Here is a 69578-nt window from a genome sequence, read left to right as displayed (position 1 = left end):
TTTCTAAAAACAAGCTGTGCCTTGATCCTGCCCATCGAGGCATTGCACACAACACAATTTAAAAATTGTTTTGTTTCGTCTTTCCCCCTTCACTGACAGGAGAGGAGAGAGCTTGAAGGAAAACCAGAGGGGACTCTTTTATTCCAGCCTTTATGGTGTGTCTGGAAGGCAATACTGCAGCAATGAGTGTGTGACAAGAAACATGAAGAGGACAGGGAGTGTGACTGTAAAACGTGCCTTAACATCCCCTGCAGGAGCACATCCTCTGAGCACCACCCCTCCATCACCACTGTCCTGCCCAAGCCATGATACACGAGCCAGGGAAAGCAGAACCAGCCAGCACAGGTCACACTTCACTGCACAGTTTTGCAAACCACGCTGAGAAACCCTCAGAGGAAAGAACCAACTAGTTTCAAGTCTATTTTGAGTTGCACAGTGGGGTTGTAAATACCTTGTTTCTGGCACTTCTACAGTGGTTAAAAAATATATCAAGCGGTCATGGAAAACCCAAGACATAAATTTGTTGCAGAAAGAAACGTCTCTTTTCTTCTGCAACAAAGACAACAAGTGCTTTAATTTGGTCTCCATTTTCTGGCTGATGCTGTTTTGTGAGCAACAATGTAATGGCAGAGCTGTGCCTGTGAAGATGATTCCAGAAGGGTGTGCCCTGCCCTGCTGGGAAGGTGCAAGGCTGCACATAGCCTGCTTTTAACCAGCACACATCCACCAGTCAGCTGGCAGATCAGGGCTCTGACAAGTTTCAATGCCTTTATGATCATTTTGCTGAAATCTGGGGGGAAAAGATCTGTTTTACCATTTTCTTAGACTTATAAGTAACTGATATGTGAAAATCACAGTGATTCCAAGATTACAAAGCCTGCCCATCCACAGGGAAAATGTGTCATTTAGGAGTCACACATCAGGGCCTTGAGTGCATCAAAGACCTTCCAATTTTCCCACACAGGAACATTTAGGATTCCTCCACAGCTCCAAATTCCACACCTTGGCACAAACCTGTGGCCCTGCAGCACATCCCTGCCCTCCTTTCTCCTCAGCCCAGCCCCAGGAAAGGGATGAGCTCTGCAGGCCATGGCAAACACCCTGCTCCTGGCACAGCAGTGACCTGGCACCCCCTCCCCTCCCTGCAGGACTGGCAAGGGACAAGCTGGCTGTCACCCCAAGGGACTCCTGTGGTGGATCCCCAGCCAGCCAGCAGCACTGCTCATGCCTGGAAGTGTCCCTTGCTGACCCCAAACTTCTGGTGGCACTTCCCAGCTTGATCCCAAACCTGCCTTGGCACTTGGAGAGCGAGTTCAGCTCTGCTCTTCTTGCTGGGGATTACTGTGGCACTGCAGCACTCATCAGCAAGGCCACAGCCTCTGCTTGTCCTGTTGTCACTCTCACCTCTGTTACATGGTATAATACTGGTTTTTCACAAGTATTAAGATGAATGTTATATGTATAATTTATCAATGTTTGAACTGTCTGCTTAGTTTGGATAATATTCAATGAACAGATGATGGGGACCCTGCTGATTATCAGCACTCCCTGTCTGTGGAAAGAAGGAGCCAAGGCCCAAATTAAAAGATGATAAGAGAAGAATTAAAACCACAAGCCAAGAAACACACAAGGTGGACCCGAGGAGTGGCCATGCTAAACAGTTCCTGGAAAATGTAAACTAGTTAATAGAAAAGTTTGAATATGCATAAAGTCTGAATATGCATCAAGTAGATGCCGTAGAAATGGCACATAAAGGGTGTTTCCAAAATACCAGGTGTGCTCTTGGCAGAGAGCCAAGCACCCGGCTGTTTTAACCCTTTGCTTTATTGTCTTTGTCTCCTATTGTCTTTTTTATTAAACCTTTTAAAATTTACCAGGAAAGTGAATGTCGTTTTTCACACCTCCCTGCTGAGATCCTGCAGTTCTGCCTGGAGTCAGAGCCCCAGAGCTCCAGAGGAAAAGGAGAGCCAGCCAGGCAGCTTCCTCTGAAAAATACAGCTCAGGTATGACTAATGTGCCAGAAAGCTCATGGCTCAAGTAATCCCCTGCTCAAGACTTTATCAATAATGCACAATTGGATTGTGGAATACAAAACCCCTGGAACTTAATAAAAGGACTAGCTTAAGCACTGAGCTAACATCATTGGGATTGATGAGTGAGGACAGTTTCACACAAATTACACCTCACAGCCAGATAAGACCTATCTTCAGGAGACTGCAAGAAAGACAAGCAGCTCAGGGTAGCTATTCACCTGTCCAAAGTGAAGAGGTTCTGAGTGCAGAACAATGGCTTTAGGAATTAAACACATTTCCCAGCAAGACTCTCCAAGGATGAATGCTCATAAATTGAAGGGGAGGTTTGTCTAATGCTATTTTAAACATTCCAGTACTTGGCAAAAATTTGTCCAAACATGGGAGTTGGGACCAACAAATGTGACTTATACCCAACTCAGTTTTCCCTGACATGTGAGGATGCCTGTGCTAAAGCCTTTGTGTCCAAATGTCCCAGAACCGTCCCAGCACAAGCATGTGCTCAGTTTTGTCCTGAAGCAGCAGTAGGGTCAGCCCCAGCCCAGCACTCTGACCCAAAACAGATGTAGCTTGGCCCTGGAACAGGAGAAATGTCTACAGGAAATTGGACAAAATCAGCACAGAAGGGAAGCCTCAGAGGCAGCAGAAACATGGGCTGAGAGAACAAGGAATGTACCCTGGGTATGGCACAAAGTGGAGCCAGGGCTTTTGGAGGGAATGTGTCAAACTGGTGCAGAAAGAAGGGAAGAAAAGTCAGAGGAAACCTATGGAAAGGGGAGGTTCTTCAATGAACACACACAACCAAAATCCCAGCTTCTCTGGTTAATAGGTGGGGTCTGATCCATCCACACCTGGACTGACTGGATTAAGGCTATTCTGAATTCAGTGTCACCACGTCTGTGAGACACCTTCAGTGAATACACCCTCCCTGGCTGGCTGAAGGCCAGGGCTGGGGTTTGGGTTGCATGTCCCTCTTAGGATCCACCCTTTCCACTCACAGAGGCTCTCTGGGGGTTGTACAAGCTCTCAGAAGACACAGCAGGATCAGCACTTCACGAGACATCAGCCTCATCCCCCTGCACTCAGCACCCACAGCACATCCAGCAGAGCACCACAGGAACCTGTGAGGAGGGATTAGTCCCACGTGCCTCCCTCAGCATTAGCACAAACTGCAGCATGGAAAGCCCAGCAATTCCCAGGAACACTTTATTTATTGCAACCCAGGGTAAGAACAGCTCATCTGGAGCCAGGCTCCAGCCCAACTCTGATTGCCAACTATGGGGAGACAGCTGAAATTACAGTAATGCAATTTCAATATCCTCACGGAGGTAAATGCACTCAGTTGCCTTAAGGCCTCTGTAAACATTAATTATTAACTCAATGTCTGGCTTCCCCGAGGTATCCATTATCCTGTGTATTAATGGCCCTTCCAATAAGGCAAGGAGCAAACAGCTTGCAGATTACCTGATAGTCTTAGTGAAAGTTTGCAAATTGATTTGGTTGGATTGGAAAGTGCTTGGCAGTTAACCAATCACAGAATTTGGAGAAAGAGCAGAGCACAATAAAAGATGTTTTCTTTCCTCACAGCTTTATCTGCTCAGAAAAGAAGAGGAGCCAAGCATGGCAGGGCTGGCTGTTCTTTTGGATGCTTCTTTCCTGTCTCCCATCCAAAGTGTAATGAAGGAAAGCCTCAGGCAGAGAACTCACTTGGAGCAAGAGGTAACACCAATGCTGGTCTAAATGCCTCTTTGCAAAAGGCAATCTTATTCCTAACACCCAGCTCTTCCATATTTCACTGTCAGGGGATTTTTCACACCTGTATGGGACAGGCCTGAGGGGTCAGACTGAAAAAAGGATTTCAGTGAAGAAGCTCCAGTCCAACACTGGGATCCTCAGAGCTGTCTGATCCTGGAGGTACCCCCAGATCCACACACACGAGTGAGGTAAGGGTGACAGGCTGAGCATGCAGACATGTACCATTTGCACTTCCTTCTTTCATAAACCACTGCTCAGCTCATTTTCTCCTCCCAGAAAGCCGCTTTTACAACCCTCTGAAACACCTCATTTAACCGGAGAAGTATTTGTTCATTAGCGCTCCTTGCAGCAGGAAGCACATGTCAGCGTGGGAGTTCAATCCCCCAGGATATGGCAGGAGAATTCATTCCACAGCACAGGGATTCTGGAGATGCTCCTGTTCTGAGGCTGCAGCTCAGCTCTCATCCCAGTTCCACCCTGCCCAAAACATCACAGGCCATCCACAAGCAGGACAACCACACCCACGGATGATGCTGCTCAAGATAAAACCGACCATTATTAAAAGCCAGCATCTTCCCCTTGGAAAGATAAAGCAAACCTGGCAGATTCTCATCTCGAGTTTTCATCCAGAATGCCTCATTCTTTGAACAGGCACACGCAAAACAAGTGGCAGTCACGTTTCCAATCTGCGCTTTGCTGGGCCCCTTGTGCTTGGAGAGAAATCTGTATTCTCTGATTCTATCTGGATGTCAGCGAATGATTTAAAGGGAGATCAAGTAACAGTCCTTGATAGATTTTTGGTTATGTTGCAGTTTGCTGTTTAGTCAGGTAACATCTGTTCTTCAAGCAGAGAAACACAATACTGCTCTCTCATGTAAATTTATGGAAGAAGTTATGATTTTATCCTATATCCTAATAAGGATTCAGACTTAGCTTTTAAAAGGAGAACCTTGTTTGTGCTGGAGTTTTGTGCCTGTTATTTTATCATAATTTAAAATCAAACTAGTCAGACACTAAATTATTTCCTGCTGAGAAATGTGCAAAAACTCCCTTTATTCCTATATCCTCTTTACCGCTGGCATCTTGTATTTATAGAGTGTAGATGGAGAACTTAACATCCATGTTTTCTCCTTTTAAAGTCTGTCCTTTGATCTAGTTATCCATCCAGGAGATTGCTTTGATCCTTGCAGTTTTGCTAATTCCAAATACTCAATTATGCTTATCTAGTCCTGGAGGATCTGAGTATTTCAAGCTGTCCCTCATCCACCGCTGGTTTACCAACACATCCCAGCTTTAATCAAAAGGAACTTGTTCTTGCCCAGAGCACTGCGGGCTACAGAGTCATCTGTCAGCCTCAAAAACCCAGGAGAGCCTGTTTTTCCTTCCTGGCCACATCCCAGGGAAGCAGGAGAGAGAACAGGCTGTGAGAGAAGGGCATCTCATGTGCTGAGGTTGAGGAGCAAGTGCAAGAGTCCAGGAAGGAATGGTCTCACAGGGGAACCGAGCTCAGGGCTCTCACACAGCTCCTCAGGCTGGGAGCCTGGCAGGCCACACAGCCATGCTGCTCTCCTCTCTCTTCCTCCACATTTCAGTCACTCAGAAGCCAGGAACCGAGGGGATGGGACAAACTGGACATCACAGGCCTTGAGGGAGCTGAACTGAGCAGGGCAAGCTGCAGAAATGGGGAGCGGCTCTCCAAAAACAGAACCATCTTCCCCACCCATCAACCACAAGGAGAGCGAGCTGAGCCTGATCCCAGGCCTGTCTGCTGCTTGTTTTAAAGATCTTCTCCCTTACAATATCATTATGCCACGTGAATGAAGGTTATCTAAATCCTGCATGATCTCTCCCCCAGGGAGCAGGGAGGGAGGCAGAAGAGGAGAATGCCATTATTTCACGATGGGATCTGAAGTAGTAGGGGATTTCCTTTCAGCTTCCAGAGGATTGAAACAAATTGAGATGCATCATCCTAATGCTTCACTGCTCGGTATTTTGACACCACATTACTGCTTAGCATCTGAAACTCATCTGATGGAAGACGTGACCACAGCCCTGCTTTCCTCTCTGCTACCAACTCCTTCTGTGCCACCCCTCATTCTCAGACTAAAAGAAATTCAAATCTTCTCTAACACACTAAAGAGCGATAGGGAAAAATTACAAAAGGAAGAAGATAAAATCTGAAGAGGCAGCAAATGGCCACAACTGAAATTTTTATCTTGTTATAAGAGCCCAGGCAAGGCTGCTGGAGGGTCAAATTTCTCACATCAGAAGGTGAGTGTAGGTTCGCTTCCCTCCTCATATAAAAGTTTTTATAAACCTTATATAAAAGTATTTCTGTCCTTGCAAATTGAAGGCTCAAGTGGCAGTTCCTTGCAAAAGCTTCTCCTGCCACCAGCACAAGGAAGAAATAATGTCTGAGAATAATGGTTTAGCACCACTCTGGCACTTTCAGCAGCTTTCCAAGAGGCAGGTTACACATGGAAGGCAGGAGATGAGCTGCTGAACTGTCCTTTTCTATCCTGCAGCCCCCCCAGCAGCAAGGCAAAGAACAATTTTTCATGTTTTGCTTCGAACAAGACTGACACCAGGGCAGCCCCAACAACACAATAAACCAGCTGAGAGAGGACTTTATTTTGCCAGTCTGCCCTAAGGAGAACTTTGCAGGGCCTCTCAGTAGTTCAGACAGGTGAGTGACTGAGGTTCAGTGTCTGCCCTTGCAGGGTGAGCCAGGATGCCAAAATGGGATGCAAAAAAAACCCTGCAGTGGGAAAAGAGCCCTGTTCGTGCTGCTGTGTGCACAACCCTGTCACACTGCTCCCCTGGAAACCCTGCCAGGAAAGTTGTGGCTGTGGAAAGGGAGAGTAGGTGGCAGGTGGAGGAACTTTTCTGAAGTTGGCTTTTCTTGCCACACTGCAAAGCTCTTGCAGGCAGAGTTTGTTCCCTGCAGAACTTCAGTAGGTGAAGTTTCAGGCAGGGTCACTGAAATCTGCCAGCAGAGCTGTGTTTGGCACACTGACTCACTGCTTCAAAGCTACAGCCTTCTGAACCAGCTTTTCCAAGCTGAATTACTCACCTGACATTTGATAAATCTCAGTGAAGTCCTGTTTGTTGATCAGGGAGATCCTGTAAAATTCATTCTTTGTATTACAGAAATTCCCACTGAGCCCTCCTCTGGAAAAGCTGAGCACTGTGTTTATGCTGCAAGAGGGCACCTTCCTGCCCTGACAGATTTTAGACCATCTCAGACTAAATCTGAGATCTGCCTGTTGCATGTTCCTCAGCTTTACCCATCAGGGCTTTGCCTGAAGGAGATTAATCAAAAGATTGCTTGTAAACTCAGCACGGCTCGAGTTTAAGCTCCCAACATCATTAAGCCCTTAGAAAAGGGTTTTTTGTAACATTTTAAATAATGGGCCAAACAACAAAGTAACATTTTTTGTCACTTTTATGACTGACTGGCAGTCACTGAACCGCTCCCACTATTATCTTAGCACTTCAGTTTCCAAAATCTGTTACTGTAACACCTGGCCCTTCTAGGCGAGCCAGATACATCCCAGATTGTTCTCTAAAAGTTCATTTGACTCTGAAGAAAGACATCTCTGTAAGTGGTTCTCAGACAACGCACTGAATTCTATTTAAAATTGTGAATTACAGTACCTCACTGTTCTGTCCTTGAAACATTTGTCTGCACAGCTGGTGTACCTTTGGAGGAATGGGGTGAAAACAGAGGGAAAATGGAAGTGTATAGAGGTCATGCATCTTGGAAATAAAAGAGGGAGGAAGAGAGGGAATTGGAAAAGTACCATGGAAATACAAATGGTTCAAATCTCATTTCTTAGCATACAATATAAGCATCGGACAGGTAACATATGTGGTCTGAACAAAATGCAGACACCCAACATGCTCCATCTGCACAAGCAAACAATCCAAGCATATTTGGGATGATAGATGCAGGACTGGCAGGTATTTATCACATAACTGTCTGGAGATTTGACTAGCAGCTAAACAGGAACTCTGCTAAAAAGCACCTGCCTCACAGCACGGAAATTTAAAAGCTCATACTCAGGAAGCTGCCCAGATTCAAAAGCTGCTGCATTTGATTTTCACGCCTGTTTTAGCATTACTTAAAAGACAGCCAGTTCCAAGCCACTTGACATTTGCTCTGAGAAGCCTGAGCAAACAGCCAAGGCTGGATCAGGGCATCTCAGCGGTGTGAGCTAACAAAGAAATGGACAAACATGTCAAGCCAAAAGCCAGAAGCTCTGGGAAGTGCTCTGGGCAAGGCTGCAGCTCTTCATAGGCGCAGGGAGAGAGGCTGTGAGAGTTTCACGTGAAGCACAGCCCTGGCTGAGGGATCCTCATGGTCCCAGCTGCTTGGGCTGTTGTTTAAGGCACCTCCCATGTGGGAAGGATGGCTCTGCAGGAAAAGGACATGGCAACAGGGGAAAATTGGAGATTTGGCTGTCCAAAGCATCTACCACTGCTATAAAGATGTGATATGCACAGCTGCTACATGCACACTTACCCCCCTCCCAAAGCAGCAGCTTCCCAGCTGGATTAGGCTGTGGAGATGGAGAGTGTGGGGTTTATATTACAGAGCAGAAACTCCTCACAGCTCTGTTAGAAATGCAGCCTGACCTCTGTTCTAAAGCACTTTAGGGAATCCTTGTCCCAGAGCTTGAGGAAAAGGTAGAGCTATAAATTAAAATTGCATTAGTAGTTTCTTTGGTGGTGTGCAGAGAAGGCAGGAGACGAGCTGGGAAATTTTATTCGCATTAATAAGGAGTTGTATCCCCAAATTATATGCAGTGCTTTAGCATGGAAACACAAATCCACTAAAAAATAAAAAATAATGCTTAAACATTGGATTGCTCAACAGAGAGGAAATGGCATTACTGAAAGACCTGGTGCATTAATTGCTGTTTCTAACACTCTTGGAATCCTCTGTGTCTTTGATATCTACATAAAAGCATAAACCCCTCCTTCTTTCTGAAATAATTCTTTCAATGAAGTTTCAGATACATGAAATGTACAACATTTGGGCACTTCTCCTTGTAGCTGCACTATTTCCAGGTGATTTCTTGTTCGTGCTTAGAGAGCTTTGATCTACTTTTAGCTTAAAATCAAGTTATATTCCACACATTGGTTTTATACTGAGTGGGTAGTCAGAAATTAATCCACAGACACACTATTTTACTGCTTTTGCACTGTATTTCCAGTTTTAACGCTAGATTGTTTTGATGGAAGGTAGTGATCATTTAAACATTAAGAACAGTCATCTTGGGGACACAGTTGTCAGATTTAAGGATCAGAAATTATATAGGCAGCTGTAAAAGGATAGGAAGCGAATAGATCAATATTACGAGGTCCAGTAATTCTTTGAAGTATTAAAGTGAAATGGGGGAACAGTTTGCAAGAACAACTTGATGATTTAAGTTATGCAGCAGCTCCAGGGGCAGGTGAGAAGCAGGTAGCAACTTCTGTAGGGTCCTGAAAGGGTTAAGGACACCTTGAACAGAGAGGTTTTTGCCCTGAAGCAAGGACAGGCAGAGGAGGATTTGCAGAAGGATCCCATCCAGGGCTGGAAAACAGAACAGCCCTGGCAGCCACTCCATCAGCAGGAGAATCACTGGGGGAACAATTTGTAGGGAAAGATCCCTGACATTGCAGAACCCTTTGGAGGGTCCTGGCAGCACCCTCCACGTCTCTGTTTACATGCAGGGAGTGAGCAATCCATCAGTGAATTAATCCTCCATTTCCATCACGCAGTTCAGCATGTTTATGAGCAAAGCCCTGAGCACACAGTGACATTCTGCTTGACACCAGTCCTGAGAGAATCTGACACTGTTTGGAAGCATTTGGTCAATGGCTTTTTGGGGCTTGTTCTGCATGCAGAGGAGGAAGGAGCATCCCAACACAGTCACTACAACACGGCCTCCCCGTTAGGGTGTGGATATCTGAAAGCAAACCCAGGATGCTGCAACTCCACACTGGAGATCTACTGGGAGTTCAGATTAATTCAGAAGGAAGACAGCTCACAGAGAAATGCAGAGAGTCAGAGCAGACCAAAGCTCAGCTAAAAAAGTTTCCTTTTTTCCTTTTCCAAAGTTTCCTATTCCTTTTTGAATTCCAAGCAGAGACACAAGAGTGTCATTTGTTGTATGGGAAGACTGATCCAATCACGTCATTATTCATCCCAGCCAGCTCTAAACTCACAGTACAGGTGAGTTAAATTCTTAATCTAAGCTGACTTTATGAATTTCACTGAGATTTCAAAATCCAGCCTGTAGACCTCAGCATTCCAAATGAGTCCAAAAAGAAGTTACTTGGTTTAGTGATTTTTCTAGTTTGCAGCATAAAAGTTTAAAACCTTTAATAATTTTGTGGTTCTTTGAACACGACAAAGCAGCTCCCCCTTACTGTGCAAGTCCAAACCAACAATCCAGATTTCTCTCCCAGTCCCACTTGAGGATAAACTTGGCTAGACACACTTTTTATCAGCCTTTGGAAAGTAACTTCCTATCAGCAAAAAAAAAAAAAATCTAGTAAGCTTATTTAATGAATTAATAGAACAACTGCTTTTGGTTGATTTTCTTGGTTCTATTATTTCCCATCCAAATCTTTGTGGACAGCCCATAGCAGGGTCTGTTAAAGCCCTGGATCCTGAACCCAAACAAAGTTTCTGTTCTGAAAGGAGGTGGGAATGTCCCAGCCTGGTTCAATTATACCAGGTAATGGAGAGGACACTGGGAGGTGGAGATCACTTGAAGGAACACAGTCCTAGGGAAACAGCCCTGCTGCTTTATCCCAGAGCAGTACAAAGGCAGGATCATTCACCTCACGTGGGTACTCCAGAGCCTTGGGCACATCTGAAATTCAAATGGGAAGCCTCCAATTTGCAAGGTTTGTCAAAGCCCTGGTCTGGTTCTCAGCAGTGCCTTAGTCCCGACCAGATTTAAGGTTGTATTTGCAATTCAAAACCTCTCAAGGCAACGACATAATCCTCAGAGGGAGTGAAAACCTTCCTTTCCTACATTTCCTAGCAGAAAATGGTATCCTAAATCAGCAAAACCAAGACAAAGTGTGGAAGGTCCCCGTGGGAAAGAGGTTACCCCACTTGTTTCAGATTTCAGCTGAGAGGTTTCAACACCAGGTAACCTCAGCTCTTGTACTTTCTGTCGAGTGAACACAGCAGCTCCACCTGAGCTGCTTCCAGCGATAACTCTCCTCACTTGGCATAATGAGGTCCCATCTACAGCCCCAGAAGTTGTTTAACCCCCAACAGTGACTTATTCCAGGCTACCAGCCAAGTGAATGCTTAAGTGGAATATATGTACAATGATCATCGCAGGCTGGCATTCATCTTGTCTCAGAAATTGTTTAGGGCAGAGAGGTTAAGAAGAATAGAGTGCAGGCTTAAAAAAGATTTGTTTCTCAGAGACATTTCACTAGATTCATCCAATTTAGTGAAGAAACTAAGGTTAGGGGAGTGCCTTTTAGGAACCATTGTCTCACGGTAATTTAACACATAGGTTCTCAAAAGAGGACAGCAGTTAAGCAAAGCTGCGGTTCAGTCAGATAAGAAACTCTCATTAGTATGGAATAGATCTAAGCACCTCAGAACAGCTGTCAGCCCCTTCACAAGGCAGATCCATCCCCCCTCCCTTCAGACTCTCCAAGCCAAGAGCTTTTCAGGGGTCCTGGCATAGCACTGATTTACCAACTAGTCTAAAAATACCCCTGGAAGTGAGGAGGGAAAGGGCCTGATCTATACACGGCAATTAGAGCTGGTTTAGAGAGAACTCGCTGATCAGACAGGTGTGGTTCTACAACAGCTCCAGTCAGCATTCCCCTCCTAAGGGGTGAACTAAGGAACAGAACCCCCAGAGCACAGCCACACCCTCTCTGCCCAGGCAAAGAACCAGCAGAGCTGCTCACAGTGTTTGGAACAGCATGAGGCCCTTAATTGGGTTAATTGGGTTTCGCCTGCAGCAGGTGGGTGTTTGTGAGCACCTGCTCAGGCAGGAAATGTGACCCTGTGTGTGGAGGGGATGGCGCACAAGGAGTGGCTTTCCCCAAAACACCAACAGCAGGTGCTAAGCGAGGCACAAAAGCTCTTTAAAAAGGTGTTTTAAATGTATTTGTTTTAACGTGCTGCTCTTTTCATTCGTGTGCATTTCAGTGAGATTCCAGATTTGGATTAACAAGGGGGACAGCTGGGAGGCAGGAAGGAAAAGGAAAAGGAAAAGGAAAAGGAAAAGGAGCCTGGTCTTTGCAGAGGGGCCTCAATTCCCTGTAAAAAAGATGCCAGCAGGAACCTCCTGAGTTCAGCAAAGCCCTTCTACTTGGAACAGCTAATTTTGTCCATGCACTCCATGGACAGGAATGGGCTGGGCCCTGATTTTTCCCCCTGCAGGGAAGGACCTGGTGGTCCTGACAGCAACAGAGTGAATGTGGAGTTATTTGGCTGGAGACACACAGAAGCTGAGTGGCAATTCATGCACAAAACCCTTCAGAAAGGAAAAGAAGCTCCATTTCACTGGAAGGACAGGGATAAGATATCCCAGGCAGCAATAAATCGGCCTCCCCCCAACGTACTCTGAGGAATTACAGAAACAAATAGCCCCAGAAGAAACATTTGCAGATAGGTCAGAGGTTCTGCATTCGCTTTGGCTTTGTTTATATCCCATTTCCCACGGCCCGGGGCGACAGGAGTGAGCCAGAGGCATTGTGACAGCCCCTGCACCCTCCGGAGAGGGAAAGGCAGCACTTTGCCATCATTAGGGCTCCTCCCGCTGCTCCCGCAGGAGCCCAAACCCCCGGTTCCAGCTCTGACATCTCGGTGCGGGGTCTTTGAGCAGAAGCAACAGCAAATCGCCCATCCCAGGGGAGCTATTCCCTGCATAAATAGCTGCATAAACAGCTCTGCAGTGGCACTCGCAGTCTGGCTCTGGAGACTTTTATGTCTCCACTTTCTAATGAGGACCGGTTTAATTTTTTTTTAACATCCCATCTCCCCAATAAAAGTCATCTCCAATGTGGAATTGGCTCGGAGAATTGCAGTTCCTTGATCATAAGTGCTTTCAAGTGATGTGGCAGGGTGATCAACGTGAAGGTTGGATTAAGGTTTAGACTGCAGCTTTTGGGAGTCATACAAGTCACTAATTAAACATCCAGCCCTCAGCACAGCAAAGGGGAACATCACAGAGCTACTTCAGGGAAGATTCAAAGAGAAATAACACAGTTTAGCACTAAAGTAAGAAAGGTCCTGTGCATTACAAATCAGAACTTCCCTCCAAGCAGAGGTTTGTCTGTGCCTCCTGAGCTCTGTTAAAACCCAGAGATGACAACTCCTGAATGTGCTGAGCAGCCCGGGCCAAGAGCTGGGGTCTGCAGAATTCACCTTGTAGCTGAATTTCCATCCCCTTCCAAAAAATGGTCTTGGGCTGTGGAAAGCCCAAGAAGTGCTGATATTTAATTTAGCTAATATTTAATTTAGCTAAAGAGATCCCTCAGCTTCCCTGGGCAGGAGCAAAAGGAGCAGTGTCATTATTGCTCCTCAGGTATCAGGGTGAGATTAGATCTGCAATCAGACACAGCTCAGCCCCACACCGCAGGCACCAGGGCAAAACCGATATCGGATTTGTTGAGGAGTTTCTTTCATTTCACTTTGGATGTGTGACACCAGGCCAGAGCAGCTGTGGAGTGCAGATATGACAGATGTGGCTTGAAAGAACCCGGGGAAAGTGCACAGCAACCTGGGAGTGCTTTGTACTGAAGAACAGAGATTCTCTGGGACACAAAGAGAAGTTAAAGCTGCTCGGCCCTGTCTGTTCTCCGGTCGTACCCAGCTGCCACTTAGAACAAGGAACAAACAGAGAAGAGAAATTGGGAATTTGAAGCCTGCAGGATTCCTGGCTGTTAAGAGAATAAACAATGATTTGCACCCCACAACCAAGTCCAGATCAGAGGAGACAATGCAAGGTAGGCACCAGTTAATTGCTTCATTTTCTTCCCGGTCACAAGGGTTGCTTTGCAGGACTGAAAGTATTTTAATAAAATGCTGTTTGCATTCAAAAATAGCCTTTTAATCAGTAGCCTTGAACGCTTTCCAAAACTCAAAAAAAACCCCAAACCTTTTATAGTCTGTCTTGAAAATATTGACAATTTCCTGAAATTATTTTGGATGTCTCAAAGAATGGTATCACAATGATCTCTGATTTTAGCAACAGTCATTGCCTGACAAGGTCAATTTAAAAAAAATCACCTGTGGTTTCAATTTCATTCTAAAGTATTCACAGCTAAAATTTTCAATTGAAATTTTGAAAAAGAGTCTTCTCCCAGCAAGCAGAAATGACAAATTAATTTGGGAAATTAACTAAAACAAACTCCCCCCCAAAAAATACCTGCCTGAAATCTAAAAATATTTTAGATTTCCTTTGTTTTCCGATATTAGGTGTCATCTTTCAATCAGCACCACCCCAGAGGATGAGATTTGTGTTCACTACCCTGGCATGTGTAATGATGCCAGCATAATTCGCAGCAGATGTACATTTGGGGAGAAATTATTTTCCTCAGAATCTATTTGTGTGGGAGGATGAAGTATGGTTATAATGAAGGTACTGTGGGAGCTGATGACTTTGCATCTCAAGTACAGGTGCACTTGGGTGTAACTTAAACATAGTTTGCAATCTCTCTAAATGGAGCATTTATAGCCAATTACACTTGTCATTCACCTTGCAAATACCTCTATCTAATTTAACAGCATATGCAGCAAGCAGAAAAATAAAGGATATTCTCTTAGATGCCAACAGAATAGAGGTGGAGGTACCAGCTCTGTGTCTGACACACGTTTGGCAGATTTCTGAACCGAAATAGAATGGATTCAGAGCGTGGCCTCCAATGCCCTTCTTCTCTCTGCATCAGAAGCCTCCTGTCAAATATAATTTTCTCCAGGAAGACATGTATCTAGCTGAGATATTCCAAAACCTGTCCAAGTGATTTGGACACTCACTTCTCATTAGTATTAATAGCAAATGAGCATGAGCATCTCCTCAGTGCCTTTGGAGACCTCTGACACATTTTTATTTTGGTGGCTGTTAAATGACTCTTTGGGCGATCTGCACTAGAAATGACAGATTTCCCATTTGTTTTCCTGCATTTCGATATTCCTAATGTCCATGTACCAAATGTCAAAATTTTCCCTCAAAAAGACAGCTGAGATGTGGTGAGAGGGAGTGCAGAGACAGACTTTTGCTGTGTTTGGATTAAAGGACAAAGTTCACATTCCAAAACTGTCTCCTCCACAGAGGGCTGCATAGAGCAATTTTAGGATAATACCACATTCATTGTCATCTTTTTGTCACTGCCCTAGGCAGGGATGTCACTGCAATGGGAGCAGGGATGCAGTGGCTCTGTGTCACAGGCGCTGAATCACAGGCAGTGCCCTGGAGAACGGAACAGGAGGGAAGGAAAGGTGAAGAACCTCTTCGGGAACACCTGGTCCATGCCCTGCAGCAGGGAACAGCTGTTCCTCTGAGATTTTCCTCAAATTTTCCCTGTTACACCTTGGATCACATCCAGTCCCTCGTACTGTTCCAGGAAACACTAAGAAGAAAACGGGAACTGAAGAACAGCAAATCACTTTTTAAACTGACAACAGATTATAATCTCCCCTTTCCCCACCAAACTGAGGGAGCAGAAAGAGGCTTTTAAGAGATTTTATTCCTGTTATACCCAGCTTCCACTTTTCATCCCCACACAAGGCAGAAGAAAGCCTTGCAAGCCATTTCTCCAACCAAAACACTGCAAATCCCTTCAGACTGGACCATGGAGCTTTTCCTTTCCAAGCCCTCCCTAAAGTCAGACTTACCAACAAACATAAATGCAAATATGAGTTCTACAAATCCATTTTAAGTGGCTTCATCATCTGTTTTTTAACTGACATGCCTTCACTTTTTGCCAAATGTATTTCATGTACATATGTCTGTTTCCTATCATCTTTTCCATTTCTCTTATCACTTGTATTTTAATAAACTACATGTACAGATTCAGTATCTTCTCTGGCAGCCAGAGAGGGAGATATAGTTGTTCATTGGGGTTATTAAAATTCTAAATATCTCCCTCCTTTTATTTGATTTTAGTGAGATTCCAGACATTTTCTCAATACCAAGAAGATTGGATTCATTGGAATATAACTCTGACAGAAGTCTTGCAAGGAAACTAATTTTAGTTCAAACTCCATTAATTTAAGATATCCCTAGAAGATGAGGACAAGGTGAACCCTTTTTTATGAACTATTTTCAACCCTAGTTTAAGATTAACTTATTTTTTTTTCTTAACACTGAGAAAAAAACTCTAAAAGCAAAACTTGAGACTATTATTTTACTTTCATATATATCTTAACTCCTGACAGAACTCCCGATGGCCATTTGGCTTAAGCAAGGACAGACTTAAACATTTAAATCTGACTTTTTGGGCATTATCTTCCTGGTATTAGTGGAATAAACTACTTAAAACAGAGTTCTGCTTTCCTGGGGGGCTCTCTACTGCCCTGTCACTGCTGCTTTTTACATAGAGAGCACATTATGTAAAGAGGCTCTGCTCAGCAATTCCAGTATTTGCTGCCAAGGGAGACTCCAGCAGCAATTTCTCCCTGATCCTTCACAAAGCAGCAGGGATTTTTCTCCTGGTTTTCCCTCAGTGAACTCAGTGTCCTGTGATTTTGTGGATATATTCACTGGATATACTGCTCTACTCACAGCTGTTTGAAGGTACATTCGGCCAAAGGGGGAGCTGGAGGAGTTTATTGCAAAAAGATTCTAAAACCCAGAGTAATTTTAATTATTCCCCTTGCACACAAACCTTCCCACTCACAATAAGAACAGTGGATGCACATTGCAGTTTCAGGGGATGAGAGTGCTTGCAGGGAAATTTTAGGAGCAGTGACCAAAATCAGGGCCTGATGGGCCACTTGAAACTTTATCACTTCTTAATTCCATCTCAGAGCTGTTAGCCACAAAAAAGATGACAAGATGAAACTGAAAGAGGGTAGATTTACATTAGATATTGGGAAGGAATTGTTCCCTGTGAAGGTGAGGCCCTGGCACAGGGTGCCCAGAGCAGCTGTGGCTGCCCCATCACTGGAAGATTCCAGGCTGGGTTGGACAGGGCTTGGAACAACCTGGGATAGTGGAAGGTGTCCCTGCCCATGGCAGGGCGTGGAACTGGATGAGCTTTAAGGTCCTTTCCAACCCAAACCATTCCGTGATTCTATGAAGAAGCAAGTTTCAACTTTCCACCAATTCCTTTGGAGCCACAGTAGAAAATCAGTCAAATTAATGCTCCAGGCTGAAAAGTCATCCACTGCTCAAGAGGAGGAGAGCTGGCATTAAGAGTGCACCAGCTTTGCTGCTGTTCTTCCCAGGCCTCTCCAAAACAACCAAACAGCAGTTGTGTGTGTTTCTCAGAGAGGAAATTTATCTAAAACTCCCAGTTTCTCGTGGCAGCCTTCTGCCACCTGCCTGTGCTCGCTGCATCTCTCACTGCTGGGTCATCAATCTCCAGTTCCTGCACCACTCTGCAGTGTTTCCTACTCCCCTCACTCGTCCCTGCTGCCATCCAAACCCCCTCCAGGCTGAAAAGAGCCAGGAGCAATTCATCTCACCCTCACTGAGGCCTCTGAAACTGTTTCTCTACTGACTGAAGACTTTGCCTAGTTTAGCTCATTAAGCTGACTGCTAGACAGTGTTAGGGAAGCAGATCCCACCACTTCCAGGTTACTCAGCTGCCTTATCTAAACCTGATAATGATGTGCTGCAGTGTCAGCCTTTGCCTTTCCATCTCTTTTAGCAGGCTCACAGTGAATGGAAGATCTCACCATGGGGCCATGAACTCTGTGCTCTCAGCAAGTGCTCTCTGAACTCCCCACATCTTCACATCACAGCATCTGAACCATCTTTACCTGGGTTTTGTTTCCTTCCTCTCTAAAATCCCAGTGTTCATACAAACTGTTGCACCCAGTCACTGCTGGTTCTGTAAATCATTCTTCAAAGCAATCTGAAAATCTAATATCAATACTATATACTAATATCAATACTATACAATATCAATACTAATTTAATACTAAAAATCAAATCACATTAAACTCACACATCAAGATTCTAACCAAAGTCTGCCAAAGGCATGGTCTTGGAGCTGAACGAACTCGGGCAAAACTCTGGAGTGTGGTGGTGGTGGTCTGGGTGCCTTCCACATAAAGTTTGTAGCAGAAAAGACCTCTCTGAATCCTTCTCCAATTCCTCTTCTGTGACTCAAAGCTCCCAGACAGATTTGGTTGGGGGAGCTTGTTTCTTTCTTTGATTTTGGGGTTTCCTCCATTTTTAGGCCATGAGGGATGGGAAGGTGCATTTCCATCCTGAGATCATGGATTGAATGCATTGTCTGAGAGTAAATATTGCAATGTAAAATATTGCAACTGTCTGTTCTGAGCCAGATCCCAGTGATCAGAAATGCCTGTGTCAGACTTCATCCCAGTTTTGTGACTGGGCACAGTTGTTACACTCACTCCCAGCTCTGAACAGCGATTTGTTTGATGTGCTGGGAAGAGGGAGACTGCCTGCAGCTTGCTTTGCAACCAGCTGGAGGCCAGCAAAAAGACAGATATGTGGCTGGGGAAGCAACTTCTGTACCTTATATCTCATGCTTTGCCTTAGAGGTACAGCAAAGCAGGTCAGAGGTTTGGCTGTGCCAACCCACACAGCATTCTTTCCATGGATGAAGGCAGGAATCCAGCAGAGCTGTGTACTGCATCCATTCCAGCCTCCTCAGCAGCCTCCTGGCACAGCACAACAGCACTTCCATCAGAGGAACAGGGGTGGCTGCCACCAGCAGAGAGCCAACAGCTGGACTGCAGGTGTGTGTTCACTTGTACTGGGATGAAGGGCTGTTCTCTGTGGTGATACAGCAGCACCTCAGACCCACACAAATGCAGCGTGAGGGACAATTTCAGAAGGTTTTAAGGCGGCACTTCAGGCCTGTGCAGGTACTGAGGGCCCAGGTGACATGGCAGCATCTCAAACCTGCACCAACATGGCACAGCACTCCTGAAGGGACAGCTTCATGAGGCTGGGGATAAGGCGGTGGCTCAGGGCACAAACACAGTGTTAGAATTCTTGGAGGGACCATTTCTGTGGCCAGCTGATCCAGCAGCACCTCGGAGCTGTGTTCAGCAGCACAACACTGCACTCTTGGTGAGCCAGTGTGGTGCATCCCTTCACACCTGCCCCAGCTCGGTGTAGGGCTCTGGAAAAGCCAGCTTTGGGAAGTCAGGAATACATCATCACCTCAGGGATGGACACACAGTGCTGCAGCGGTCAGCCATGTGGTGGGGACCAACACCCTCAGGGCACAGAGCTGGTACCACCTGAGGGAAAAGACTCTCCATTGCCTCATGGCACAGACCAGGTGCAACCGCAGGGCACAAACCCTCCATGGCCGCGGGCGTGGTCCCGGTGCCACCCTAGGGCACACACCTCATGGAGAGGGAACTCTCCGTTATCCCAGGGCGGGGACTCTCCCTCACCCAGGCTCGGTCCCTCCCTGGCCCCGGGCGCGGTCCCGGTGCCGCCCCAGCTGTGCCCGAGGCGGGAAACCGCTCCCGGCGCGTGCTGGGGGCGGAGCCAGACGGGCCGAAGGGGCGTGGCCTGCGCGCGCCTGCCCCGTGGCCGCCGTTCGGGCCGAAAGGGGCGGGGCCCCGTGAGGCGCCCGCGCGCGTGGCTCTACGGAAGCCGGGCAGGGACTCGCGTGTCCCGGCGGCGGCTGTAGGCGGCGGCCCCGGCCTGGGGGGCTAGGGGGGGTCCCGCGGGTCCGGACGGAGCGGGCGGCGAGATGGCGGCACCGTGAGGAGCTCGGTAAGCGGCGGAGGGGCGGCCTGGGGCCTGCGGCGGCGGCGGGAGCCGGTGGTTGGGCCGGGGCGAGCAGGGCGGGAAAGCGGCCTCGGGGAGAAGCCGGGGCGGGAGAGGGCCTGGGAGCGAGGAGGGGCTGTGAGGGGTCGGGCTGTGGGGCAGCGGAGCGGGGGCGATGGAGGCCGCCGCGGAGCGGGTGCCGGGCCGGGGGCTGAGGGCTGGGGCCGATGAGCGGGACCCGGCGGGCAGAGGGTGCTCAGTGTCCCGTGTGTCGCTCGCAGCACCCTCAGCACGGACTGGATGCCCACGGGCGGCAGGACGCTGTCACACGCTGCCCGCGCTCTCTGCAGGGGCACAGCGCTGTTCTGCCCTCGCCCACAGCTCCCCTTGCCCCGACCGTTCTCCTCCTCTGGCGGAGTCAGCCCCGGTTGTTGGTGCCCGCTGCTGCTCCCCCGTGTCTCCGGGCCATCCCCGAAGCAGCGCCGCGCTTTTCCCCTCTCCCTGCTCTTGGGCAGCTGGCTGCGCTCGGCCTGCGCGGCTGCGGAGGACATGGCAGAGCAGCGCTACTGTGTGGACTATGCCAAGCGGGGCACCGCGGGCTGCAAGAAGTGCAAGGAGAAGATCGTGAAGGGGATGGTGCGCATTGGGAAGATCGTTCCCAATCCTTTCACCGAGTCCGGAGGGGACATGAAGGAGTGGTACCACGTCAAGTGCATCTTTGAGAAGCTGGACAAAGCCCGGGCCACCACCAAGAAAATCGAAGACATCACAGACTTGGAGGGGTGGGAAGAGCTACAGGATGAGGAGAAGGAAACAATCAACAAGTACATCTCAGGTGAGGCATAAGGCAGTGCCAGGGTCACTTCTTACTTTCAAGTTATGCCAGAGGTTGTCACCCAGCTTTGCCTTTGCCATGAAATCCTCATGGATTTGTGTGGCTTAGGAACAAAGTGTGTGGTGCCTCCAGTCCCTGTCTCAGCCCTGTGGGAAAGGAAAGAAATGGTCCCTTCTATAGTGACACTCCTTGATTCATTTGTCACAAGTGATTGTGGACAAGGCCTAGGTGATTTAATTCATGGGCAAATAAAACCCATGAGGAAGCATCCGTTATTTTCCATTTCCACCTTTTTCTGTGATCTTTAATAAATTACATGTGTTTCTAACTTTTGTTATCTGAAAAACACCTGGGTTTTTTTCTTCTCCAGTTCCTGTTTCTTTTAAGGCTTTTTGCTTTGTAAGCTGCATTATATGGTGAGGGATGTATGAGATTATTCCTGATTGCCTTTTTGAACCTTTCTGCTTTCCAGAAGCCAATTCCAAGACTGGAGGTACCCCGAAGAAAAAGGTGATAGTGCAGGCAAAGCTCACTGCCACAGGACAACTGACCACAAAAGATCCACCAAAGAAATTCTCTGGATTCACTGGTAAGAATTAAGAAACTGATTCTGGGAAATCAGTTTCTTTTAATCTCAGCATCAAGAGGTGTTTCAGCTTGGTTCAGATCAGCAGGTTTTTATCTATAGATGATTTAGGGGGTTTTAATTCTGGTTTGTCAAAAGTTGTCAGTGCTTTCTTAGGCTGTCAGTCTTGAAAGAACATCTTGAAAGATGTTTGAATTTCCAGTTTTCCCAAGGAAACAAAGGTTCTGCTGTGACCCACATTGTCAGGCTGACTCCATCTCCCTGCATCCACTGGCTCATTCCAGTCAAATTTTCCCATGTGGAGCTCAAAATCTGGAGAAAACTGCTGAGGAATTCTCAGTTGTGTTTATGGAAAGGAAAACATGTCCTGAGGAGCAGCTGACAGTTCATCTGTGAGCTCTGACTGACCTGACACCCAGCTGGAGCTCCAGGCTGCCAAAGACATCACCTCCTCTAGGGGATTGGTGTTGGGAGGCAAAAGGGGATGGGGACATAATCCCCCATTTTTTATTTTGCCTGGGAAGCATCTTGCTCTGAAGGGCAAAAGCTTGTAAAGCAGAAAAAAGTAAAATTAATAGAGGCATCTGGAAAGAGAAATTAATTTTCACCATGGTTGGGATCACTATCATATTTTTCTGATAGAATTAAGACCTAGGAAGTTCTGGTGTAATTTGAAGAGTAAAAATAGTTGGAAGGTTTTTATAAAAGTCATGAATTTTAGCTCTGAAGCTTTTCCAGCACACTGGGATTGTTCCCAGGCAGAGGTAACTACAACATTTGCTCCGTGTTGTTAAAAAAGCAACTTGTGATGTGTTTGCTGCAGCCAAGCCAAAGAATTCAGAAGATGCCCCTGCAAACTCTGTCCACAAACCCAGCCTGTCTGCAGCCAGGTGTGATCCCAAGCACAAGGATTGCCTGCTGCGGGAATTCCGCAAGCTCTGTGCCATGGTGGCTGAGAAGCCAAGCTACAACGTGAAAACACAGATCATCCAGGACTTCCTCAGAAAGGGATCTGCAGGAGGTATGGCTCCACCTTGGAATTCTCAGCCCTTTCAGAATCAGCTTCAAAGTCTGATCTCAAAAAAGGTGAAATGAAAATCTGACCGTTGTGTGGTCCCAGCCTTGTGCTGTGGTGATTTCTGAACTGTGGAGGTAATCTTTGAAAAGTGAGCTCTTTAAATAGAAAATTCAGACAAAAATGTCTCACTCAGGTGTTGAAGGTGCCAAATTCAGTGCTGAGATCAGATTTAGAGGCAAATTATGGCTATTTCCCCTAAGAATTCCAAGCCCCAACTATGGGTTTAATCCCCAGGGTTATGCAAATGGACACAACCAACCAAAGCCTGGACATGAAAATGAATCCTCACAGTTATAATGTGCTGGTTTTTTTTCCAGATGGTTTTCATGGTGATGTATACCTGACCATTAAGATGCTGTTACCAGGTGTCATTAAAATAGTTTACAACTTGAATGATAAGCAGATTGTAAAGCTGTTCAGCAGGATTTTTAACTGCAACCAGGAAGAAATGGTCCGGGACCTGGAGCAGGTGAGTACAGACAGCAGCTCTCTTAATTTCTGCTGTTCAGCCCTTTGCTTATGGAAATTCTGTAATGGTTTAGGTTTTTTACTCCTTAGCTTGACTGTTAGAATGGGAGCTGGTGATTTATTTTGGTTTTCCTTGGCTTTAGCAGTTTTTATAGCATTTTCTGCCATCTGGAACCTGTAGAAAATCATGTTTGAGCAGAAAGCAGGATAAGAATTCACCTGGCAAAGCTTTAGAAAGCAAGACTAAAATTATCTAGGCGAGGTGGGCTGCATCTGTTTGTCTAAACTCCTTTGTCTGGCACATTCCTACAGAACTGATTTATATTACCCTTTCTGTACCATCACATATCAAAACTTGGGATTCAATTAACAGACCTGTCACTGGCAGCTGCAGTTGGTTGATACAATTAAGCTGCTACAATTGCAAGTGCTCAGTTGTGCACTGAGTGCCTGTGCACCCTCTGACTCACTGCCAGGTGCAGAAAAGGGGTGAATTAGATAATAAAGGTAATTCTTTCACCTCTGTTCATTGCCTTGCTGTGTACTGCCTTCTAGTGACATCACTAGCCTGTCCCACATCCTTGGATTTACAAGTGGATTCATCCTGAGGAAATAAAGGGTCTGTGCTGCTGCAGCAGTGAAAAATAGAGCCATGAGATGATGCTGGTACTCTTAATTACCTTTATTGGCAAATTAAACAGCTGAGCAGCTTTATGTGTCGTGGCAGCTTCCTTAAGTGTTTGATTCCATGCAATTCTTCATGCAATCCCAGAATCACTCCTGTCCTTTGTCCTCACTGGAACCATGCAGAATCCCCAGTGGCACCCCTGTTCTCTGGCCATGCCTCTCATCCACACTGGTTTTGTTTTTGGAGACAGGGAGATGTTTCCGAGACCATACGGATCTTCTTCGAGCAGAGCAAGACCTGTCCTCCAGCACCCAAGAGCCTCCTGACCATCCAGGAGGTCGATGAATTCCTCATCCAACTGTCCAAGCTCACCAAGGAGGATGACCAGCAGAGTGTCCTGCAGCAGATCAGCCGCAGGTGAGGGAAGGAATCAGCCTCTGAAGGTTTGCCCAAACCACTGGAGTGGTCCTCTACAAGCTGGAGTAGGTGAAAAATTAATCATGAGCCACCATTTGAACTTTATTAGCATCTGTTAGCTGCTGTTAGTGGTGTTATTGAGACACCTTGACAACAATGGAGAACATTTATGGCTCTTGTTCATACCAGAGAACTTCATCCCTGCCTCTCAGGACACTTCAGTCAAACAAGTGATTTGCAATAATCCTAATAATAACCCTAATGGTGTTTAGCTGTTAATGAAGTTGCTGTTCTTAAGTATGCTGGGAAAAGCCTTCAAGTAGTTTAGACAAAGATTCTTGGTCTGGCTCAGTTTGTGTTGATCTGAGGCTGAGGATCTTTCAGTCAGTTACTTTTGATTAATTAAGTAAATTTTAGAAGGTCCATCAACACTGAGGCAGAGTTAATGTTGGCATAAATATGCTGGAAAGCCTTTTGGCTATTTCCTTGTGTCTCTGAGGTGTCATTATTAACATGTCCTCAGTTTTGTTTAAACCCTCTGCAAAGGGAGGGCCTTTTTTAAAGAGACCTGGCTGAGTTTCATCTTTCCAGCTGCACAGCTTTTCAGTTCACACCTTTGCTGAATCTTCTCTTCTTCAGGTGTACGGGCAATGACCTGAAGTGCATCATCAGGCTAATTAAACATGACTTGAAAATGAATGCTGGAGCAAAGCACGTGTAAGTGACACGAACCCAGAAATGCTCATTCCATTTCCTGGGGCAGCAGAAGCAGCAGCAGCCCTGAGGCTGATCAATGTCCCCCTGTCTCCACGCGTTGCAGGTTGGACGCTCTGGATCCCAACGCCTACGAGGCGTTCAAGGCCTCGCGGAACCTGCAGGACGTGGTGGAGCGGGTGCTGCAGAACCAGCAGGAGTCTGAGAAGGTGCCAGGGCTGAAGAGGACCCTGAGCGTGCAGGCCTCACTCATGACCCCAGTGCAGCCCATGCTGGTAGGTTGGGTCCCTTCCTGGCAGCCAGACACGGAGCAGAGACCCCCAGCTGGAAGGGTCAGGAGCCAGGGCAGTGCCTGTGCAGGGCTCAGTGCAGTTTAACCCCCAGCTGGGGGGTCAGGAGCCAGGGCAGTGCCTGTGCAGGAGCCAGGGCAGTTTAACCCCCAGCTGGGGGGTCAGGAGCCAGGGCAGTGCCTGTGCAGGGTTCAGTGCAGTTTAATTCCAGTTTAGAAAGCATCTCCCTCCACCAGGCCAAGTGTTCAATACACTCAGTACCTGCACCTTGAGTGCCACTGCCAAGCTAAAACCTTGCCTTGTTCTTAGTCTTGCTCTCAGTCTTTTGTATTTGTTTGCTGTCACTGCAGAAGTTGATTCTTTGTCTGGAAATAGTGTAAGCTTTCCAGTGGATTAGAGATTCAAATAAGCCTGTGTGAACAAAGCAGAGTTAAATATTTACTTCTGGGCTGAGAACACTCTTGCAGAAGGCACAGTGCACATTTTAAAGCATTTGGAGGGGATAAGCACTGAAAAGCTGTAATTATCTGGGCATATGCAGATGATTCCAAGTGAATAATTAAGGAAAACGTGGACTTGCTAACAGAGGTTCTGTACAAAAATCTCTACAGGGGAATTCACTGTAGCTCATTCATGAACTTAGGTAAGAGTAGCTTTATTTTCCACGTGTCTCCTGAGCGTTTGCCCCTGTCTCCCCCAGGCTGAGGCCTGCAAGTCCATCGAGTACGCCATGAAGAAGTGTCCCAACGGGATGTACGCCGAGATCAAGTACGACGGCGAGCGCGTGCAGGTGCACAAGAACGGGGATCACTTCAGCTACTTCAGCAGGAGCCTCAAACCTGTGCTCCCCCACAAAGTAAGCACCTGAGCACTGCCCCTCGTGCCAGCTCCTCCACTGCATTCCCAACAGTTTCCTTCTACAGGCAAGGAGGATTCCTTCTCTTGCAGACTTATTCATAATTTATAGTGTAGACTGTGGGAAAGCAACACTTAAAACTGTAATCATTTAATTCTGGTGCACATTAAGAGCTTGAAATTAAATTTCATCTGTCGGCTGTAGAATCCTCTCTATGCACTGCATTTTGGGAGCCTTGGTTGAGTGACTTGGTTCTGTTTCTTAAAGCCTCATTTTTCTGTTTGTAGACTGCTGTGGGTACCATACAAGTGCAGATGTGCCACATGTGCCTCATATACTTGTGGAGAAAACACCTGCTTTGGAATGAATCCCACTCTTCAGTTATTTTTCTTTTTTTCTTTTTTTTTTCCTTTTCCCAAGGTAGCCCATTTTAAGGATTTCATCCCCCAGGCTTTCCCTGGTGGGCAAAGTATGATCCTGGATTCAGAAGTTCTCCTGATTGACAATAAAACTGGCAAGCCACTTCCTTTTGGGACTCTTGGTGTGCACAAGGTAAAAAAAAAAATTAATAAAACTGTTTTTTCATGTTTGGTGGCTGTTAGTCTGCTGACTTGAACAATCTGTTATCACAGGATAATTTCAGAGCCCTGGTGCTTGTTAGAGCATCTGGGGAAAAAAAAAATAAGATTATTGAGAAGCTGATATGGAAAAGCTACTGCTCTAATACATTAGATTTGATATTAGCTTGATCACTGCCAGGACTCATCTCCAAGATATTAATATTAAAATACTACTTTTAAATTAATATTACAATAATATTTAAAAAATCTTGGGAAAATCTTGCAATTGTGTTGTTGTTTCTCATGGCTTGAGTAATGTATGGCAGCCTGGATGCAGTGATTATTCCATGTAAGTGTTATGTAGTGCATGTGTCTAGACTGAATGGGGGTGAGGAAGAGGACAGGAAAATGAAAATTAAACTATAAGTGCTTAAGTTAAAAAGTAGCCATTAATCTGCTGTCTGTAGAAATGTGGTGGGATTTTTGCAGCAGTAGTGACAGATGTTGTATTGCCCTGAGCCATTAATATTTTTAGCATTATTTCCCATTCCTAGGAAATGAACATTTTTTATCTTCTTAGCTTGTGCTTGGACACATTCAGTGTAAATCTTAATTCTCAGAATGCTTCTTTTAGAAGAGGCATAAGCTTATCATAACTAAAATATTACAGAGATAAAAATCCTTCCTTTTATTGCTTTGCTAAAACTGTTTGCTGTGACTGCAGAATTCTATTAATTGTATTTCAGAAAGCTGCTTTCCAGGATGCCAACGTTTGCCTGTTTGTGTTTGACTGCATCTACTTCAATGACATCAGCCTGATGGACAGGTGAGAGTGGCTGGGCTGGTTTCCCAGGATGAACTGGCTGGAAAACCCCACTGATGGACACAGACCAGTTCTCCTGGGCTCTCAGACTGGTCTCACACTGGGAAACCAGGGCAGTGTGGGAGGGACCTTGCTGTGCCAAGGAGTTTCCCTCTGGAGCTCCTCTTGCTCTCCAAAATATTGGGATTCAGGATTACTGGGGAATCTCAGCTGCTCATCTTACATCCTCTAAGCACACTGTTAACATTGGAATTTCCATTTATCACTTTCTGGAGGAACATAAGAACTAGTTGTCCTCTCTGGAACTCTCTAGGATGAATAATTTAATTACTCTAACAGCTTTTTTCAATGTTCCTGTTGGGATTGCTGCTTGTCCCTCATTCCCCATGCCCTGCTCTAGGCCCCTGTGTGAACGGCGCAAGTTCCTGCACGACAACATGGTGGAGATCCCCAACAGGATCCTGTTCTCAGAGATGAAACACGTCACAGTGAGTCCAGTGTGCCCTTACAACCCCAACCCTGCTCCTCCAGCACCTGGCTTTGTGATTACCTCTGCAAATTCACCCTGGCAAAATGGTTCTCCTTCTGCTCTGTGTACAGGACTTCTTGAGCCAACGTTGTATTCCCGTCTTTTCCTGGCCCCAACCCCTTCAGTGTAATCTTAACTTGCACACCTCAGGTTTTCTGGCTTGTTAATGATTTTGTAGCCATTGTCACTGTGATCCTGCTAGGAGGAGTTAAATGCTGTTGTTAGGCTGTGCTGAGCTGTGACTGCAGTGTGGTTGAAGGCAGCCAGACTTCCCAAACTGGCAGCCCTGAGACATCCTGGCTGCTACAGCCTGCACTTAGGCAGCAGAATGCTGGGCTTTTGATTATGCACAAGCCTGATGTCCCCTTATTTTCCCCATTGCTGGTGATTTCTGTGGCTCCTTGGCTTTGGTGGAGAATGTTTGGACATTTTGGGCAGAAAGGAGGTTCAGAGGTCCCAAGGCAGTTGGCTGGAGCAGGAAGCAGGCACTGCTGGCTGAGCAAATCTGATATGGGACGTACTGGGACACAGTCAGTGGGGCAGCCACATCTCTGTACTTTTTAACCAGACAGACCTTCTGTTCTGGAGACTTAATCCCTGCTTGGTCACTGGATGTGCAGCAAGGAGAAAATGTACAGGATTCTCCTTGGAAAAGTATTATGAAATATTAAGAAAAAGTATTCCCTCTGCAGGTGCTTTGGGTTTAGTGCACCACTGCTCCAAACAAAAAGCCTCAAGACCTCATCCCTTTTCCCAGTCCTGAGCTAACCATGATCTGTCTCCTTTGCAGAAAGCTTCAGATCTGGCAGACATGATCACCCGAGTCATCCGGGAGGGGCTGGAAGGGCTGGTGCTGAAGGATTTAAAGGCAAGTTCCCATTCACTCTGTGCTGGTGTAAGCTGGGAATTGGGGAATGGCAACAGACAGAGTCAGCTCTGAGGCAGAATCACACACTGAACATTCTAGAAACATCTCTGGATTCCTCTCAATGCTGACATCCAGTCCAAGCTGCTCCTCCTGCTGTGCTGGGTAAAGGCCAGGGCTGTGTGAGGAGCTGCTGCCTTCAGGGGATGTCTCTGAGGGGGCTCTGCCTTCCTTTGCACAGGGAAATTACGAACCAGGGAAACGCCACTGGCTGAAGGTGAAGAAGGATTATCTCAACGAGGGGGCAATGGCTGACACTGCTGACCTGGTGGTGCTGGGGGCTTTCTATGGACAGGGCAGTAAAGGTAGGAGTTAAGTCAGAGATCTGTCTGTTCAAGGAGCTCCCAAGGTTTTCCTGTTTCTGGGCTCAGTGATGGAGCAGTGATGCTGCAGCCCATCACGTCCTTGCTGTGGGTTTGCTGTGGGTTGGTTGGCACAGCAGAGCTGGAGGTGTTGGCTGAGCTGTTGCACAGTGCAGGGGCTCTGTTCAGCTCTGCAACCATCACAAGCCCACGCCCCTCTGACTCCCAGAGATGGAAAAGGGTTTTGGCTCAGAAAAGCTGTGGCTTGTGCTGTGGAAGGTGTGAGCCCTGCTGTCCCTGTGCAGGTGGCATGATGTCCATCTTCCTCATGGGCTGCTACGACCCCAAGAGTGAGAAGTGGTGCACGGTGACCAAGTGCTCCGGTGGCCACGATGACGCCACGCTGGCACGTCTGCAGACAGAGCTGGACATGGTGAAGATCAGCAAGGTGAGAAGGGGGAGCCAAGGGGTGCTCAGCAAAGGGCTCAGCTGCCCTTGAGGTGCTGCAGGGTGGAAGTGCCCTGCCAGCAATGAGTCAGAGTTAAAGCACATCAACCACTTGGCACAAGTGAGGTGTCGGAGCAGGCAGCTCCTGGAGGAGGCACCGCCTGAGATCTGTACCCAGACACTGAGTGGGAAGCCAGGCACCATCTGTTTCCTGCTAGGACAAAGTTTTGTTGGGAAGATCCCAAATTTTTATCTGGATTTTTGGGCACGTTGTGATTGGCAAAGGCAGTCACTAGATGGGGCTGTGGGAGGGAAGTGCTCGGTCAGACTCTGACCTGGTGGCTCCATAACCTGGGGTTGGAGTTAAGATTTCTGTGAGTGATTTATCTTGCTTTTCAAGACTCTTTATTTTTCCAGAGAGCTGAATTTTAATATTACCATGACATCCTGAAGGCCATTTGTATCAAGGTTGTAAAATCTTTTAAAAAATTGGGTAGTTTTACATGAATCACAATTGGAGCAACTGTTCTTGTTTCACACACAGAATGACAGGAATTGAGGGCTGTGTTTCAGGCAATATTTGTGATTTTTTTAGATGAGAGAAATGGCTGCAGATCAGTGCAAAGGCAATGTAAATCCTTGCATGCTGATCTACTTCTAGGTTGTGTTTCAGCAGCTTCTGTTGTAGAATTAAGTGAATTATGATGATAAGTATCGCACAGTGATCTTAATTTTGTGCTTTTAATTAATAGGATCCTAGTAAAATTCCAAGGTGGCTAAAAATTAACAAAATCTACTACCCAGACTTCATTGTCCCAGATCCAAAGGTAAGTGCTCTCATAATCATTTAACATTTCCCAGCCCTTGTTCTGCAGTCTTCTATAAATCCTTTAGAAGGACAACTTAGAAGTTGTCTCTGTTACAAAATGAATCTTCATACTTGGAATGGGAAATTAAGCACAAGTTTTTATCTCTCAATCTTGCAGGTGCATTTGAGGCTAAGAGCTTCATGAAGAAATCACACCTGCAGCAGTTTTGGGAAATATTCTTGTGCATTAAATCCCTTCCAGAAGTGAGCTTACTTTAAATTTGAGCTATGAGAAGTTTTAAAGGGTTGAAACACAACTGCAACCCAAAAGTTGCTGTTGTTGCAGGGAATGTGTCAGTATGCTCTGTATGCCTGAAGGAGAAGGTGTTACTTAGAAATTGGCATTTTGTGTCAGAGAAGGATTTCTGGCTCAGTAAAAAGTAGCTTTGTGTAATGAAGGCGAGCAGGAAGGTCAGTTTGTGTCTATGGAACTGAGCTGGGGTGGAGATGAGTGGGGGTGAGACACTTGGAGCTGTCTCCTGGGAGGACACAGGGATGTGACGTGGCTTTCTCGCTGTGTTTAGAAAGCCCCAGTGTGGGAGATCACCGGGGCTGAGTTCTCCAAGGCCGAGGCCCACACTGCGGACGGGATCTCCATCCGCTTCCCGCGCTGCACCCGCATCCGCGACGACAAGGACTGGCAGACAGCCACCAACCTGCAGCAGCTGAAGGTGGGTCAGCATGGGGGCAGCTTCTGGCACCAGTCTGTGCTTCACAGACAAATCACAGCGTGTGCTGAAGGCTGCCTGTGCTGGCACCTCCCGTTCTCCCTTGGTGCCAGGCCCAGGCTGGGTTGTTCCGCTGTGGAGGCTCAAGGTCCCCTGAGCTGTTGTGGTGGTGTGGCTGTCAGAGAAGTCTCTGCTGGAATTGGTTCCATCAGCTCTTGTGACAGGCTGAGGAATTGCCTCCCTCAGAGGTGACCCCAGAATCACAGAGTTAGGTCAGTTGGAAAAGACCTTTTGAGATCAAGTCCAGCCTGTGACCTAACACCTCCTCATCAACAGTGCCACCTCCAGGGACAGTGACTCCCCCAGCTCCTTGGGCAGACCTTTGTTCTCTCCAGGCTCACTCAGCTTCCCATCGGTTGCTGAGACTGGGACAGGCATTGGGAAGTGCCTGTGGGTGTCCTGGGGCACAGGGGCCACGTGGCACTGGCCAGGAGCCCGGGCTGCAGCCACCCCTCACCCTCCTGTGCTGAGGGGCAGGAGCCCAGCCCTGGCAGTGGGACAGCTGGGGCTGCTCTGCTCGGGGGAGTTGCTGCAGTTTGGGGCTGGCAGCAGCTGCCAGGGCTGCTTGTGGAGCAGGAGTGATGCAGCCCCCAGGGCCTGCCAGTGGGGAGGAGAGGGGAACAAACCCCTCTGCAGATGGGCCCTTCCCACAGGGAGCACTGGGCTCAGGCTCTGGTGAATCAGGCTCTGGCTCTGTAGCAGATGATGTGGATGTGGCTTTAGCTCCTCCCTGTGTGGCTTCCCTTAATGCCAGGAGAGGGTGGAATGCAGGGAGCTGGGACAGAGCTGGCAGGAAAATGACTGGAGAGGTGCAGGAGGAAAAAGCTTTTGGGCAAACACTTCAGGGGGGAGAAAACCAGAGCAGTGTCTGCATCCCAGCCCGTGTCAGTGTCAGACATGATCAGTGCTGTTTCTGCTGGGCAGGAGCTGTACCAGCTCTCCAAGGAGAAGGCTGATTTCAGTGTTACAGCTGGGGAGGAAGACGAGTCCACAGCTGGCAGCAGTGGAGAGAATGATGGGAATTCCAGGTCTTCCACACCTCACAGCAGTATTAAGAGCCCCCCAAGCAAGTCACCTGCAAAAGCCCAGAAGGCAGAAGGTAAGATGATGGGGCTTTCAGGAAGGAGCCTGGGGCTGTGTCCTCTGTGCTTGGGGCAGGCTGGCTCTGGATCCTTGCCTTCTATCAGAGGCTTGATGATCCCACTTTTCACATGGACCTCAGGGATAATGGGCAAAGCTGATCAGATCCTTGGTTTGGCCCAGTATGAATTGAGTAGCCACGGCTCTGAGGTGCCCTGGGATTGGGAAAAGGTGGATGGAAACAGCTCTGATGATGCTGTTCAGGTGTTCAGTGCTCCCCTTTCTGCAGGTCACAGCCTTTGCTTAGAGATTGTTGGCCATGAGCCAGCATTTAATTTGATTTGGATGGAATTTGTGTGTATAGAGGGACACGTGGCTGGAGGTGATTTCCAGGGGAATTGAGCTGGAAGATGGAGCAGATTGTGAGCAGTTTCACAGAGGACAGAGTGCTGACAGCATGGAGGGCAGCTGGGAGCAGCAGCCTGGGAATGGGGCAGGAGGCTGCCCCACACCATTTCCAGTAGAAAAACGTGTCTCACTAGTGGCAGCAATTCAGGGATTTCCAGACAGGGGAGGAAACTTCTCCCTTCTGCTCTTTACTCTCTCCCCCAACATTAACACACACCCAGCATCTCACAGAGCACATGCACAAGCCAAATTTTTGTTTCTAGAGAGCAAAGGAGTGATTGGATCCCCTCAGAAATGCGAGGAGAAACGAGGGGAGAAGAGAAAAGCATCCGAGATGGAGGACAATGGAAAAAAGGTACAGGGGGGGGCCAGGACAGCAGCACGGCAGGGCGGGGGAGGCCGAGGCAGTTGCTCTGTTCACTTCCATTCCAAGGAATGTTTTGCCCAAGCTCTGCTTCTCCTTCCCCCCCAGCAGCCACTGCTGGACATTTTCACGGGGGTGAGGCTCTACCTGGCGCCCTCCGTCAAGGACTTTGACCGAATCCGCCGCTATTTCATCGCCTTCGACGGGGACCTGGTGGAGGAGTTCGACACGGCCTCGGCCACCCACGTGATTGGGGACATTGATGACAACCCCGGGGCGCAGAGGGTGACTCCCAGGTGGATCTGGGAGTGCATCCGGAAGCGCAGGCTGGTGGCCCCGTGCTAGCAGAGCTGGGAACAGGGCCAGGGAGACTCCTCAGGAGTAGCTACAGGGATCCAGAGCAACCCTATGGAATGAATTAAAAAAGTTCTCTGAAGAAATGTCACTGCTGAATCCCCTTTTCCTGCCTGTACTGTAGACCACCGCCCTTATCCAGGTGCTGCTTTAGGCTCCTTGGGTTTTTAAAGTTTGGGTATTTTTATAGATAAAGAAATAAAACCGAAGCAGCTTCTCCTTTGCTGTCAGGACTCACTTTCCAAAGGTTCTTCTCTTCCTGTTCAGGAAAATGGACCAGCAGCCCATGGGACTCTTGGCTGTGGTGCAGAGGTCATTTGTGTTGTCAGGTAATCTTTTTCCACCTCTTCTATACCCCCCAGCATCTGGGATCCCAATTTCTGGCTGAGGTCCAGCAGTAGCTGTAGGATCTTTGCTTGTAACAGAGTCAGAAACAAAGCTAACTAAATCACATTTCAGCTTTATTATAAAATTATAAACCAAACTTCTGTACCAAAACTAGTAAGTTTAACTGTCATAGTACCAGAGGATTTAATAGTGAATAACATGCCCTTTCAAGTAGAGTATTAACTTTTAAAATCTTTAAACAGTGTACATAAAGCACATAAATATTTCCATTTACTTTATTAGTTCAGAACATTATATTCCTTTGGATCATTAATCAGTTTCCTCCAGGTTTTGATTTTCCTTTAAAAAACAACTCACTCATATCCATAAGTAGAGAAGCCATTTTTACAAGGGTAACAAGAAGAGTCCTCCCTTCACAAAGCACATTTTGGAGTCACAGGGTGGCTGGATCTTCTCATCCCTAAAATTACAGGCATTGATCTGCAGCTTGATTTATCTGCTGTAGGAAATAAGCCTACCCTCAACAAGGAAAAGTACATCTATCCATAGGGGACTCATCTTCTTCTTGCTAAATTCCCCCAGCCCTGAGTTTATTGAAAAATATAATAACATGAATTTTCACAGTGTATTTCCTAAATGAGGCTGTTCAGCACTTTGTGTATTTCCTGCAGCTCCTCGAGGTCCCTGTGCCCTCTCCAGAGCAGAGTCACTTCTTACCTGCCCTTTTTGCTGTGATGCACTGACTCAGTTCTTGTGCTGGATCTGCTAAACCTTAAGTCAAAGATTAAAGAACAGCCTGACCTTTCACAGAGCAGAACTCAGAATGCTGAGTTCAGGGAGCTGCAGTTTTGTGGAGTTTTGAGACCCCTGAGTGATGAGTCCATGGATTTCTCATCTCAGGCTGTTTTGGCTGCAGCTCCCAGAGCCAAGACCCTGCGCTCCTGCAGCTGAGCTGCTGCTCCTGGAACTGCTCAGAACACACGAGGGCAATGTGCTGCTGCCATGATTCCACTGCACAGGAGCTCTGGTGCTGCCCCTGCAGCTGCACTTCAGTGCCCCAGGAGCACTGAGGGGACTCCTGCAGCTCCTCTCTGGCTTTGTCATCCCCTGTGCCCAGAGCAGCCAGGAAAGCTGCCCTGCAGTGAGGGCACAGTGCCCTGCAGTGAGGGCACAGTGCCCTGCTGGTGGACACTGAGGGCAGCAGGATGCTGGAGCTTGGCTGTGGAGCAGAACCAGTTACAGTCAGCTCCTGCAACAACTGCCAGACTCCTCCAGCCAGTCTCTTCCAGCTGAACACACGGCCCAGGAGAGCTGTCAGGGATCAGGCCACAGCCTCTCTCCCCACCCTCACCAGCAGAAAGGACAAAATTGCTGTTGGTAAGCAGTGGAAGGTAACAACTGTAGACCTGGGCCCTGGGAGAAGCTGACTGGCAGTGGAGATTGCTCATGGATCCACTGGAGACAAATGATTCCCTTCTAGAAAAAGAAAAAGTCACCTGTACTTAAATATGATTGTGTAGCAGTGGAGTCCTCAGGACTCTGCAGCTCTCTGGTTTCCCCAGTAAACCCTGGGGAATACTCAAACCTTGGGTTAGTAACTCCCTCAGCAAGGGCAGCTCAGTTTGAGCCCCAGCTCTGGCACATGCTGTGAAGTCAAAGTCGACAAAATCAAACCAGAAACGTCCCTCTGGCACAGAAACAAAAATCCAGCACACAGGGCAAGGCTGAGCCTTCCCAGCCTCCCTCCCCAACAGTTTGCAATAATACAAAGATAACCTTGATATAAAATTACACATTTTTCCACAACTGCACTAGGCTAGAATTAGGGAAAGCAGGGACGGGCTGCCTGTCCTGCAAGCATAACAATTTTACATTAAATTAAAATTAACGAGCACAGTGACATTTTAATCTTTGAAAATCAAGTTGTTGCTGAGCATAGCCTGAGCAGCAAAACAAAGGACACTTTTTGAGACCCCAGTTCACTTTTATTATTCAGAGGAAAATACAAAGCCTCTGGAGCCGATCTTCCTGGTGGAAAAGCTGGGCATCCTTGTGTCCTCAAATGATCCTAGGATGGAGGTGGTTAATGATTGCTGGCAATGAGCTCCATCGAGTCCAGGCACTGTGGTGTAAAGCACGACGGCGGGATGAGCAGTGGGGCATGGCTTGAGCAGAGCACTTTTCCCCAGGCCTCCTCCTTCCCTCCCTTGCAGCGGGGTCTGTGCTAATCTCCAGGGTAACTACTGGCAGGGATGTTGGCCCTTTCCCAAGAGCACTGAGGCTTTAAGGCACAGCACCCTGAGCCAGAGGCACCTTTAGGTCCTGAAGACGTGCACGGCCCTGATCACGTACTGGCGGCAGATGGGGCACTCGCTCATGCGCTTCCCACACTTGGTGCACGTCACCATGTGCCCGCACTCCAGCAGCACACAGTCGGTGGGAGCATCCATGCAGATCCTGCACAGGTTGTCCTCGCTGCTGGGGGGCCCAGCACCGCCTGAGGGGACAGGAGAGCACGGGGGGGTCAGACAAAGGGAGGTGGGGTGGGTTTGTGCAATCCCCGCTGGCTCTGCTGAAGGGATTCCCTCAGGGACAAGGTCTGCAGAGGAATTCCCCTTGTGGCTGCTCCATCAGCTGGCAAGGAGCACAAGTTTTAGCTTTTACACTAATTATTCCATGTCTATTATTCTAATTTCTGTGAGATGGAAACAAATACCACTGAGATTCTCAGTGATGAGGCAAATGAAGCAACATGAGTCTCTCTTCCCAAGTAACGGCACAAGAGGAAATGACCTCAAGTTATGCCAGGGAGGTTTAGGTAGAAATTTTTCCTGATATCCATTTTCAAAAGGGTTGTCAAGCTCTGGAACAAGCTGCTCAGGGCAGTGGTGGCATAAACAACCCTGGGGAGGGTTAAAAGCCATGTGGATGTGGATGTGGCATTTGGGGACATGGCTTAGGGTTGGCCTTGGCAGTGCTGGTTGGACTGGATCTTGGAGGGCTTTTCCCAATAAACAACTCCATGATTAAGGATTCACTCACCAGTTTGATCGTCAGTGTCCAAAACTGCAACAGAAGAAGAGAAGGATTTGGTAAGAATTACCAGGCAGGGGCTGAAAACCTTGAAGGAGTTGTTAAATCAAACCTTCTTTTTGCTGATCAGCATGGGAGGCTCAGGCTGGGCTCTGATCAGCACAGCTTCAACAACTGACAAGAAACTTTCTCCTGCACTGAGCTTACAGAACAGTTAAAGCTTCCCAGAGATAAGGGATCCAAAGGGATGTCTCAGGTTTTAAGACAGCCTTGGAATGTGTGCAGTTTGGTTTCCCAGTGCTGTACCTGCAGCAGCCCCTTGTGCTGCTGTTACACAATCACCAAGTGACTGAACACAGACACACAGTGAGTGAAAGAAAAAGACAAATTGCATCAAAAGCACAAGATAATGAAAGAATATAACCCCAAAGCTGCTGCCTTAAATCTTGGATCATCCATATCAGGTGATCACCACAAAGCCTAGAGAGACAGGTTTAAGAAAACCACACTACTTTGGACAGCACTGAGAAACAAATGTATGAAATCAAAGTGTTAAAGTTTCTCTTGTAAGTAATTTACAAATATGTGTATTTGTAAATAATACACGTATATTTTTTAAGAAATGCCCTTGTAGTGCAGACTGGCAGCTGGAGAATCAAGCCAGATATATTCTCTATGCACCTGTGTCCCCTCCCAGCCACCTGTGCAGCAGGAACACTGGTGGTGAGAGTGAAACCCAGCTACCCCCAGCTGGGCAGCCCTGGAACCACTGCTCTGAGCACATGGCCCAGTCTCCCAGCTGCTCATGGCTGGCATTTCCCTGCTGGAGCCCAGAGATAAGAGCTCAGCATATCCAGTCGTGTCCAGCCAGCCACCAGCTGCTGTGAGGGTGAGGCAGTGCCCAGTGGGATCCATCAGGGCACACACAACACCAAGGGTGAAGGATGCACAGCCCTTGTGCTGCTGCAGGCTCCCAGAACTCTCCCCAAACAAGGAGTGGGGAGCAGAGCTCTGCTCCTTTCACTCTGTACAGAACTCTCTCCTTCTCCTCGCTTTGCTGCACCAGAAATGCAAATGTAAATACTATTTTCTTCTACAGCTGTCCATAAAATGGCTAAACCTGGAAAACAGGCACATGTTTGCTAAGTTTCTTACCTAGATGTTGAAGGTCCTTCTCTCTGTAGAGGCGAGTGACCCTCTCCAGCAGCTCCCACTTCTCACAGCAGCCTTTGTAGTTGACGAAGTTGCGGGCGAGGATTTCCTTCAGCTGCCGCACGGAGAGCGCGTTGATGTCCCCAATGCTCGTCAGGTCAGACAGGGACGCCTTCCTGCCCAGCACCAGGTTATCCTCAGAGTCACTAGACTGGGAGGGAGCAAAGAGGGAATCATTCTTGCCCTCACCACCTTGAACTAGGACTTCAAAGCACTTTGAGCATGTGCATTAGCAGGAATTCAGGTTTGGATGTACAGAGAAGTGGCTACTCCGAATTCATCTATCAGAAACACAAATCTTGAGATAGAACTAAATCATTTCTGCTGTGGTGTCCATAGCAGTGACACCATTTCTTTCTGCATGTGGAGGACAAGATGATGCCACACAAGAGGTTGATTTGGTTTGGGCAGTCTCAGTTACTGTTCACCTCTGGTAGCAAAGGACACACAAACCTGTGTCTCGTCCTCTGCTGCTGCTTCTTCTGCTGCATTCTCAGCTGCTGTTCCACAGGCTGGGCTCGGAGGCACGTGGCCATTGGCCTGGAAAAGGAAATAAAGCTTTCACCAGCTGTGGGTTTCTGGGGGAAAATCAACTCCAGGGCAGTGTCCCTACAGTCCCTGATCTCTGGAAAGACAGGGGCAGGATGAGGCACAAGCCAGGCACACTCACACAAAGTAACATTGCAAAAGCTGAACCTTTAAAGGCCCAAGTACAGAACTCCAGGTTGGATCGGGAGGAGACCAAATTTATGCACCAAATTTGTTGGGTGTGTATCTGCAGTCCTTCCCTGAGGGTCACTCTGTGCTGTGGTGTGATGGCAGAGCTCTCAGTGCAGAACCCTCCTCTAACACAGCTCAGATCTGCAGTCACCTGGCAAACACCTCCTCAGCTGGGGTCTGGAGAGGGCAAACAGGACACACCGAGTGAGGGAGCAGCAGCCACCCAGCTGGAGAAGAAAAGCTGGGCAGTTGCTGTGAACACTCAATCAAATGAGCAGTGTAATTTCAGCTGACTCACCCCCAGCAGCCACTCTTCCCTCTGGTTTCCTACTGACAAAGAGACTGTAATGTTACCATCCCACTTATCCAAGCGGGGACTTGTTAATATTTACAGAGCTCAAGAATAACAATCAGGATCAAAGAGCCTGAACTGCAGCAGGATGTCATGCAAGTCGAGACAAGAAGCTGAAATGTATCACGGGGCAGTGAGTGAAGACAGCAGAGCTGGTAAAAACTGGAAAACCAGGGAATGAAAATGCCTTTTAATGATTTGTAAAAAACATTTTCCCAGGAGAACTCTTCTTTTGAACCAGATATATCTGCTGAGGAAGCAGAAGGCACACACATTTTCACAGCTCTGGCCCACAGGGAACTGAATACACCCATTAACTTTGTAATAGGACAAGGAGCAGATGTCGAACACTGAGTAAACTTTCCTTAGCAGAGAGCAGAAAGACAAACAAAGCAAGGTCAATAAAAAATAATTAAGCTCAAATGCCCCTGCCAAGGTTCATCAGAACTGCAGGTTCATCATAAACCAAGACTTGACAACAGATTCAGGGTTTGCCTTCTATTGATCTGAGTGCAGGAGACACCAAAAACCTCACCCACCCCCCATCACCTCTGATCAGCTCCAGCTCCAAAACTGCTTTAGACTGTGCTTGTTATCTGGCACAGGAATTAAAGAACAGTATCAACTATTTAATTACCCCTACAAACATATGTCAGGAGCCATCAGCAAGCACCAAAGGAAGCAGCCACAGGAGCATAGTGTAACAATGGAAGTGTGGACCAGAGCATCAGAAGAAACACATCCCAGAGCAGTGATAATGTTCTGACAGTGAATGCTCGATATATTCAGCACTGCCCACCAAATTCAATTCCATAATGAAGGGCACACTGAATTAGTGACAGCAAGTCACAGCTTTACACAGCAAAACCACATGCAACAGCCTAGTGGTAAATCCATAGATGGAGATGAATGAGTTTGCAAAAGATGGTTCTGGTCAGAGACTGTACCTGTTGGTGTTCCTGAGCTTCTGAACTTGAGATGGGATCTGCAGACACTGAGGACTCATCGTGTGAGGTAGGAGAGGCCAGGCTGGTTGGGGGGTGACTCACAAAGTCTTGCTGTCCACGAGCACTGGTATTAAATGTGTTTGTTCTTATCTGATCTTCCTGGGTAATTGGAGGCTGCTGGCCAAGGATCAGGAATACCAGGTCCTCCTTTTCACGACAGAACTCTGTGGAGATCTCATGGAGTGCCAAGTAATCTCTCAGATCCTTCACCTTCATCTTGATCAGCTCCTCCCGCTGAAAAGCCGTGGCTCGGAAGCGCTGGCAGAGGTGGCAGAGCAGGGGCCCACCCTCGGGCTGGTTTGAGCAGGATGTGCAAAAGTTCTTCTTACAGTCCAAGCAGATGTGCTGGGAAAGAGAGGGGAAGGAATGAGAGCCAGCCCGTGCCCCGTGCCAGCAGCACATGGCAGCCACGGGCAGCGCTTCCCTCCTGGCCAGAGCCAAAGGGAGCAGCAGCAGCTGCTCTCAAAACACATCAAAACCTTCCAATCCATGCAGAAGTGCCAGGTGTGCTGGTATGTTCCCATGTTCAAGGGATTACCATGTTCTTAGAAGAGAAAAAGGAGTGATCTCTGAGCAATCAGCAGGTTTCTCACCTCTCAGAGAAGCCCCATTCCCTCTCCATTTACCCACAAAGAAATGGGATATCCTTACAAGATTCCCACACATGACAGGAATTTTCTGCACCTGCTCATGCAGTTTAAGCCAGAGGAAATCAGGAGATTGAAGCAGCAGACTTGTAAATGAATTCCAGCTAGTTTGGCATATTGTTCTGTGCATTAAGAAGCTCCAGCATTGAAGGGAACTACTTAAAAACATTTTTTTCTTTCATAAATACCTGCTATGAATGATGTTCCTCCCTCTTTTTTTTTCCCTCCAATTAGCTGCAATCACAGAATGAATCTTTGCTTCACCATAAGAGGGACAGGGAACAGCAAGGTCTCACAGACATCAAAGAATCTGACATTTATTTATACAAAAATAGCTTATTTTGAAAAGAATATGCACACTTTATACCAGATAGTGCTAGACAGAAAGTGTTGGAAGTTTTGGAAATATTATGCCCCAGTCAAAAACGTTACAGATTGAATTCCATTGTTAAATGTTTGTTTTTGATACTGTTCTGATTTGTCAACTCAGGGCTTGATTTTCAGAAGTTCCAAGCACTCACAGTCCATGTTGACTTCTGCAGAAACTTGACTGTTCAACCCTTTGGAAAGGCAAATTCTACATTTTCCAATAGGAATAGCAGCAGAACAGCCACATTACGTGCCTGTGAAAAAGTCCTGAGGGAAAAAAGAAGTGGTTTCAGTGCTGGTTAAAAATGCTAATTCACCATCTCAGAGAAGCCAAGCACCTCTGTGAAATCCTGACATCCTGATCCTTCAGAGCTGTGCAAGGAAAAACACACAGGTGGAGTTGGAGAAGTAATAAAAATACAAACTCAAAGGCAAAACACTGGTTTAGGAACTGCTCTAGTGATTGAAGAACATCTCTAACTTCCCAGCAGGAAGAAAGCAGATGTTGCTCGTGTTTTATAGGGTGTAAATACACCAATTGCTTACCTGAAACCCTCCCTGCTCCCCAGCTAACACCTCCAGGCCTCTCCTTTAGAGCCTGTACTACACTCACAGTGACACTGGAAAGAATCCCAATTTCCTGCTCAAGCAATTTAAGACATGAAAATTTCTACCACAAAGAGAAATTCTTGAAACCTCATCTCAAAACTGCTGTTTGGGGGCCTGCCAAGGAAAAGTGACTTTCACCAATCACAAAGCAAGGCAGGAAGGGCAATTTCCACAGAACATCCAGTTTGGAGGAGATTTCCTTAACTTCATCACCATAAAAAAAATTAATATGTAATTGACTTTTTGTGACCCTGTGATTGCAGGAGCAATCCTGTTCCTTGGGGAATTTTCAGGGCAGAGACAGGAACTGATGGCTGTGTGTGCTTAGAGCAGGGAAACAAAACAAATCCACAAAGGCAGAGAAGTGGAAAACAACCCTGTTTGTAACACTTGCCCTCCTCTGAATCCCCCATCTCTGACATGGGAGCAATCAGAAGAATTGAGATTTAAAAACCCAGACTGCCAAACTGGCTCCAGAGGGAAGCCCTGTACTGCCAAGGACCTTCCACCAGAAAACCCCTACTTGAGCATCCCATCGTGAGGTATCACACAGCAAACACAACACAAGGGCTGTTCTAGCAAACACATTCTTGCAATTAACAGTAATCCTGCCTCAGTTATCAAAGGATACATTTGGGAAGTGAAAGTAAACCCAGGCATGTCTCTGACTTAGCAGCTCATCACTAGGATTTATCTTCAGAGAAAAACAGCCTCCTCAGCCTGTGTCTGAGCACCAAGTGTTTAAACGTGGATATTTTGGCTACATCTCAGCATCAAGCAGCTTTTACAGCTTCACTGAACTCTGTCTGAAAGGGCAGGGATTCAAGGCACTGATCTCTTCAGAAGGATCAGTTTCAAACGTTGTTGTACATTTAAACTCGTTCCCAAAAGGTCAGGCCATGTCTGAGTGCTGCTCCCTGACAGCACAGCATGGTCAGACAGCCCTGAAATGCTTCACATGGGGGTTTTTGTTGGTTTGATAGGTTTGGGCTTTTTTAAAGCAATCTAGGCTATCTTTATGGTCAGCAGTGTAGAAGGAATTAATTTTTATCCACTGTATTTCAGAATAAACATTAACTGGACACAAGTTCAAAGGTGCTGCGTCTCCCAGGAGAGAATGCAGTTTTCCACACTGTCCTTGCAGCACAGTGAGATCTCACACACTTCTCCCTCCTTAGCAACAGCACTGAGGAATTCCCATGGCTCACAAACACACCAGGGTGTTCTCAGTGATGTTTTCACTCCCTCAGAGACCTGGTGGATGAGCTGTGGCAGCCCCTCCTGCAGCTGTCCCCATATCCCCACCTGCAGCACCAGGCTCCAGTCACTCCCTGCGATCACTGCTCAGGAGCTGGGGCAGCAGGAAGGTGAGAGAAGGTTTGGGAACCCCCTTTGGAACACAGAATATAAACCTCAGTCTCAATTTCCCTGACAGCCTGGAGCAGGAACAGCTGGACACAAACACAGGTACAGCCACCAGCTCCCACAGGAAAAGGGGGAAGCTGCTGAGGACAGGAATGTTCTCAACAGCTTTAGCAGATCCTCTACAATTCGTGCACCAGAGCCTTCCCTCTCCCCAGTCAGAGCTCACCTCTGTACAAGACACTGCTCTAGGGGCAGCTCACACAGAACAGGTATTTAGGAGGTACTGGGGAAATCAGGGCTGTGCTGCTGTTGAACTCACAACTGCCTGGAATGGTTTCATTTCAGAATTATCTCCATCCACTATTTGCAGCCATGCCCGACAGCAAGCGCTGGCTCCAGGGTAACTCTGCACAAGTGGTTGTGAGGACATGTGGTTTAATGAGGACAATGTCAAAGACAACATTACAGAGTCACGAGCAGGGACAGCCCCACTGCAGCTCAGCCAGCCCCAGGACAAGTCTCAGCCTACTCACACACCCCAAAATCTATCACCAGAGTTTGATTCCTGAAGCAACTACACTTCTCAGTGCAAAAATGCATCAACATCCCTGTTGTCCTGGGAGTAGAAAGCAGCAGCTCTGCCAAGACTCACCATTCCTCAGATGTGTGTCCTCATGCATAAATAAAAAAGCGCAAGGAAAACCAATTTATGAACTTTCCCACATAATCTAAAAGGGCTGTCACCAGAATTCACCATTATTTTTAAGTTCTCACATATTTAAGTTCAGTAACTATAGATTTGACACTTCTTAAGTCACAGAGTGTGGACACAGAACAATTTTCCTCACTAGAACATTTTCAAGCAGCATTAAAGGACTCACCATATCCAAACAATGCCCCAGGCACAGTTTGCTGTTGAATTAAGTCTGGTGGTACCAATTATTTTGGCCTTTATATACCCACAAATCAAGTTTACAAGTAAGATAAAATAGATTTGGGTCTGGTCTGGGGCTATTTTTGCTCAGCAGTTCTACACACACACCCTCAAAAAACTTCACTGGCTTTTAGTCTGAGCAACAATAGTTTGGTAAACAGGCAAAGCACACCTTCCTTTACTGAAAGCACAAACATTATCCAATTTCTTGCCACAATATTTATTTTTAAAGGACATTAGTGTTTTTAAATAAGAAATTTAATAACTCATGTTCAAGTTAATGCTCCTTTAAGTGATTATCAGCAGCTTGGCTTCTCATTGAGGAAATCTGCTGAAGGATTTCCAGTCACATTAATGATGCCTGTTAATTGTGACAGAATGACTGAGGACCCAGAGCAAGGGGAGCTGTCCTCTCCCATACAGAATGTCCTCAGATCCAAGGGTATGTGTATAAAACGTGTGTCTGTAATTAAATGAAGGAGCTGCCCCTGGCAGGGCAGGCTCTGGACTCACCTTGCTGGAGGAGCTGTCGAAGTGCAAGCCACAGGCTTTGCAGCTCTGTTCAGAAGCAGTGGGAGAGGGGAAGGAGCTGTAGCCAGGGTTGGAATAGGCCTGGGCTCGGGCTGCCTGCGGCGGCTGCATCTCCTCAGGGGAGCCATCCACACAGAACCAGTTACAGCAGCTCGCCCACATAGTACCTGCAAAACACGGGTCAGAGGTGCCAGGGACACGGGCTGGCAGCTGAGGTGACAACAAAGCAGGACATGCAGGCCAACTGCCCACCCATGGTTCATTTTTAACAGCACATTTGTCATTTTTGATCCTTCCTCTGACAAGTGCACACAAACCCCACACGCCCAGCCCAGCACGATGCAGCTTTGGTGAGAAAGGACAAATAAAGATCAAGAGAACTTCATTACTAAAACTTCATAGAGTTAAGAGACTACAGTGAAGATAAGATAAAATTTATGTTCCACTTGGCTATTATCAGATTCTGAGTTTGCTGTAACAGGCTGTTTCCATTTCACATAAGCTGTAATACTTATCAGGATGTAATAATGCGTCAGGAAAAGAACACAAAAGCTCAAATTATACGGCACAGAACAGTTAAATAAAATCAGCAGCAGGATCATAGATGGCTATTCCTCAGCTTTATCCTAAATCCCTCTACAGATTTACAGCTACAAATCCAAAAAGATAAAATAAAAGCAAGGACAGCTGAGCCACTGATTTCACACACTGCAGTTCTCAGCTGAATTTACAGCATTACAAGGCTGAATCATCACACAGTAGGTCAATGTCAGTAACGTAAGAAAATCAAGTACTGGCTTTAGTAACTTGCTTGGGAAAACAATTGCAGCTGAGACACAAAATAACTTATTTTTTCAAATCAAATTTTATATGTGTACACACATATACACACTTACCAAAAATCATAACACAATCCAGTGCAAAATGCTCAGTTCCAAAGCCTTCTCAGACCGCCTCTGCTGCAATATTCCAGAAATGCACTGCTACAAACTTGCTTTTGGGAGTTTACAAAGAAATCTGAATTCATCTGGGCATTCAGTTTGTGGAGCACACACCATGTGTCATCACTTATGGGTAAACTGAATACAAATTGCCTCCTCTGCATTTCTGCTCTCACATGGGAGCTCCTGAACTCTTTCTTTTATGTCTTAAAAATCAGCTCCCTCACTGGTAGTGTTCAGCAACTGCTTGATTTTATAAACTTCTGGAAATAAAACATCTTTCAGCTGCACAGCCAATTCACTGCTTTTTACTCAGCAAGTATTGCCACTGTGAAACTCTAGATTCCCAAGGGAGCGGGGCTGGTATGAATCCTAAAGGTTATTTGGTATAATATGTTCTTTTTTAAAGCTGTGCTAAATCTTTGGGGCTGATGTGCTTGAATTGGGAAGATTTTGCACTCTGGTGCTGTTCCAGTATCTGTTGCTTTAGTGGCATCTTTAATCCTTTCAAAACCTGAATTTGGCTGGTCAGAGTCCCTGCTGTCCTGGACAGATGCCTTTCAAACCCCACAGTGTGAGCTCAGCCAGGAGCCCTCCCTGCAGGCTCAGCACATTGCAGTGTTTAAGTGCAAATCTACACATTCACGCCATGGATTCGTGGTGTAGCTGATGTGCTCATTGCTGCAGTGAAATAACACTTGGGCTGGCAAACAGATCTCAATAAATAGTGTGGATTGCACTTAGGCTGGCAATGAGATCCCAAAAAATATGTGGAGGAAAGCACTGCACGAACAGAAATAATCTATCATCCATCTGAATTAGCTTTGCCCTGCAATCAAACACGCACTTTAGATGGCACAGATAAAAGAAATAATTACCCTTTTTCTCCCTGCACGTTAATTTCCAAGCTCTCTGTTGCACTCAGAAGTTAACAGATCCTTTCTTCTGCAAAAATACAGAATTTCTACTTGAAACCATGCTCTTTGGAGGTTTAACTTGTTCCCAGGACTCACAAATCTAAACAGCATGAAAGCTGCACAGTCCAACAAGCATTCACAGCCTCCACAGCAGTGGAAAACTGCACCCAGAGTTCAGCTCCCTTCCTGTTTCAAGGACCCCTGCAAGCTGAAGGCCACCCACGATAACAGAATACACAAATGCTACTGCCTGCCCCCAAAAATTTTGTTCTCTTAAAAAAGACAGCCTACTAATTCACCCTGGAACATTGCAACATGTCAAAGATTGGGAAGAAAAACACAAGGCAGTGCACAAACTGGGATAAATTAAGACAGAGCTCAGCATTCAGCTGGGGTTGGAGCTCTGTGATTGCCAGGAATTAAAAGGCCAACAAAAACCTTAGATGTTGCTTTAGAAGAACCTTAATCCTGCTCAACTACAAAAGCATAGAAGGTAAATGCCCACAAACAAACAGCTGAACAGCCAGGACTGTCCTCTGGTCCATTACATTTTTCCAGAGGTATCTCTTCTTGAATAAAATGAGCACAGATGTAAAACACCTCTGTAGCTGCCCACAGCTGCACTAAGACAGCAGCAAGAAATACAAGATTCAGCAGCTGCTTCAAGAGGGATTTTCCATTGTTCTGGACAGGATCAGCTTTAGAGACAAGGAAATGAGCACTGCCACTGGTAGAGGACACAAAGTTACAAGAAAAATGCCTCAGTGGAATTTCAGGAGGACAATTTCCTTGATAACTCTACAATGTTTGCTACAGCAAAATTATTCCCTTATTTATTTTGTAACCCATCTGGAGGTACGAGGTCAGCACAGTCCAGGAGCTGCTCAATTACCCCGAGGGATGGAGGGATGTGGCAGTCAGAGTCAGAACCAGAGCCCTGCCCTGTACAAATCCTGTCAATCCCCTGCAAAGGAGCTGCTGTTCTGCACCCAAGCTGCTCCATAGCTACACCAAAGTGATGAATTAATACCTGACAAAAAAGCCACCCAGTCTAAAGAGCTAATTCTGTGTTGTGCTCTGAGTCCAGGAAAATACTTACAGTAACTTAGCTAATAACAATGTGACAGCTTGGAAAGCTTAATGACAGCATGGATTTCAGGAATGCTCAAGGAACATCTTGAATAAAAGATGTGGACTTACTGGCACAGCCAACATTACAGGCACTACTGATAGCAGCATTACCCTTGGACAAGGTGCCTGTACTGCCTCATGGAGCTACAGAAACAACTGCCTGAGCCACGCAGCTGAGCTGGCTTTGGCAAACTGGAAGCTCCATGGCAGGGAGCCAACAGCGACTGCTGGCAGCCAAAACCCACCTGCCCTAAATCCTGAATGCACCTTGTGCTTGGAGCATCTGCCAGGGCAAAGGGAGAGGGAGTTTCATCAAGGGTGGAGACACAAGATCAAACAGTCTATCCCGGACCTGCAAACACATCCACCCACACAGCAATCAGCACCTTGGGAAGAAGGGGTTTCATCTTCTTTCTTCAGTTGCTTTAAGAAAAGCCAGAAGAAATTCAATAAATGGCAGGGAGGTGCTTGCCATGGACAAAGTGGTGTCAGCATTCCACCATGCTCAGCTGGACTTTTTATTGATTTGACTATTTATTCTTCCAGTATGAAGCTGTGCATGCCATGACTCTCTTCAATGGATTTAAACAGCAGAGTGAAATTCATTTCATCACCAGTTCATAAACGCGTTCTACACAACACCACAAGTTCTGTATTAATTTAAATCTGAAAGAAATACCAGAGATGTCAAAGTTTTCCTCCCACACATAGTTGAAGACAGGATTCATAATATAGGATTGGATTCTTATACTTTCCATCTTCACTTTAAAAAGTGTTTGAACTCAGGTTCTCACTCTATATGCAATATCACTGCCATAACCTGGCAGTTGGAATAGCTGGAGTATCAGGGATCACAGCCTCCACAGAGGATTTATTACACATGCTGTTTGGATTTCATCAAAGGGTAGGCTGAGCCTGCAGAGGGAAACTGTGGTTTATGTTTGAATATAAAACCTGCCTTTATTTTCCTAAGGGTACAAACAACAAGGGACTAGAGCAAGCAAAGGAACATCTCGGAATCAATGAGCTTCCAGCTCTGTATAATAAAGCTCTCGAGGACTGGGTCTGGCTCCTTTTCGTGACTGCTCAGGAATTCAGCAGCTGGAATGCAGCAACACCAAGGAGACACTTGAACCACGGGATCAAAAGGAACTGAGCTCCCAAAAGCAGCTGATTTTACTCCCACACAAGGAGAAACCACAGCAGCAAGTAGTTCTGCTCCTGAGAGGTCTTTAACCACTGGAACAGCAGGGCTGATGACCCTCGAGGCTACTGCACATGGAGCTGGGTGCCAAAAAGGGAGGGAGATGCAGGAGAGCAGCTTTGCCAGGGTCAGCTTCCCTGCAGTGCTGTTTGCTCATCAGCCCCTCACATCAGCTGCCCTCACATCTCCTCTGGTCATCACAACAAACTGCTTTTCCATCAGCTCCCTGAACCACCCAGCTCCTCTCTGCCCCTCACCCATGGAAAGAAACCCTCCTTACCCCTTCAGGACACTCTTAGGGCCTTTCAGAACCTGCAGTGAGCAGCTGCAGATGCTCTAAAACAACACAGGTCTGACCTGGACTCACACACTGTGTGTTCTCCACAACACTCATAAGACACCTTTCATCACAGCACACCAACACTGCCATAATGCTGATCACAAAATCCTTACTTCCTGCCACTTCTAGTAGCTTCAAGACCAAGGACATTGTTCAGGAGGCCAGAAAAAAGTAGTGTGGCTTTAAAATACTCATGTATTGATAGCTCACATTTTAAATTACTGGTTTTGTTATTAATCTGTGCTGTAAGCCCCTGCAAAATTAATCAGATCTCACTTTGATGAATGTTGTTTGAAATAGCTGAAGTATTTAATGAGTTAACCACCTTGGTGCCCCATTAATAGGGTTGCACAATTGCTCATTGTTACAATTTACTACTTTTTTTTTTTATTTCAACAAACCTGCACTGATAAGAAATGCCTTGCTAAAATTAGTTTCACTAATGACCTACCACTTACAAACTGAATTCAGAGTTAGGTCAAAAAAATAGTATTTTGCTTGATAACACAGCTATAAAATAATCTGCTCAAATGTCACTTATGTACAAAGTATTATTTTTATCAGCCTTTGTCCCAGGCACAGACCTGAATTCTGATAAATGGGAGCAGCCATATGTTGGGACAGCTGGAAAAGTCAGCAAATGAGCCACTTGCAGAAGGGACAAGGGAAGGAAGCAGGTTTCCAGTCTGAGCATGACATTTGCAGACGTGGTGTCTCAACCAGTACAGAGCAGGAGAAAAGGAAGAGATGGGACACAAATCTGTCACAAGGAATGTACATCTAATTTACTGTATAAAATAACTGAGACTGTCAGATTTTTATGTAGGGATAGGAAAATATATGTTTATGAGTAAAGGTACTAATTCACCTGTGCCCAAGGTGACAGCATGCACACCTTGGAAAAAATGAGTAAATAAATACCAGCACTGGATCACAGCTAGAAAAAGGAGTGTTCAGGTGGGGGAGACAAAAGAAATTGTGTTATGGAAGGAAGAAACACTTTTCCATTTTGTTTTGTGCCTTCCAAAAGCCTGGAGACATTTCCCATCTCTAATGATCTACACATAAAACAGCAATAATCCTTACAAAGACAAATATTTAATTGCTCACCAGTCTGATCAGCAAATTTGATGTCAGTTTAAAACTCTTCAGGTGAGACCCTGGTCAGCTACAAAGGCAGAGCAGTCAGGTCAGTCCGCAGCGAGCGCTCAGAACGGGGTGTCCAGGATTTCTGTGTCCCCTTGCTTGTGATCCTGTGTATCCAGGAGTGCCTGCACTGCCAGGCTCATCAGGGGATGCCCTTGAACAGCACCCACATCCTCAAGTCCAGCGGCTGGCCAGAGCAGGCTGGCACTGGCACCCCATTCCTAACGCTGCCTACACCTTCCCCATGGGATGCACGCGGTCCCTGGCCGGATGCGCAGCTTGCGCCCACCAGCAATAATCCATCTGCAGCCCCTCTTCAACACAGCTCCACCTGTGCTTCTCCACCCCGGAGATGCCTCCAAAAGCCTCTGTGTGTGGGTTCAGGAACCTCAGCAGGCTCAGCAGATCCCAACAATCCAGCCAGGAGCGGATCCCGGAGCGTGGCACACAGCTGGATTCGGCAGCGCTGCTGCTCCGAGCGCGCGAGCCCAAAGGAAGGGAACCTGGCCACACACCAGCATTTTAATGAAGGAAGTGACATCCATTTACCACAGAGCAGAGAGTAAACAGGGCAGCCCGCTGGGGCAGGGTGCAAGGCAGAGCAGGAAAAAGCTGGAATGGGGCCACAGGCATTCAGCACAGCCACACACAGCTCTGCTGAAACGCCTGCAATTGCTGCTGAGCCCAGAGAAGCACCAAAACTCACTTCCCACCTGTGTGGTAGAGACAAAGCCCCCTTTATGCTGCTATAACCTGGTTTACATTGAGCAGACCATTTGCCAGGTAAACCCTTGGAAAACTGGCTTAACTGCAAGGAAAATTATGAGTTCTTATATACATGTCAGAAATCCAGCAGGTATTCCAAGAACATTTTGCAGCTGTAGCAGTGCTTATCAGTACTCCCAGCAACACTTGATGCTGTTCAGGAGGTTTAGACAGATCTCCACCCAAAATCCCACCAGCACTGTTACAAGCACAAAGGATCTCAGCTTCAAGCACCTTTTAGAAACCAGAGAGCTGCAATTCCCATTTGAAATGGAGAATATGATTTTAGAAGGCTGTGGGATTTATAGAGCATTGCCCAGAAAGCTAATTCCAAAACAGACACCTTCTCACTTGACTCCCAGCTCTCCCAGCTTTGCACCTGGAATTGCAAACTCAACTCTTGTCCACCTTCCCTCTCCTCTGTAGCACAACACCAAATTTCCCCCATTTTAACATGAGAAGCTTGGAAATACTGTTTTGTAAGGAACTAGATACTTGGGGTGAGTATTATTTTAATATAAACTGTTTATTTTGACCCAAGATTGCATTTTATATATAGAAAAACATTTAGACAAAAAGTTCTTTTTGCTATTAACTGTAATTAGGTCTCAAGACATCTGCCAAGATGCCTTTTTCCTTTGCAAGTCAGTGACATTCTTCTAGCAAGTTAACAGAAAACAAAACAAAGTGATGAATGAAATATGTGATTTTAGAAAATTATTTTTCTTACCTGGTCTATCTCAATTCCTTAGTCCCATACCTGCTCCCAAGGGACACACTGTGACCTCAGGCTTATCTCCCTGCCACTCTCCTGTTACGCTGAAAAACAATTCAAAAAGCTGCTATGCTCTTTCACACTGGTTTGATATTTATCAGCAAGGCTGAATTAAGTCAGTTGTAATTATAGCATGAACCAAGTCAGGAGGAGAAGAGACTCTGGAGAAGCAAGATTCCATGGTACTGTTTTGTTACTGTTCCCAGCACCCTGCATGGGTGGATGTGTCTCTGTCCTTAGTCTCACACCTGAAAGCATCACTCAAAGTGGAAGTTCTCCACCAAAACGTCAGCAGGGAGCAGCCCAGGAATCCTAGACTATCCCCTCCCAAGTCAACCAGTCCTTTTCATTATGGAGAAAAAGGTCCATGCTGGATTTTTCTCTCCATTCCTTCCTATCCTCACAGGTTTTCTTGGATTCAGCTGCATGGGTCATTGCTAAAACTATAACTTTATATTGTAATTGCAATAGGTATCAATAAATTCTCAGTGAAAACCTGAACATTTAAATAACTCTGCAGTTTCCCTTACCAGCCCTGCTCCAGGAAGGGCCCATCCTATCCAGATTTCATCTCAAAACCCACCTTGACCACTCTTCCATGATAGCCACATGGCAACAGCTGGGGGAGGTTTCGGGGGTCTGTGTCCTCCTGAAAGCCAAAAAGTGGCTCTAAAGACACAGCAGAAACTTTTCAGGGAGTCCCCCTCCTCCTCTCCACACTACAAACACATCCCTCTCTCAGCAAATTTTACAATGCCCAGAATAGAACCTTGCTGAAAATAAGTTTCTGCTGTGCTGCAAAATACTGCTGTGGACTAAGTGACTTCAGTGTTTGGGTATTGCAAACAAACAGAAGCCAGATCCACAGCTGAACCAGGGAACAGCTTGGAATCCCCTCTGCTGGAAGGTGATTTCATCATGGAAGAAGGTAACCACTGTCAGATGGTTTAATGATACCCTTTTCCTAAATGAGGAAATTCAGGGAGCTGGAGAAAAAAGGGAAGGAGAAAGGATATAAAAATTTGTATTTTCATCACAGCTCGAGTTCCCTACTTCAGGAAAAAAAGATCTCAGGCTATTTCCATTGGAATCCCTGGCCCCAAAGGCCAATGGTTACAATTACACATCTTGTTTCATTATGACAACTAATTACAAACTAACCAACACTTCAGCTCTGGAATGAAGCACAATCACAAGGGGGTAGTTGAAAGGAGAAGAAGGAGGTGCATTATCCCTGATACAGCTCCTCAAAGTCAGGATTGGACAAGACTAGCCAGAATGACATTAAGTTTCCCTGCACCTGGGATTGCAGTTGGCCCTAAAGCTCCACAGACTCGGAGCTATCACTGTGTCTCAGGCACCCAGAATTGAGAGTGTTTGCTGATAAATTACAACACCAGTTGGAAATCCTGGAAATTACTTGTCACGCCAAGCCATGGGTTTATTTTTAACCAGTCAACTTCTAAATTTCACCCCTCCAAAATCAAAATATAGACTCAAAATTCCTCACATGCCAAACCTACTCTTCTCCCCACCTCATTCCAGGAGCTGCTGGCAGAAAATGAACCTGAACCCCGTGGAATTTGTACAAGTGGAAAAGTGTACGTGCAGTGGGACTGGATGCACCACAGCTCTGTGCAGACTGGCAGGCAACCTCTAACCCATTTAACTGGAGCCTGAAAAAAGATAATTTTTATTTGACTGGACTGAAACAGATCTGGATGTATATAACTGAGGCACATCATAACAAGTACAAGCACTGCAGACTCATTTCATAGCTATGTCTACTCCAAATTAATCTGAATTCAAATCCAAACTAGGTGCTGAAATAGAATAAAATGCAGCTGCAGATCTCCTCCTTTGGCACACACGTACAAAGACCAGCACAGACATCACATCCGACACGGTGTGGGAAGCTCTGCCCTCCCAGGCTGCAAAAATACTTACAAATTAGTCAGACATTAAAAAAAGGTCCAGGATGTTGAATACAAACCTGAGGACTGGTTTAGTTCTGAGATAACAAAAGATAGCACAGTAAAAAAGTGAGTTTATTTATGGTTTAGTCACCTTATCTGTGGACAAGGGAAAATACCCTACTCTCATGTGAAGGAAGTTAACACAGGTGGAACTTTGAGAGGGACTTTGAAGTTGTACTCTCAAAGCATTTCCATAAATATTATTCTTGTGCCAATCTCCACTTAGCACGGAAGCATTTGAAATTCAGAATTGCTTACATGCAGTAACTCTTCCTGGAGAAGAGCCTGAAAACTGAGGGAAAGTTCAAGCCTTAGCACCCAGTGTGTGCCAGCAGGACGGGCATGAACTCTCTCCAGCCATGTGTGGGACAGCTGTTGTGGAAAAGTCCATTTCCAACCATCTGCAGTGTTTGTTTCTAGGGCTGGAAGGTTCTACACTTCCTTCACCACCATCCTTGTTTGACTGCTGTGCCTTTCTCCCTCCAGCCTCAATCCCTGCAGATTAAGGACTGAGAAATCCAAAACCAAGCAGCCTGAAATCTGGGCTTTATTCAACCAGAAACATGAACAAACCCAACAGCCATCTGGCTCCATGTTTTTGGTTGCTGAGCTGAAGGGGCACATCCTGAGGAGATTCTGCGAGAGCTCACACAGGCTGACAAACCATTCAAGTAAATATTTGTCTCTGGGAACTAAAGCCATGATCCAAAAAAAGGTAATTCTCCTTTATTGCCACATCTCTGTACATCAATTATGGCAGAACACTTAAGTTCTTTGTCAAGCCTTTTAATCACCTGGGTGATTAAAAGAGGCAGGACGGGCATCCTTTGATGGCAGAGCTCACCTGAACCCGCCCCATTCACGGGATCAAACACAAAGTGCTGAACAGGGAGTCCCAGTGGGACCCAACCCAGAGAATGTATTTTTACACAAGACTGAGAAGACAGGAGGCAAGGAAAGCTTCAGCCAGGGACCTGCATCTCCTGGATTCCCTACCTTTGTCACAGAGGGGAAATTTCCCATATATGGCCCAAGCCAGCAGGGTCACATTTCATCAGTGCAGGCTTCTGGCAAGCCCAGACATTCAGACATCATGAGTCAGTGCTCCAGAAATCACTGGGGTTTAGAAACCAATAAATCTACTTCATTTTGGTTGGGTTTTTTAATTCACCTTCTGCTGGGGATTTTTCCTCTCAACCTTTGCAGGCACTGTCACATTTTCATTTTGCTTCTCTGTAATTGGCAGGAGCATTTCTTTCCATTCTGGAGGTTTTTTGCTTTGTAAAATGACAAGATTTTCATACTAGACTAAATCCTGACATTGGAGCATGAAGAATAAAACTAATTATCATGGAGGCTGGTAACATGCTAAGCTGTCTTGTATTTTCACACAGCCCTCTAACAACAAAGAATATATATATTTTAGCTAAAACCTCAAAATATCTCCACTTCTGTCCTCAAATCCCAAACAAACTACTTATCTGGCATTTCAGCACAACCAGACAGGACTGCTGCCAGTAAGAAGCTCCCTATGACACAATCTTTTCCACCACTGACCTGATAACATCAGCATGACCTTTCTTCTCTCTTGAACTCTACTTTTCTCAGTTCAATAGTTCAGCAGAAACTGACCCATTTTGGATTACACAAACAAAATCAGACACTAGATATTCCTATTAAAAAAAGTTAAAATCCAAATTTCCAAATATATCATTGGGTAATTATTTTCAGATTAGTAATGGGATAATATGGGAAAATTCAGGGTGAGGATTTTTAGTTTCAGTTTCCAGCTCTGAGTCTGGGCCACTTCAGTTCTCTGTGCTTAAGTCTTCCATACATACAATGCAGATAATGCCCCATCAGGGAATGGAATCAATATTTCATTTCCTTAAAGCAGTTCTGTATTCATAATGGAATTAAATACTTTCAGAGAACTGCAGAGCTCAGAGAAGTGAGGCACTTAAGGGAACAAATGCTAAGAATGAACAACCTCCTTGCAATTCTGCAGAGCATCCTAACAACTTTACAACACAATATAAAAAAACCAGGATGAAACGATGATTTTGAGGCCAAATTCATGTTTGATACAAATGCAAAAGACAATGCAAGTCCTGTTCATTTTTTGTGGCTTTTTTTTCTAACTCCTTCCCAGTTCACAATGAAAATTAGGGTCAACATGCAGAATAAAATATTGCTGAAAAAGCTTGTTTTTACTTAAGGGGACATTTCAACTTAAAATAAAAGTGTTACTGACAAATGTGGCCTTTAAAAAAAACCAACAAATCACTACAAAACAAACAAAAAAGACAAACATTCTTGGGACTTGAGGTGTGAAAGAGGCAGCATGATGTTGAACTGCTGGCTAGGAAGACATCAAGGATTTTAGATTTCAAATCTTTTGTATATGTTGTAAAGAAACCCTTTTCCTTAGAAGTTTAGAAGGTTTGTTCAATACATTTAGACAGTTTCCTCCATGATTAAGGCTGATCAGTCAAGCACACAGTGGACAGAAACAGTTTATACCATTTTCTTCACATTTTCTTTCATTAGGGGAGATTTTAGGAAATACCACCATGTATTAGATTTAATGTCAAGCCTGCATCTCTTATTCCTGCCAGAGCAATGAAAGCTTTAGCTCATCTTATTAACAGCCACATCCAGAAATAAAAAAGCAAGCTCAGGCCTCCAGAACAATGTCTTACCAAGTGAGTTTGGCTTTGGGCAGAGCAGCACTGAGTGAGACAGGCCTCATTCCAAGAACGATCATCTTACTTCCCTCAGACAAAGTAAAGCCTTTCATGACCCAGGCTGGGCTCTGGCCTACATTCTCTTGGATGAAAAGGCTTCATTATATGCAGTTGAACACATTGTTTAAAAACCTGATATGAACAGCCTTTACCGCAGCAAGAACTGAACAAACTGAAATCATGCAGTGTTAAGGGTTCCAAGGGACCAAAATGGCAAAAGTGTATTAAATGTGTTGTGTATTCTCTCTAAAACACACACAGTTTAAACCCTGAAATAGGTTTATCACCCATGGCAGAGTTCAGAGATGGTCTCAGGGTGATCAGATAAGGTTATTTGCAGATTTAAGGTGTCTCTGAAGTCAGATACAAAGAAATGCTGCAAGTGCTTTGCTCCCAAGTGTGTTATTTTGCCATACACAAGCAGTCATTTACGGGTGCTTTGAATTCTCCCTGCACACCCTATAGGCATTCCAAGTTGCTCCTGAAGCCTGGCAGCAAGCTGAACAACATATTTCAAGTCTTTCCAGGAATTCCTTCACTCAGAATGACATTCCTGACTTAGGTATTTTCATTGCAAAAATCGGTCTGTGTTTTGTATTCGAGTCAGAGGAGCAAGTAACAAGTAACAGCAATAAAGCAACAGTGACAAATAACAGCAGGAGTAGAAAGAAGTAGCTTGCCAAAAAGGAGGCTGATGATTTGGGCTTTATTTTATTGAATTCATGCTTCAACTCTTATTTCTCTTTTGCATAAGAGACTGAATCTTGCTCCTCCTACTCCAGAGCCCTCTGCACAAGAAGATGCACAGTGACAGAGCAGGTCTGACTGAGCTGACGAGGAATTCCATGATCCCCTGCCACAACTGATCAGCCTTTCCATCTGAGAGACATAAGGCATGGATCATGCAGTATCAGCCTCTGCCTGACTGGCAGGAACCTGGGCCCTGAGCTCCAAGAGCATGAAACAGCCCCTTCATAAAAACCTGCTTCCATTTCTACTTTTTGGATTATACAGTCAAAGAGGACTTGGAAATCTACTTGGAATCTGAAAAATAAACTGTTTCCAAACTCTCCTGCAATGCTTGTGCAACGGCCTCAGGACAGGCAGGGATCTGGCCAGCTGTGCCACCAGCCACAGAAGCTGCATTTTAGAACTCGCCCTTCTCTGGAACAATTGGAACTTTCTCCAGGCTGAAGTCTGCACACAGAGCTCAGTGTTTCCCTGCAAGCACACAACAGCTCCATTATTGTTTAACTACCAAAATCAGCTCCAACAATCTATCAAGCTTGACATTCTATCCGTCTCTGCTGCTAGCCCAGACTGCTGGGCATATATATAGGAAGAGGTTCATGGATTCAGTAAGAAAAAAGTTATTTTGTTCATCTAAACAGAGATTTCCCTTCTTTTAACCATTAATTTGCCACTTTAAAAACTGTTCAGGAACCCAGAGGCCTGTCTGTCCTCCAGATTATCAAATTCAAGTGTCTATAAAGAAATCTATTCCAGCAGATAAATAAAAGCTCCTTTTTAAGATACATATAAAACAAATTCAAAGGCAACCCCACAGAGAAGGAACTGTTCACTGCCTCAGAGCTGCAGCTTCCAGCCTGGCCATGATTATTTTAACACCAAACTAGAGCAGAGCATGAAGCTGCTGCTTATCACCCTCCATGTCCAGGGACAGCACTGCTAGGCAGTTTTCCAAGTACTCATGGCCCAGGTAAACTCCTGGAAAGCACCAACACTTCTATGGAAGCAAATTTATTAATGCATGGCACAATCTTGTGGAGGATGAGCTCAAACACAGGAATTGCTCATCTGAGTGATGCCAGTGAGCTGAGACTCTGGGTGAAGGCCATCCTCTGGTGCCAGCAGCCATTTTGCTCTGAGCAAGGTATTCTGACATCAACAAAAAGCAGCATCACATCAGTTCCAGTCTGGAATTCTGTGGGATGCAGTTCCTGACTCATCTGGGGAAAGGCCAAAGCAATAAAAATTCAAGTGGTGTGGATTCAGTGATGCCACTTGTGACACTGCAATTTGAAATCATCCATGTGTATATATAGAATATATAATGTCCAAAGGAACCATCCTTCTTACAGCAGAGGTTACCACGCAACAAACTACTCACAAAAGAGAGTATTTTAAATTTAAATTACATTTAATGAGTTTCAAATCTCACTTAACATCAGCCTAAACTAAAAGATTCAAAGCATATGCTCCTTAAGTATATTCTTATAAGCACATCCCACAACCTTCTGAATATAAATAAAAAGTGGCAGCATTAAAAAAAGCTGATGTTTAATGAATATTTTAGTCTCCACCAAAATAAAATGTGGGAAATCCTATTCCAAGACTATTTGGCAGAGGAGCCAGAGGGCATTAGAGAAAGAAGCCTGATTAATATTTTTGAGTAAACTGAAAACCTCAACAGCAATTAATATGAAGAAGTTGTAGATTTTATAGGCACTGAGAAGAATTAACAGCATCTCAGAACAATTCTTTCTTAAGAAAGTCCCTTATGGGAACATAAACTTAGCAAGCCAAAAAGGCCTTTCAGAGGTTTGAATAAGCCATCTCAGTTCTGAGAAGACCAGCTGAGAAAGAAGAAAAAAACCTAATACAAAATCTGAATTCTTGGTCTGACAGCTCTTCTCTTGGTTTCTTAATGAAGAGGGTAATTTTTCAACCTTGCAATGTTGTTTGAAGACTAAATAATCAACTTTAGAGGCACCTACCAGCAGGGGGTTAGAAACCTTTGCATGCAGGTGAGTCCTGGTCCTGACATCAGCCCAGCAGTGACGGGATTGTCCCACCTGTGAAACAGAGATTCCACTTACTCATCCCTGCAAAGCATTCCCTGCTCCCTGGATGCCAGCTCAGGGAAGTTCACACTCCACATCCCTGGCTTCTTTAAGGACAGTCCCTGGGCAGGGGGGAAACAGGCTTGATGGGAAACCACAGAGAGGGATTGTGAAGGATAATGACTGGGATTACTCTGGGGAGCAGGAGCCAGGGTGGGGTTTCACAACGGGCAATCAGGGGAGGGCTGGGGGAACATTTCCACCAGGTAAATACATGAAAGTGCAGAGCACAAAGCACAGGCAGTCAACAGCAGCAGCAGAGATCTCACCAGGGCTCTGGCTGAGCCACCAGAGCTCAATGCAGACTGTCAGCAACACCCAGGTAAAGCTGGGTTATGTCTGCAGTCAGAGCTGGGACCAGAGAGAAGAACCAGTTTCTCTTAACTAGCAGGTACCCAGAGGTCCTCTCTCCCTGCACAGCAGCAGATCACACACAGCTGTGTCCAAAAAAGGGCCACGTGCACACACTGTTCTGCAGCTCACACTATCCTGCTGCCCACAGCGTGTTTCATTAAGCACAAGATCTTGCTTCGATGCATTTTGATTTATTTTCTTCAAATCAGGCTCTGTATCCCTCAGGATTGCTCAGAAGGTTTAGAGAAGAAATGGAGCCAGGGGATCTTTAATTAGATGATCTTTAAGGTCCTTCCAACCCAGTCCACTCTGTGATTCCATATCCTATGAATAAACACTGTAAGGGTCAGGAAAGTAGCCTAACCTTAATTAAACACCTTTTTTCCTACACTGAAACCAACACACCCTAGGTGAGGAGTATTTTACCCAGCCAGACCTGAGGACAGTGCTTGGTCAGCCACAGCCTGCCCAGCTCCACTGCCCCCTCCAAGCTGGACTAGGAGAGCCAGAGGACAGGCAGGCACACAGAGCAGACCGTGGAAATCTGCTTCCACCCCTCCAGGCAAAAAACTGGTTCAAAGTCCAAGCTCCAGGTTTAATAACAACATTGGCTGCTCAGCTCAGATCATGCTCCAGCCTAATTGAAGAGTTTACAACCTCAGTTGTTATTAACAACAAACCGTGGTGCAAAGTTGCACAAGAAGTGAAAATGACATCATTTAAAAACCAAACAAACAAAACAACACAAACCCACACTGAAGTCAACAACAATAAAGATAAAACTGAAGATGTGAAGAAGGCAGATTTCAGTCATAAACTCAACTAGTGACCACTAACCTCCCAAAAACTCATATATATGATTCCTTTGTACTCTCAGTGCAAGGTATTGCATTCAGCTCCCATTTTAGGAGCCAAATCACACAGTACCTAACAATGAGAAAGTCTGAGTCTCACTAAAAGCCATCCTACTTTTTCTACCCTACAATTAAACACAACACTTAAATGATGACTTCAAAACTATTCCAGTTCAGCAAAAATTTGAGCAATTAAGCATTAACCCATGAGCACCACTGTCAAGGCAATCAGCCTTTACTTAAAAACTCAGTTGCTAGAGCTGAGTGGATGTGCAGTCACAGAGTGCTGCAGCTGGATAACTCTGCTCCAGGACCCCCAGCTCCCAATGGGAAACACAGCAGCCAAAGGTGATTGTTTTGGTTCATTAGACCCAATAGTGCCACCAAAACTAATTGTGATTACACAGAACGACTACAGATCCCCCCCTCCATCACTGTGGGCACAAAGGTGTTAAGGAGATTCAGTTTTTGATGGGTGTAGGTAGGTAAAACCAAGGATCTGGAATCTGTAAGAAACATTTGAAGCTCATCACAGTTTTCTGCTTCACTCCTCAGCTCTGGAAAAATGAGGGAACAATGGGAAAACATAGGATTAAAACTCTTTTTGTTTATGCAATCATGTATATGCCTTAATGATCATTTATCTTAAAATCTGAACTTCAAAGTGTGAAAATACAACCCACCAGAGTGTAAACACAATAAAATACCAACTTAAAATGCACCTGTCTTCTCCCATCCTAATGATATGGAGAGCTAAAAAAGCTTCTTGTAGAGCCACTAAGTTGTTCACCAATTCCACAGTGAGGTCAGGAAGAAGAGAAAACTGCCACGGGTCCCTGCACTGCTGTGGAACAGCAACATCCAAGGTTACATCCTGTGCTCCCCACAGAAGACACGCTGTGTGTCACAGAGGAGGAAGTGAGCTCAAATGAAACACACAAATAAACCCCTTCTGTCTCAGCCAATGAAACATTGCCCTGTGCACAGCTTAACCCAAGAAGCATAAAATTAAACTGTTCCTACAGTTTATCCACCTTTAATGCTACACTTGACTAAGCACTCCTGGCCGTCCTTGCAGCGTAGGGAAACACCTGAGTTTTTTCTGGAGTTCAACTGGTTCTTTATCACAGGGTCAAACACTGAGCCTGTCCATCCTCAGCCTTTTAACCCGAGGAGACTCAGGCAGGACCCTGTTCTCACTCCACAGCTGACATTTAATAACCTGCAGACACCAAAATATTGCTAAGAAACCAGAGAATGAGTCAACACTTTCCCCACAGGAAACACCTTGACCTGCTTACGAGAACAAACTGTTTGGAAGGACACTTGAGGACTTTTATTTCCTGAACTTTTACTTTCTGCAGCAAAGGAAGCACCTTCTTAGCTTTCACTTTGCAGTACACCCCCAGTTTATGTCCTTAACACCAAATTACACTTTGGACATGCTAAAATGCGAAGAGATAATAATTTCAGCAGAGAGCTCTACAAAAGGCTGATGCTTATCCAGAATTCCTCAGCTCTCACAGCAATTTGAGCAGAATAACCTACTGAACCGCAGAGGCCCTTTGGGAGCAGAACTCAGAAAGGGAAGAGTTGCTCATCACCACTTTTAAACATGACAAAAGAGGCTGTGCCAGAGTCACACTCCCCCTCTTGAGGGAAACCCTGTGACCCCATCTCCCCAAGGTGCTGCACCTGTCCCAACCTGAGCAGCCCCATTCCCCCTGCCCTGGCAGCTCCTCCTGCCCTCTGTCCCTCTACATTTGCCAATACCCCAATCCAGAGCCATTCCCTCACCCCACAGCCCCTGGAAAACCCTCAGTGACAGCCATAGGGCTTCCCAGACCCCACATTTACCTGCTCCCCCTCCCCGACCCCATCCACCCTGCTCTACCCTCCCATTGCCGCACGCCCCCAAACACTGCCAGCAGCCTCAAATCCTCTCACCCCCCGGCCCCAAACCCGGCAGCTTCCTCACAGCCCCACATCCCCAAACCCTCCTGGCCTGGCAGCTTCTCCACAAGCCTCACACGCGCCCCCAAACCTGCCAGCTCCCCTCAGTGCTCCCCTCCCTGAAATCCTGTCAACCTGCCCAGACCCTCTCTGCCCCCCCGAGGCCTCGCAGCCCCACACACACCTCTCACGCCTGGCAGCTCTCTCAGCGCTCCGCAGTCCCCCGACGCCAGCAGCGCCTCAACAGCCTCACGTTCCCCTAAGGAGCCGCGTCCCGTGTGGCGGCGGGGCCGGCGGGCCTGCAGCGGGCGGTCCCGTCCCGGAGGCTGGGCTCGGCGGCGGCGGCGCTATGGCAACTGGCCGCGGGGCCGGGCGGCCGGAACGGCCCCAGGGGCGCCGGGCGGGGCAGCACCGCCCCCTGGCGGGCAGGAGGACTGAGCGCTGCCCTCAGCACCCCGGCACGGCAGCGCCGCCCGCGGCGGCCCCGAGAACCGCGGGTTCGAGACCCGGCCCGGGCAGGTGGGAGGCGGAGGGGACACTGCGGGGTCCCCTGTGTGCTGGGGGTGTCCTTTGCACGGGACGCGAGCACACACTGAGAGATCACAGAATGAATCCGGATGGAAAACAGCTCATCCACCACACCAGAGCGCTGAGTGCACATACAGACCTCTCCTTGACCCCACCACCTCCCTGGGCAGCCCAGCCCAATGTTTAATCACCCTTTCTTCCTCCTAAAGTCCAACCTGAACCTCCCCTGGCACAGCTTGAGGCTCCTGTCCTCTCATCATGAGATACAGACACACATCTCTATACGTGTTTACACATATATACACACAATAAGTGTAAACACACACCTATATGTGTATATTTTATGTACCAAGGGCAAATAAGCCCTTACTGCCAAAAGGCACGCCTGCTGCTTGGAGTGAGAGGTGCCCTGCCTGCCCTGGGATGGGATTCACTGCCCTGCTCCAAGCCTTTCCAGAGGTTTTCCAGGTGTTTTGGGCCTGGGGAAGAGACAGGGAAAAAGGACATCTCGAGCTCTGCATTACAGAGCTGCAGGAGTGCCCTTCTGAGCATGGTGGGGAAAGGCTGAATGAGGATATTGAGGTCAGAAACTCCTTTAAGCCTGATTTTACTACACAAATTTAGGCCAAATGAGCCTGAGTAGGAAGTCAAGTTTTCCCAGATGGGGTAAGAGATTCCTGTGACCTGAACTCTCCTGCTGTCCCCACACTGTGCAACAGGCAGCACCCACAGTGACACCCTGCAGCAACACAGCCAGAAATTCAGGACACCCCTGTCACCTCAGAGAACACCCAGGAGCAGAAGAGCTGCCACACAAAACCCAGCCAGGCCCCAAATCACACCCTCCCCAGATGGATCCCAGATCGGAAAATACTCCCACAGCTGCATTTAGCTGAATGCCAAGGAGAGAAAATCCCCCCCAGCCACGATTATGCCAAGGAAAGCTGGGATGGGAAGCTTTGAAGGAGCCCAGACTTCACACCATCACCTTTCCTGACAGACTGGCAGTGTCCCTGTTGAGTCACCACCCTGTGACTCCCTGGTGACTGAGTGCAAGGGTGGAATTCCTTCTGTCATTTCTCAGGGAAGATGCACACATGGTTGAATCTCATGCTGAGTCTAACAAGGGTTCAAAGCATGCTGTTCCTCTTCTTATCCTGCTGGTTAGGGGAAGGAAACATCTGGAAAGCCCTCTTGGTTTAAATATAACCCCAGAGGTTTCTATTTGGCTCTTCCCTGCTCCACATTCCCCCACAAGAGCTTTGCTTCCCCGACAGAACCTCAGGCAGGGAGATAAATTAGTGATTGAAATGTGTGTACACCACCCCTTTATCCACAGCTCCAAGACAGGAACTAGCAAGGAATTAACTAACAAGAAATTAGCTATTAAGGTAAATTTCTGCTTGAAAGTTCCAGCCACGCCAGCACAGATCTCCAGCAGACAAGAAAACCATCCTCTTCCTCCTCACCCCCTCCAGCCAGGCTAAAATCCCTGGAACCTCCCCTCCTGAACTTGGGGAGCCCAGAAATGCAAATAAATACACAACTTTAAGAACTTTTCAGTAAAAAATATGTATTTAATGTGCCAAGCATGGGCTTAGAAGACTCCAGGAGCTGTGGTGCTGTGTTATTAGTTTAATAATCATGCCCTAATTAGTCCCAGCCCCCAAATTCTCTGTCAGCTGCCTTGAAGTGCAAGCTGTGGCTCAGCTCACCTGCCAAGAAGGTCTCTTAAACTGAGGGTATCTGAGACATCTGGGATCAAGAGGAAACTCCACATCCAAGCCTGCCCTCTCCTCAGGAGGTTGCCAAGAGCAGGCAGGAGCAGCTGCAAAGCACTGGAGCACAGGATGATTATTTTAAACATCACCACATGCAATTGAATAGGTCCTTGAACATCAAGCAGGGCCAGTTGGTGCCAGCCAGGACCCATCTGCTCAGCTGATCCAGATCAGAACCTCCATCAGTTATCAGCAAGCCTTTACACAGTCCAGCTGTGCCCCCAAAACACCAGCAGGTCCCCACAGGGTCTGGTGTTACTTTGGGGAGCAGGGAAGATCAAGCATCTCATTATTTCCCTGCTCATCAGCAGCCTGTCCCACCCCAATGCTGCTCAACATTTTAATTAAGTTCAGAGCAGCTGTCATTAATTGAATTGCAGCTCTCAACAACCACTGCAATGTGCAACAGCTTTCTTTTTCTTTTATTTCTGAACCAAGCCCACTGTGGGCCTGAGGATGATCAGAACTCCAGGACCAGAGGGCCGTGAACCACAGGGTGGGGAACAAAACAAGCACAGGGAGTTGTGGGGCTGTGCAGGGACAAGGCAGCTGATCCCACACAACACCTGAGGACAGGGCTGGCTCTGGGGGGTGAAGACAAGCCTGCAGCAGAGGGCAGGACCTGGCTGTCCTCACAGCCCAGCCACTGCAGACAGTATCTGTTGGCACAGAGGTCTCCAGGGAACCCCACACTCAGTTTTCCCTCAGGGCAGAAGAACAAGAGATTTTTCGTGTCAGTCCTTCCCAAGGCTGCAGGACTCTCAGTCAGTTTGTAAAACCTTCAGTGCTTGCCTGCTTTTGTGCAGCTCTCTTGAAGCTTGTGACATTTGCTTTCCCATCCCATCAGAGTCCCTGTGTGGGTGTCACCAGGCTCGGTTCCAACACGACACCATTTCCAATGTCCAGCTCCACCTGGATCCCTGCTGGCTGCAAGAAAGAACAGAGCAAAGTTTATCCTCACACTGTTGGATTCTACATCACTCCATCTCCTGTCTCAGAGCCAAAAATCCCAGTTACATCCCCCTGAGGGTTTCCTTCTGCTGGTGCCCCTGTTTTAACTGGGTCTGCTGAATGCAGATATACAAAGACAATGTGATTTGGCAAAGAAAGAACATCTTGCTCTGAGACATCCCCAGATAGACCATTATTTAGCACATCCAGGATGCATTTTGCTGCCTAACACACCACCATTCCCAAACTTGTTTGGATCAAGCAGCAGAGCAGGCTCAGAGCCAGGAGGCTCAGGCAGTGCTGCCTGTGCACAGGCAGGCCTCAAGCTGAAGTCACCTTTGAAGGTGTCAGAGCCATTTCCACAGGACCCTCACTGCCCACACACCATCAGGAGAGTGAGACCAACACCAAGAACACAGTGAGCTGGATTAGAAGTGGTGCCACTCATTTATCCTGCCTATAAATACCAGCCCACTCTGTTGGGAACAGATGCTCTTCTCCTCTGCTGCATCCAGCCAGGGTGCACAAGCTCCTCTCCCAGTGCCCACCCAGCAAGGCTGGGTCTTTCCCCACTCCCACAGGAGCCAGGGCCAAGTCCCTGCATTCCCAAGGGGTGGATCCAGGGAGCCTCACCTGCCGGGGTGACTTTGCCAGGGAAGCAGCTCGTTGTGTGCAGGCTCTCTCCCAGTTGGCTTCTTTGCTCTCCAGCAGCACCCGTGTGCTGGGCACAAAACTCCAGGAGCGGCCAAGGGCTGGCTTCAGCTGGCCAGTGCTGCTGTCCCTTGTCACCTGGTTGGTCACCTGCAGCACAAACACACTCATCAGTGCCTGGGAAAAGCAGTGCCACACGGTGTGGTGAAACACTGGAGGTCTCCAGGAGATCCTGGCCAGGCTGCTCCTTCTAGGAAGATTTTCCCTTCTCCATCCTGAGCCCTCTTTCAGCCATCCCCTCTGAACACAGCCCAGGTAACTGTCCCAGGGCACTACCAGGGACTTCACTGATATCTGCAAGCTGCATTACATGTGCTGAAGTCACCACAAAGTTTAACTTGGGGCCTCCAAGTGTCCTTCCAGACACACTGTCCTTGTCACTTTATCAGAATGAAGGGTAGGACTGGTGGCTCAGCAGACCTCCACCTTCTCGTGCTGCCTTCCCTGTTCACACACACTAATTATGGTCCCACCCACCTGTCTGGTGCATTGGCAAATGTAATTGCTTGGCCAAGAGCTGGGGAAGGCCAGAGCAGGGCCCTTACCAGCTCCTGTGGGATGATGCAATGCCCTGCAGTTCCTGCAAGGTGACCAAGAGGTTACCCAGGAAGCTGGCCAGCCCCTTAAATGAATGGTGTTATATCAAAAATAAACACAACCAGCCTTTCCATCTGCCTGGACTTAACTCTGCCTTGCTCAGCCACTGAATGGCTGAGGACAGCAAGAGCAGGAGGCAGCACATCAGCCCAGGTCTTGCCCCATGCTTGGAACAAGACATCAGCAGGCTGCAGAGATGTCGGGGAGAAGGGCAATGGGGGGTTCAGGCCTCTGGCTCCTGCTTAGCTGAGAGTGGGGTCTCCTCTCCCACAGACTCCTGAGCCTCCCCATGGCTCCTCCACAGCAACACACGAAGGACAAAGCACAGCAACACTCACCACAACAGCAAGGCTGAACTCCCTGGCCAGGGTCTTCAGCTCCCTGGAGAGCTGCATCATCAGGGCCAAACCTGGAGCAGGACAAAGCATTTGGCTGTCTGGGGATCAGCCCCCAAAGCACATCCTGGGAGCAGCTGACATCTGGATTTGCATGAGCACTGGATTCAGTGCCAGCACTCGTGTTTATGGACACCTTCACTGGACCATGCCCCATCCTTCCCTATCTTAGAAGGCCCAAGGTCAAAAAGCCCTACAAAAGCACCAGGAGCTCCAGACAAAGCTGTCCAGGTTGATTTGGCAGGCACAGGACCCATCTGTCCAGCTCACAACTTCATTTCCTACAGCCCACAGCTGTCAGGGGACTCCTGTGACAGCACTGGCTGTCACCCAGCTGTGCAAGACCCTCTGGGAGGTGTTTGAGGGGTCTCTTTGGTATCCTCACTTCTGATCTATGGTCCTTTCTGGCAGAAAGAGCTCTGCAAAGTGTGTCAGCAACCGTGATGTATTTCTGACACTGTAAGAGAAGTTTTAATTTATGGGCAAAGAGTACAGTGCCTCCCCTGGATGGGTTTCAGACCACTGCCAAGAGTGTGCACAGCCACAGGCAGCTGGAGTGTTTGCTGCTAGCACTGCAAACAGACTCCTCTTTCATCCAGTCCCAAAGGAAAAGCTGGGAGCAGTCACATCCACATCAGTCCTGCCCCAGCCCACGCTCCAAGCACGGCACACATGGCTGGGAGAGGTTCTCCAGGGTGAGCAGAGAGCTCTGCAGCCTCCTGGCACACACAGCTCACCCTCTGACTGCCTGCCACCCAGCAGAGGGTAAACCACAGCCGACACCGAGTCCAGCAACACCACCTTGAGAGGTCCCACGGAGCTCACAGCCTGCAAGGAGGCAACGTGGGGTAACAAATCCAGCAGTTTTGGAGGCTGTGAGCTGCACAGGGGCTCCAGTGTCCACAGGGTGAGGCAATCTGGAGTCACTTGTCAGGCACACAAGCCCTGCTGCCCTCCCTGCAGCTCTGGGGAAGGGAGAGGAGCCCAGAGGCTCACTCCTACCTGCTGGGAGAGGCGATCCCGCAGCTCCTGCAAGGCACCCAGCAGCTCATAGATGTTGAACACACGGACCACCTGCACCCGCTGCAGAGCCTCCAGCTGCAGCACAAAACACAGCCTGTTTCCCCAGGACTTGTCCTATTCCTCCTCCAGCTGCCAGCAGCTCTGTGCACTCACACCACACCACAGAGCCAGGGACCCTTACTCTTCCACATGTACCTCCACCCCATTAACACCACTGCCCCGACTGCACTGATGGGAAAAACAACATGAATTGAGCTCAGGGAGCCAAGTCCTGCAAGTCCAGTAAGTCCCTCCCTTCTGCCAAGAAAAACAACAAGAAGTAGTGTCTGTCCTGAGCATGGCACCCACCAGGCCATGGAAGGAAGGGTTTGGACTCAAAAAAGCCCATGAAGATAAGGGCAGAACTGGAAAGACAAATCATCTCTGGGGCTTCTTGCAGGCAAGAGCAAAGTGAGTTTTAGAGCAAGCAGAGGGACCAGTTCCAGGGGACCTTGCCTGCTCTTCCTCATCCTCTGTCTGGGCTTGGAGTATCTGGTAGAGACGGGAGGCAGTGAAACCGCCCGTGGAGTCGAGAAACAGGACGTGCTGCTTGAGGCCCAGGGACACACTGGCTGCAATGCCCAGACACACCTGAGGGAACAGGGACAGGGTGTCAGCCAGCCCCCACATGTCCCTCTGCTTCACGGGCCTGATGGCACCACCTTCACCCTGCCTGTGCTCTCCCCTGTCCTCCACCCCACTCACCTGTGTCTTCCCACTGCCCGGTGCCCCCATGAGCTCCGTCAGTTCCCCCGTGTACAGCCCCGAGTCCAGCAGCTGGTCCAGGCTATGGGATGGACACAAGTGGGATTATCAACACCCCTCCAGCCAGGATGGCAGGGGCACTGGGAGAAAGCACACCCCAGAGATTTGTCCCTGGAGTCCCCAAATGCACACAAGTGCCTGGGGATGGTTTGGAGAATGAAATCCAAAGCTTGTGCTGGCAACCACAGCCTTGTGCAGCAAAGCCAGCCCTGGGCAGAGCTGCTGGGTGGGTGAGGCACTCACCTTGGACTGCCAGTGGGCAGGATGGCAGTGGAGCTCTTCAGCTCCTCGTAGAGGTCTGCTCCGTTGGCAGGGAAGGCAGAGAACTGAGCCAGGAGCACACGTCTGACTGCAACCAGCGCCTGGGGACAGACAGACGTCTGGAAATGGGGCTGACCAACAGCCAGCAGCTGCTGCAGAAGGTCCCCCCAAAAATCCCATCCTTGTCCATGAGCCAAACGGCTCTGAGGTGTTAATGTAGTTAGGAGTAGTCCCTTCTACCTTGTAAGACAGGGAACACTTTTGGGCAACATCCTCCAGGTCTGAAGACACAAAGTCCACCACTGCAGACAACATGAGGGACAAGAGGTTGGAAACCAAGCATGGTTAGGCCACAAACAACAGAAGACAACCAGCTTAGACAAAATCTGCACCAACAAGCAAAGTGCCTGTGCCCTCTGTCAACACTGTGAGTAGAGGAGTTTTTCCTCTGAGATGGCCCCACCACTCATCACAGAACAAATA

At 47.1% G+C, this 69578-nt stretch overlaps 3 protein-coding genes across 13 annotated transcripts in view; 1 reads left to right on the top strand and 2 right to left on the bottom strand.

The window, feature by feature from the left end:
* Positions 1 to 19560: 19560 nt before the first annotated feature.
* LIG3 (DNA ligase 3) lies at positions 19561 to 33175 on the top strand. 4 transcript variants are annotated; one of them, XM_015646724.2, is made up of 20 exons: positions 19562 to 19696; positions 19972 to 20525; positions 20998 to 21114; positions 21935 to 22132; positions 22507 to 22658; positions 23536 to 23702; positions 24342 to 24419; positions 24523 to 24691; positions 25407 to 25562; positions 25983 to 26114; positions 26869 to 26948; positions 27346 to 27433; positions 28265 to 28342; positions 28581 to 28704; positions 29007 to 29149; positions 29901 to 29975; positions 30541 to 30687; positions 31669 to 31843; positions 32496 to 32587; positions 32708 to 33175. In XM_015646724.2, the coding sequence occupies exons 2-20, from the start codon at positions 19991 to 19993 to the stop codon at positions 32939 to 32941; spliced, it is 2940 nt and encodes a 979-aa protein (XP_015502210.1). In that variant the 5' UTR covers positions 19562 to 19696; positions 19972 to 19990; the 3' UTR covers positions 32942 to 33175. The 4 variants fall into 4 exon arrangements, with proteins under 4 accessions (XP_015502208.1, XP_015502210.1, XP_033374734.1 ...); XM_033518843.1 differs by having other exon boundaries at positions 19563 to 19696; positions 20072 to 20525; positions 32705 to 33175; XM_015646723.2 differs by having other exon boundaries at positions 19563 to 19696; positions 32705 to 33175.
* Positions 33176 to 33390: 215 nt separating this feature from the next.
* RFFL (ring finger and FYVE like domain containing E3 ubiquitin protein ligase) lies at positions 33391 to 62389 on the bottom strand. Of its 7 annotated transcripts, XM_015646730.3 has the most exons (9): positions 62229 to 62389; positions 58758 to 58835; positions 51252 to 51340; positions 44060 to 44244; positions 39563 to 39967; positions 37997 to 38083; positions 37487 to 37694; positions 36341 to 36364; positions 33391 to 35795 (listed from the first exon to the last, which is right to left on the bottom strand). In XM_015646730.3, the coding sequence occupies exons 4-9, from the start codon at positions 44237 to 44239 to the stop codon at positions 35614 to 35616; spliced, it is 1086 nt and encodes a 361-aa protein (XP_015502216.1). In that variant the 5' UTR covers positions 44240 to 44244; positions 51252 to 51340; positions 58758 to 58835; positions 62229 to 62389; the 3' UTR covers positions 33391 to 35613. The 7 variants fall into 7 exon arrangements, with proteins under 7 accessions (XP_015502216.1, XP_015502215.1, XP_015502218.1 ...); XM_015646729.2 differs by lacking the exon at positions 51252 to 51340 and having other exon boundaries at positions 62229 to 62388; XM_015646732.3 differs by lacking the exons at positions 51252 to 51340; positions 58758 to 58835.
* A 1739-nt stretch (positions 62390 to 64128) lies between these two features.
* Positions 64129 to 69578, bottom strand: part of RAD51D (RAD51 paralog D) — a 6244-nt gene continuing 794 nt past the window's right edge. The window contains exons 2-10 of one of the 2 annotated variants that reach the window (XM_015646976.3): positions 69336 to 69397; positions 69078 to 69196; positions 68775 to 68856; positions 68526 to 68660; positions 68010 to 68105; positions 67745 to 67835; positions 66951 to 67021; positions 65938 to 66105; positions 64129 to 65280 (exon numbers count right to left, since the gene is read on the bottom strand). In XM_015646976.3, the coding sequence (XP_015502462.1) occupies positions 65197 to 65280; positions 65938 to 66105; positions 66951 to 67021; positions 67745 to 67835; positions 68010 to 68105; positions 68526 to 68660; positions 68775 to 68856; positions 69078 to 69196; positions 69336 to 69397 (908 nt within the window). In that variant the 3' untranslated portion in view covers positions 64129 to 65196. The remainder of the gene's footprint in view (positions 65281 to 65937; positions 66106 to 66950; positions 67022 to 67744; positions 67836 to 68009; positions 68106 to 68525; positions 68661 to 68774; positions 68857 to 69077; positions 69197 to 69335; positions 69398 to 69578) is intronic. The other variant, XM_019008659.2, reaches the window with a different exon arrangement.

Source organism: Parus major, chromosome 19, assembly GCF_001522545.3.
Source record: "Parus major isolate Abel chromosome 19, Parus_major1.1, whole genome shotgun sequence".
NCBI lineage: Eukaryota > Metazoa > Chordata > Aves > Passeriformes > Paridae > Parus > Parus major.
Note: the sequence above shows the minus strand (reverse complement) of the source record. Positions and strands in the feature narration are given on the sequence as shown.

Bases quoted from the DNA above. Each gene is read 5' to 3' on its own strand.
- LIG3 (XM_015646722.3), top strand. From the start codon at position 19,991: ATGCCCACGGGCGGCAGGACGCTGTCACACGCTGCCCGCGCTCTCTGC. The intron at 21,115-21,934 runs GTAAGAATTAAG...TGTTTGCTGCAG, and splicing joins GAAATTCTCTGGATTCACTG to CCAAGCCAAAGAATTCAGAA. The intron at 29,150-29,900 runs GTGAGAAGGGGG...TTTAATTAATAG, and splicing joins ACATGGTGAAGATCAGCAAG to GATCCTAGTAAAATTCCAAG.
- RFFL (XM_015646728.3), bottom strand. The intron at 37,695-37,996 runs GTTTGTGTGTCC...GCTCCCTCCCAG, and splicing joins CAGCAGAGGACGAGACACAG to TCTAGTGACTCTGAGGATAA. The intron at 36,365-37,486 runs GTAAGAAACTTA...CTTCTGTTGCAG, and splicing joins GAAGGACCTTCAACATCTAG to TTTTGGACACTGACGATCAA.